We start from the raw sequence: 72,089 nt of genomic DNA, 5'->3' as shown, positions 1-72,089 counted from the left end.
TCTCACAATCAGAATAAAAATATGTGTCTGGTTTTTACGAGTTTTAATCTCCAAAACTATCTGTACTATGCCTTTTCTACTTTTAGAATCTGGTGGATAAAAGAGGCCTGCCATAGAATCAAATGAAACATTTAATTTTCAAATCTTTGTTAGTGTTTTGTACTGCCCAAAAGGTCCCAGAATGTGTGGCACATTCTTTAAGGAGAGCACATTTAATTTTTGTTGTTGTTTTTATGCAGAAAAAGCTCATCGATCTCTTTGGAGATAATGTTGACAGGAAGCCTTAAGGTCCATTACAAATATGTGGAATTTCACTTAAAAAAAATTGGATGGGAGTGTGGGTGCATGCTTATGAAAACAATCCAGAAGAATGAGGAAAACTGATAATACCACAAAGAAATTGCCAATTGCACCATTTCTTTCTATAATCCAGAGGAGATGGTTTTCAATCCTTAAGTGAAGGGTTTAGCCTTTGCTAGGAGCACAAACAGTTCATCCATAATAACACAATGAATAGCAGAAGCTTTTGGCACAGGTATTATTATGTTAGTTCATGTGGCTATGGAAACCTTTGGAAGGTCTACTCAGATTGCTTCCTTTCTTGGTGAAATAAGAAGCATGGTAATCATGTAAGGAAGATCCAGGGAAAGAATGCTTGGTTGAAAAAGTGAGAAGGAGGTGGAAAATAATATCTAAGTGAGTACAGATGTGAATTATAAATATAGCACTCCTAAAATCTCATGGTTTTATTTTTTATTTCAACATTTTGTGTTAGTTAGTTATGTTAGTTGTGCCTGAATACAGAGAATAAGTAGACGGATTTTGTCAGGGAAACACAAAATAAGAGAAAGAGTGGCAAGAAAATAAGGGATAATCTAAGATCGATAAGGGATCATTGGAACATATCACGGAGATATTAAGAGAAGCCATTTGCCATGGCCCTGATAATTCCAGCATGTTCTTTGGTGAGTTTGCCAAGAATGCAAGGCCCAGACTTCTCTTTACTTGGGATATTTTTCAAGGTTGTATTTCAGTAGCAATTTAAGGGGATACAGTGATATCTCCCTCCAGGATAAAGAGCAAACTTGCTATAGAAGACGTGTATGCCAACATCTCTGTGTTCCTCGGAGTGATGTAAAAACATCATGTATGCAGCATCCACTCAGGCTACTATGCTTTATTCCCATGGAGCATGAGCAACAAGAGGAACCACTGCAAACATGAAACTCGCTGTTGTTTGAAAATTAAGTCCTTTGTTTCTAACCCTGACCTTCGTTAGGGGCACAAACAGTTCATCCATAATAACACAATGAATAGCAGACGTTTTGTGTCTTCTGACAGATCCATAAAACCATAACTGACTATATTACTAGCTTGCAAGTGAAGTATGAGCCTAGATTCTGAAACGGGAATATGGTAGAGTGAAAACTTATTACAATGATAACCTGGCATTCCTTTACTAGTTTATAATGTAGGCAATTACATTATTTTTTAATGAAGAACTAAGAAGATTTGAGCAGTACAGAAATTTGATGTGGTATTCAACAAATATCAGGGAGCCGAGGTAAGTGCAGATCGTTTCTCCAGTATTGTTTTGAATATTATGGAATAGCAAAACAAAAAGAGTACACGGAATAAGGAAAAGAGAACTAAAAATCAGACACTCTTTATATATATATCCTAACTCCACAGACTCTTTATTGTGGACAAAGTTTTTGATACTTTTAAGCCTCAATTTCTCTGTCTGTAACATATGTGCTTGGTCATTGGATGGTAAAGTAAAATCAAGTCCTCAATACTGATTGACTTTGTCGTTAGAGTCCCTTATTTTGTGTACCAATTTCAGAGAAATAAGTTACCATAAAAAGGAATGAAAAGTTAGATCTACCTAGATATTTTATAAATGATTTAAAATTCTGAAATAATCATTAAATATTTCTTTAAAAATATTTCACCTAAATATCAGATGCATCAAGTACAACATGACAATAGTATTATATAAATGCCCCCATAAAATAATTGATGTCTATGTTAGATACAACAAAGAAATACAAACTGTAACCCCAAGTTAAGTTTCCAGTTTGAAACAACATTTAAAGTGCATAAGGCCTTTTGTCATTCCAGGATTCTACTAAGTGAAATTTAGCAACATTGCTTCTATATTATTCAGATGAAATTCAACTTGACTTGACAATAACTTTACTGTTTAAATATTGCAATTCAAAGCAAAACTCTAGAAGTGAGATCCATAAAGGAAAAGCATGGACTTCCCATGATGGAAACATGCAGCACTTTACATATTAATCTTGTGTCATAGTGACCATAACTTTGACAATGTCTCATAAATCACATTCAAACAAATTCCAACTTCAATGAAAGCATTTAATTATAATCTAAATCTATGTATTCAGATCCAATATTGTCCTTTTCAAAAGTATCTGTTTCATTTTCTTCCTCACCACCTGCCTCAAATAATTTTAAATATAATTTAGGAAATATATAGCCTTTTGGAAAATGATTAACAAATTCTATTTAAAAACATGCATGCTATTACTAACACATTCGTGAGCCAGGAAGATAGGCTTTCTTAAACTTAACAATTTCAGTACTTCTAAAGTTAGTTCTAGGAGGTGAGTATAAACAGTGTAAATAAATACAACTTTGATCTTTTTTAGTCATATACAGAGTACAAATACTATGGTTGGCACTGGGACTCTTAAAAACAAAATCCATGCTTAAGCCATGACAAAACTCTCACACAAAAAAGAAAATTTATTTTGAGTGGAACGTTAACATGGGCATACAATATGGACACAGGGTGCTTGTTTTTATTCCTAAAGTAGGGGAACAGTGTAGAGAGCATCCTACCTCAATCCCGTTCTTTTTTTTTTTTTTTTTTTAATTTTAATATTTATTTATTTTTGAGAGAGAGACAAAGTGCAAACAGAGGAGGGGCAGAGAGAGAGGGAGACACAGGATCCAAAGTAGGCTCCAGGCTCTTAGCTGTCAGCACATAGCCCGAGGCAGGGCTCGAATCCATGAACCACGAGATCATGACCTGAGCCCAAGTCGGATGCTCAACCGCCTGAGCCAGCCAGGCGCCCCGATCTCAATCCCATTCTTAAGACATGGCTACAAATATAATGTTCACTACCATAATTTAAATAATTATTGTATTAAGTGATCAAGGTTAGTATTTTACTTGTTCTATTTCCAGCATCAAATAATAAGTAGTAGTACTAATAAGTAATAAAACTTAACAGCAATGAGATTTTAATGCAGGTCTCTTCAAATCACAGAAAACTAAGGAAAACAGAATTCATGGTGGGGGAGGGAAAGCATGTTCTTGTCTAAAGCAATTAGAAATATGAGATTTCTTACATACCACCAAGGTAGATAAATTCAAACTCTCAAATGTCCTTATTGAATTATTTCTAATACACATTTTATATGCAGCAGATAAAAGTAGAGATAATAATAACAAAGATAGCAAGGTCAGATCTATATACAATGAAACACCCGAACTATTTTATTTTATTTTATTTTTTACACCCAAACTATTTTAGAGAACTCCCCTTTACTGTAATCAAACTAGTTACATTTAAAACACAGATTGAACAACTGTCCTGAGTTTGCCTTTTCTATTTCTACTTTTTGATCAGTCCTATTGCTGAACCAATACACTCGACACCTATCTATCTCTCTCTCTCTCTCTCTCTCTCACACACACACACACACACACACACACACACACACACACACACAATCACACTGGTTAATATGCAGTTTTGCATATTTATATATGATAGCTATTATTTTCCAAGTGAATGCTGATTTCTCAAACCTAAACCCTAAATTGAATATCATCATCTAAAGTTATGAAAATGAAGAGAAATCTATAAAATTAGAAACATAGGGTTTTGGATTGATTACAAAATTAATCTTCTGCTTCAGAAAGAATAACAGGTTGACATTTTAAAAACTCATTTTGAATGAAGAAGAACAGATTGAGAAAATCTCCATATAATCTCTGAAAGGATGTAGTTTTCAATGAGCATGAATTACATTTCATTTTATGCAAGGTTTTTACTACTGCAGTATTTTCTGTTATATTGAGTTATAACCCCCTACCCATAGAGGCAGCTTTGATTTGATTTTCATTGCCTTGGGCAAGCGTGATTGAGGACCCATAAGACTGTAGAAGATGTTGATTGATTCTTTTGATCCTAAAAGATAATAGAAAGTGTTTAAATTGGTTGTGTTAAAAAAATCTGAGGATGAATTGGGACTTTAGGCAAATTGCACAGAAGATTTTTAATCTTCGATTTGTTCAAATTTGTAACATAGGAAACAGAAAAGATTTGTATCTCCTCTTGTCAAATTCCTTTCTATTTCACATCAATCACTTTTTTTTTTCTCTTCACCTTTTCTGTTCCTATGTGACTCCTTTATTCCTAGAATTAGAGGCCTTTGGGTCTTATTTAAATTAAAAAAAGATATCAAAGTCATACATAAAGTGAAATTTAGTGAAATTTAAGCCACAGCTAGATTGGAGAACAGGCCAAAGAGAAGTAAAAAAAAATCAGTGGCAAAATGAAAAGTGAACCTATGTGCTTCTCTTTAGAAGTAAAAAGTGCTAATCATTAGATCACTACCTCAGGCAGTGTGACAAAACATTTCTCAACAGAGCTCTTGTGATACACTGCTAGCCATCAGAGTGTCTCAGTTGAATATTGAGAAGTATGGAAAATAACTTGTTATTATTTATAAAGTACTGAAATTTTAAAATTAATTCCTTTCATCATATAAACTAGAGCAGATGCATGGTTGTAGTAATTTAAAACAAAATTCCATACTAATTAATGATAGTGACAGAAAAGGAACTCACCAAGACCAAGGAGGCTTCATTGGATTCTATAACCCAGAGCTTATTTAACCCCTGGCTGCTTAGTAAGAAATCATCACTCCAAAATATAGTTAGAAGTCACTGCAGAGTTTTCAGGTATTTTTGCTTTTATTTCCTGTATATGTTGTAGGATTGCATTACAAACTGGAGGAATAGCTCTGCTTATTTCTACATGGGGATATTTTAGTGATAGAAAACCTACTGGTTATGAAGCAGGACAGGTTTTGAATTTGGATTTTTTAGCATTTTCTAGGAGACTGAGAAATTATCCATTGATTTGATCAAATCAAAGAAAAGAAAGAAAAGAGCTGGTAGACATCACTGGGAAGATATTTGGGGACACCAAACGTGGGGACAACTAGAAGGGTGTCTCATTTACCATTAGAATATAAAGTCTCTATCATTTTATCTGTTTGCTGTGCAGAGAACTTGAAATCACTACTTTAGTGAAATAATTATATTTTGGAGAGGAGCAAACTGGATTTTAGTCTTAGCTTAAATTTTCTAACTACATGAACCTGAGGAAACTGCAAATCTCTCTGTGACTTAGGTTTACCTATAAAATAAATAGAATGCTTTTTGAAAAAGTTATACAATCTTATTATTAAATATAGTGCTCCTGAGATTCTTAAATGAAGTAATTCATAAAAATGCCCAATGCATTATAAAAACACTTTCTGTGTGCATGTACATGTGTCCATATAGTTGCAATCAACTCAGCTGTGTTAGGCACTTTCTTAAACATTCCATAAGATATACAGGGTTATTATCTGCATTTATGATGAAACTGACAAACAGAAGGGTTAAATGAGTTGTACAAGATCCCACACCAATGAGTAAGAACACAATTTGAAAAATACATTTATATTAATCACTAAACTGTACAACCCTACTGTACATAGTAGTTCCCTAGGTCCAAACACTTGGAGAGCTTTATCCAAGAAGAGTTCTGTTAATATGAATCTTTGGACCTTTAGATTCAGTTAACACAATTTTGAAATGCCTTCCTCCATTTAGTTGACATTGGTTTTGTGCTTCTTCTCCTAAAGATGTGATTAAGGGACACCTTATTTTGTAATTGAAAATGAAATCCTTAATAGTTAACTTCATCATCACATAAAGATTGAAATAACAACTGTAAGACCATGGATCATATAATTATTCTTAGCCTTGTACCCTGTCTACAGCATTCCTTCTCATCAAAACCTTATCGCTTCTGTCCCTCACATTACTATGCAAAAAAAGTCTTACCTTAGAATGCAGAATTAAATGTATAATATGTAGATCATGCACAACCAATTTTCTCACTCAGAGGAACAAAATTGTTATTTAAAAAAGTGGGGGGGAAAGACCCTCTCAATTCTTCTTGGAGTTTCTTGCAAATTGTGACATTTTACAATACACCATTAAATATTTCTTCAATTGATAACAGGTAACAATTGAAAACATCATGGGTGGCCAGTAAATGTAACCAAAGCGACAAAGTATAAAATAGATCTATTTTTCCCTTTATTTCCACAATGATATAAGAGAAAAATTCTGAATTAAAAAAAAAATCCAACAGATGATATTGAGAAGTGACATTAAAATGACGTCTTTTTCAGTGGGAAGCTGGCCATTACAAAAGCTTATTGTTTGTGGGTGTGTGTGTGTGTGTGTGTGTGTGTGTGTGTAAGGATTTTCCTTTCCCTCAAGAAAATCTCATGTTGTAAAATTTCCTTTTTATAATCATTATTTTTAGTCAAAAACAAGGCATCAGCATTATCTGAAGAAATTTTTCTTAGGTAATAAGATGACTGACTTTGAAACTTCTACTGTTGACTTTGAAACTTACATTTTTAAAGTTTATTTTAACTAAGTGATATCAAATATGATTTTTTTTTATTCCTAAACATCCCCTTGGCATGACAGCACATTTTTCCTAAACATAATATTCTGAATTCTGACTTAAGTTTAATAATTTAGATAATTTGAAAGTTAATTAATGTTAAACTCTATACTGTGAATCTAAAATTGGTTATATATCAAATAAGCAATATTTCAGTTTTCTTTTTTTCTCTTTCTCCTTATGCTTTTATTTGTAGCCTCCAGTCTATTAATTCAGAACACCAGCCGTAGATTTAGGAGAATCTAAACTTGAACTTCTGCTCCCATATTCACTTAAGTTTCAAACCTCTATGGAGGCCATCTCCTCACTGTAAAAATGTGTTAGGTAAGGATACCCACTTTACAGGGCTGCTGTGCAGATTCAATGAAATTAGTACTAATTACTAAGTAATGAGTAGTAATTAATACTAAGTATATTAAGTTAAACAGCATAGGTGGATCAGCATTACATTGCAGGTTCGTCATTTCACCTACGTGTAAAAGCGATTTCATTGTCAAGCCTCTTTCCTATCAGATATCAAATGCAACATGTATGTGAGCATGGTACTTAGGAGCACAGACTTCAGCTGAGTCACAGGTTCCACACTTACTTTCTGTGTGATTTTGGAAAATTTAACATAACTACCCTACATCTTGTTTAAATGGGAATCAAAGTACCCACCTCTTCAGGCAGTTGTGAAAAATAAATGAGATCCTGAATGACATAGAATTTATAGAATTTAGAGCAGTAAACTAGTATGATAGTCATAACTACCAAGTTCACTACATGGAAACTACACATAATATTCATGTAAAAGGATAGTTTTCTTCCATTTTCTTATGTCAAATGCCAAAGTGACAAGTAGTGGCATATCAAGGGTGAGGGTAGTGTAATGAAAGGCGTCCATCCTGGGGGCAAACAATAAGGAGGACCATTGTCTGTAGGAATTTAAAAGGATACTAACACTGACAAAAAAATAATCATCATGTCCTGTGTGCTGGGGTAAACTGTTTCCATTGTCTTCATTTGCTTTGTTGCACCACTAGTAGCAAATTGTTGGTGCATTTTCCTTTTTTTTTTTTTTTTTTTTTGGTACCTCTCACCTTTTCTCTAGTTTTATTTATAAAAATTCTCATGATTATTATATAGTGTGTTTGTTAAAACACATATAGGGATTGAATATATAAATTCAATAGCTTTTAATTTTTTAACTTTTTATCGGATAAGCAGAATTCTTTCACTGATTATGACAAAACTAGGGACACCTGCGTGGCTCAGCAGGTTAAGTGTCCGACTCTTGGTTTCAGCTCAGGCATGATCTCATGGTTCGTGGGTTTGAGCCCTCCATCAGGCTCCACACTGTTGATGTAGAGCCTGCTTGGATTCTCTCTCTCCCTCTCCCTGTCCCTCTCCAGCTCGCTCATACTCTCTCTCTCTCTCACAAAATAAATAAACTTAAAAAATTATGACAAAACTACTGTTTTAATAAATTTTAACATTATTAATAAGTGCATTATACTATTTCTAAGTGTAAAAACAACATGACATTGACAAGTCAAAAATTCCAAAATTGCCAATTCTCCCAACCTGAATCTACTGCAAACATTTGACATTCAGCTCCTTCTCAGTAAGCAAGAAATTCTGTTTGACTTGTCACATATTCCTTGTATAGTCCTTAAAGTTTCTCAGTTCAGTATGTACAATATGTCTGACTTACAATATCTCCCCATCCAAAATCTATCCTTAAGAAAAAAAGACTGCTAGGGAATGAACCTCAGAGTAGAATATACACAGTGGTTAAGGAATAAAATAGCTATATTATCTCTCATTAATGTTGGGGGTAACAGAAGTAATATCCCAAGTTATTCTGAAATAATGTACACATATAAATGTTTTTTTTTTTCAGCTCAACAATTTTAAAAATATAAGTTTATTGTGATTTTTATAATAAGTACATCAGATTCAGAATATTTATCATAGATTTTACTATTTAGCTGCAAAAAATATATATGCAGGATAATATTAAGTTGATCTTGAATGAGAGAGTTATGATGACATATATTCTAACGCTTTTCATGATATTTAGACAAGAATTTGGGTAATTTAATATCTATAAAAATTATATTTCTAATACGGGGATAATCTACTTGAGTTGTGATTATCACTGCAACTAATCCATGAAACTTTGCAAGAGTTCAAACTTGAATATCACCATCTACTTCATTTTCCTCTGCAAATTGTTGTACATATATTCATTTTCACTTAAAACAATGAAAATGGTAAAAGTAAATAGTATCATACTCTTCTTCAACACAGATATATTATTCATCTGTTTTATGGTGTTTTTACATCAGTAATCCTCAAATATAACTTCCCAAGCTGTATTTCTCTTGCTATTACAATAACACATGCTTATTTAAATACCTCCTATTGACTATGCCTTATCTGAAGATTGGCCTCATTTTATCAAAAACACATTAACAGGAGAATTTAAAGACATACACTTATAACTAATATAAATTCCAACTTATTATCTAAGAATAAATTCTTATTTTTATTATTTACTCTTCTAGAACTTAAAATATCACTGCTGGGACATTTTTTAATGGCAATATGATTAAATCACCAGTAAGATTTTTTTTTTAAGTTGGCTTCATGTAAAATGTAGTTCCACAGACTAAACAGCATCATTATATAGCTCAAAACGTGTTTTGCCTGGAAATTTGGATGTATATGCTAATTAGACAGGAAATACATCCATTTTATTCTGAAAAGCATTTTATACTATTTAAAAGCTCAAAGCTTTTTTGATTTTTGTTTTTATGTTTGTTTTAACAATTACCATGTGTGTAATCATCAAAATTATGATAATAATCCATCAAAGTAGAGAGCCCGGTATTAACTTTTGTGTGATAGATTCATTTCATTCTTTTGGAAAACACAGCGTAAGGAACACCTTACAGTGAGGAATCTCACTATACGGTTAGGTAAGAGCTGTATTTTTCTTTTGTATGCAAGAAAGAACCAAACTTTTTATAAGCATTTAACATATCTCAGTTTTTAAGTCTCTTTTTTGCTCTATTTTAAGATACTCTTCTGGGTCTATGATGAATAAACATGAAACACTTAGTCTTGCAAGTAGTTAATACAAATATACAGATGACTATAAGGTAGACCAAGTAATGTGTCCACAGGAGAGTACAAAGAGTGTCAGAAATCAAAATGAGAGCTATTGGGAAGCTCATGGAAGGACATCAATTGAAATGGGCCTTGAAATATAGATAAGCATTTGGCATGTGAAGAGGGAGGGAAAGGAAGCAGCTAAGGGCAGAAAGATTTGCAAAATGGAAAGTAGTAGTTTGTGGAGTGTGTGTGTGTGTGTGTGTGTGTGTCTGCGAGTCTATGTTAGAGCAGACAGGATGGTTATTGTATACAAAAGGCACTCCATGTATTTTAATAAAGAAAGTTAAAAAAATCCAAGAAGTAAAACAAATAGTGCTATAGATTATAATAACTATTAATTACCCTATTTATAGTATGTCAGTAATGATTCAGCACCTAGAACTGCAAAATAGGTAGCACAACCCCTAGGTTATGTGCCATTCTTGAACTTTATCTGTGTTTTCATTACTACCTGTCTTTTTTTGCTCTCCCTTCTACGCATGAGAAGCCTTATGAAAAGCAAAGGATTATATGTGATGTTACGTGCACAAGTTGACATGACTTTTCAAAAAGCAAAACAGTCATAAACTTGAGGCTTTAATTATGATTGGTAACTAACCATTGGTGATATACTTCATAACTGGTTAGAGTATGCCAGAATATCCTAACACATTCTGGGAATCAGGAATAATAAGGAGTGACTGGAGATTTCATTGTTTATACGATTAAGTAATAAAAGTTATTCTTTGATTATGTGACTCTGACCTTGTAAGGAATGCTTTGGATTGGATTGGGGAGAGTTTGGAAATCTAAATAAAGAGTCTAAAAAGACTGATTCAGGATGATGGCAGTGGGTATAGAAAAGAAGGAAGATATAGAAATATGACTCTAAACATGGAAAATAAAGGAGCAGTTCATTAATGACAGGTATGGGTTCAAGAAGTTTCTGAGGGTAGGCTGCTGACAGCATCATAGTCAACAGATATAAGGCAGTTAGAAATACCAGACAGTTGGAAGATTTCCAGGTTTAGATAACTGAATAACACAGAGACTGAGATGGCCTTTTGCCAGGATAACATTCATTTTTGAATCTACAGAGAGAAGCATAGCAATAATTGGAAGGTCATACTTATAGGAATATATGAAAAGAGTAGCAAACAATAAGAAAAGAAGAAGGCTGAGGACTAATTATTAACCTAAATTACTTATATCTAATTAATGCATCTAAAACAAAGAGAAAGAGGAAGAGAAGGATGTCAAAGGAGCACTGGGAAGCAGAGAATGAGCAAAGTACAGCTCAAAATAATCCAAGCTAAAATAAATTTAGGACAGAGGAAGAAGAAAACCTATCAAAGGTTACAGAAATGACAAACATTATGGAATGAGATAAAGCCATAATATTTTTTAAAGCTTTTCTTTTAATGTTTATTTACTTTTGAGAGAGGGGGTGAGAGGCAGAGAGAGAGGGGAACAGAGAAATCTGAAGCAGTCTCTGTACTGACAGCAGAGAGCCTGATGTGAGGCTCGAACTCAGGAACCGTGAGATCAAGACCTGAGCTAAAGTCACACACTTGAACAAATGAGCCACCCAGATGCCCCAAAGCCATAATATTTATCAATTAAGTGGTTACTACATTTGAAAATCTGACAGCAAATAATAATTTAAAAAATATTTTTATGTGTCAGAAATTATGCTAGAGTTTGAAGTTGTAAGTATAAGGAAAAAAAAACAAAATGTAATACTAAGTATAAAATGACTCTTGAACTCACGGTTTTTGTTTGTTTGTTTCGAACTCACGGTGTTTTAAGCCTCAGTAGAGATGATGGAAAATAGGTAAGCATTCATAAATTAATGGAAGGCAAGGACCTTAAATAAACGTACAGATATACCACATGAAAGAAGGAAAGAAATGGATCTGTAGCTTGACAATTTGTTTTTCTATACATATGTATAATTTTATTTAAAAAATGTTTTCTCTTAAACAAACTTATTAACTAGATGTTAGGCCTCTTACTTGCATCTGGTGTATTACTGGGATGGCATGGAATCAGGAGCAACTAAGTTATCTGCAAGGCCCATTGCCAAAATGAAAGGCTGAGGCCCCTGTTAAAACAGTATTGAGAATGTCAAGACACTGACAGAAGAGCATTACAACAAGCATGGAGGCCTTTTGAGTACCAGGTTCTACACAGGCCATATGTCTATGAAGCCAGCCCCACATGGGATTTAGACTACCACCCCATTATTCCTTTACAGATTCTATGGCTGGTTCCTCTCGTTTTCCATGTCTGTATTCTGAGATATCTAGGAGCTTAGGTTTGCCTTCTTCTCTACCTACATTCACTCCATGGAACATTCATTCATTCTCATCACCTGGCAAACCATCAATATGCAATCATTCTCACAGTTCTGTCTCTGCACCAGGTTTTCCTCCAAACTTCATACCCATATATAGACTGCCCAATCTACCTCTCTACCTGGCTGTCTAAAAGACATTTCAAGTTTGAAGTTCCAACTTTCATCTCAAGCTCAACTCTTCATTTCTCCCCAATACCTGTTCCTCTTACACCCTTACACATCACATTGGTTGCATAACCAATCTTCCAGTTTCTCACAGACAAAAAAAAAAAAATCACGTAAAAATTTCTTTCCATTTCGAATTCATGATGTTTAGGCTCTAAATTAAAAATGCATCCAGAATCTAAACGTTTCTTATTATGTCTACTGTTTCCACTCTGGTCTGAGACACCATCATTTCTTGTCTAGATCACTGCAAGAGCTTGTTAATTGAGCTCCTTGCTTTCTACACTTGTCCTCCTCAGACTATTCTCAACAAACTAGCCAGAATGATTCTATTAAAGCGTAATTCAGATGGAATCACTCCTCAATATCCTGAAGTGGCTCCCTATCCATCTCACAATAAAAGATAAAGTTCTTAAAATGCCTTCAAAACTCTGTGAGATCTGACTTCTTGTTACTTGGTCGCAACTTTCCTACTCTCTAGTTACGCCCATCTTGTCCAGCCATAATGGCTTTCAGAACAAACGCATGATTACTCTCTACTTTCTTAGAGTTCTGTCAAATCTCACCTTCTCAATGAGGTCTATCCAGATACTCTCATGTAAAACTGAAACAACAACTGCTTGGGCTTCATCTCCCCATATTCTGCCTCCCTTGCTCTGTTCTATTTTCCCATATTTTTAGTGTATCTCTTATCATCTTGTAAAATGCTGCATAATTAATTAGTTGTTGTTGTTGTTTTACCTCTTTTCCTCTACTAACATGAAAATACCATTAAGACAGAGATCTTTATTTATTCTCTATTACATATGAAGCATCTAATACAACATCTGGCACATAGCAGGCACTCAATAAACAGTTGTTGAATGAATGGATCATTAAATATGTGACTAAATGAAAGAAGATATATGCGCACTACTCAGCTTTATACTGTGTAAAAGTATTATAAAATGAGCAATTAGAAGTAAATAAATCTTGTCGTACCCTGAAACCCTGGCAGGTAATAAGCAACATAATATAACTAAAAATATTCCATTTTACTAAGTGGTATTTATAGTAATGACTGTTATAAATGCACACTTATTGGGGGATATGATATAAATTTAATTTAGTTCTATGTGAAATGTTTCTCACCCTATCTTTTCATTTCCTATAACTTAAATATCAATAAATGTATTTCCTTAAGGGTATTATTTCTAACATTTAAATTTCTGACCTCCAAAACAGCAGGAATTGATTAACATTTAACAACATGGAAATGTGAAGAAATGAGAAAATTAAGTATTGTACCTCATAACTCAGAGCTTATGGCTTAGTTTTAATGCAGCATGTAAAGGCTTTAGACTTCACATAATCTATTGAAAGTCTGTGTTCTTACACACTGGGGTGGAAGATAAGAAGGAAGTGTACAAATAACTGAATTTAATCCCATTTAAAGACCCAGTATCCATTGGAGTTGTGTGCAAATAAACAATCAGAAAAAAATTATAATCTCTACTCATTCTCATTAAGACAACAGAAGTTCAGCACACATGGCTTGAATGGCATTTTTGCTTGATTTTATATCATCCACTATATAATATGCTTTGAAAAGGAGAACTAGGAGTTTGAGAAAAATGGAAAGCAGCATAATGTAAAGTTCCAGACAATGTGGAGTTAGAGACGCTACTATCAGAAAGATTCTTTTAAAAATACAAAACTGACTACGTCACCACTCAGATGAAAAAACCTGCAGCGTCTCCCCTTTGACAAAGGGGAAATCAAAGCCAAAGCCCTTACAATACTCCACTGCCCTACATGATTGGGCCCTTCCCACTTCTGACCTACTTTCTACTACTCTCGTCTTTGTCTTCTCCTGTCTCCCCAACCCTTTTATTATTCCTTTAGCAACACAGACACTAGGATTCTTCTGACTATGGGTCCTCTTCTTGGAATATTTTCCACAATATCTGCCTAGTAATGCCACTCTCCATGTGAATTCTTCATTCACCTTCTTTATGAACTTATGAATACACAAACTCATAAACATGCATTTAACACCAGCCTAGAAACATTCCCAACAAAGTAAAGAATAAAACAAAAATGTCCACCAATAGTGGACAAAATGTCCACTATTACTGCAAATTACTGTGGAAGTGCTTAGCCAACTCAACTGTGCATGCCATGTGACCCCCCATCCCCCACATACCTGTGCATTTAACTTACAGCTATCTGAAGATATTATATACTTAAAATTTTGACAGTACCACATTGAAAACATTTCTAGAAAGATTATTTTTTAATGTTTATTTATTTTTGAGAGAGACGGAGACAGACAAAATGTGAACAGGAGAGGAGCAGAGAGAGGGAAACAAAGAATCTGAAGCAGGCTCTGAGCTATCAGCACAGACCCTGATGTGGGGCTCAAACTCACAAACTGTGAGATCATGACCTGAGCCGAAGTCAGACACTCAACCAACTGAGCCACCCAGGCGCCCCTAGAAAGATTATTTTTTAAATTAAGTCAGCAATCATAAAAAACTCTCTGAACTTCTATTGGTACTTTTTAAGAAAATACACTGCATGTTACTGAATAAACTTTAGAAAGGAGCAATATTTATATGTAAAAAAGTTGTAATTCCCCATGAAGGAACATAAAACAACACTGCAATAAATTAAGAGATTCAATCACATAAGGAGGTTAATTTCTTAATTAAATCTTTCATGAAAATTTGGTAACATCCCAGTCAACTCCATCATAAAATAATCCAACAGTTAATCTAAAAACATTAAAATATTAAAATTGACATAAAAATATACAAACAATAAAGAGTAATGATCATTTGCCTTCTTTGTCACATATTAAAATGTATTATAAAATTATGATTAAACATTTTATAACACCACATTTTATATTTGTAAATTAGACTACTAAACAAACTTGCTGAAATTTTATTAACTGCAATGGTCAGCTTTTTAAAAATTAAGTGAAGGCTTCATGTATATAGTCATATTATCTGTAAATAATAAATAATTTACATTTTTCTATTCAATTGTTATACTTCATTTCTTTCTCTTGTCAAAATGAATTAGTCCATATTTTTAAAATTTTTCATAATAATGCCAAAAATGTGTAGCTTATACCTTGTTGGTAACTTTTACGAATGTTCTTTATGTTTTTCACTTAGGGAGAAAATAGTGAGAGTAGACTCCAAATTTAACAAGACAGTAACAAGAACACTGGGGAGGGAAAGACACAATATTTGGATAGCTAAAAGTAAGGAAATGTTCAGAGGATACGAATATCAGAATGTAGACACAGTGACACAAATGCTGTATTTTCAGAGTCAAAGCAATAACAAAAGACAGAACTCTTCTAACATAGAGACATGAGGTATCAAACCTACCTTGGTTTCTACTATTTCTTTTATATGAACAGTGTTTTAATTATAGAAGAGCATATTTCATTTAAATATGAGGAAGGGAAAGAAGTTACAATTAAATCACATATTAAAAGACAGGCAGAATAAAAGGAAAGATAATTTTAATAATGTACTAATTGTTAACCAAAACATAATAGAAAATTAGGGCCATAATATATGTGAAGTATTCTAATTTAATACTATAAAATTATATAAACAAGTTTTAAAAACAATAGAAAAATGGAAAAAAATAATAAAATAGAAATTAAAAAATCAAAATGATAAGACTGAATAATAGAGAACAGAGCACAGAAAAAAAATAGAAAATATGGAAAAATATTTCAAAAATTAAGAGAAAACAAGAAGCTACAAAAGTAAGGACAGACACATTTGAAATTATGACCACAGAAATAAAGGAAGAAGTAAGAAAATCAAAAAGGAACAGAAAATACAATAAAAAGAATTAAAAGATGATCAGTTTAGAAGGCAAAGAAGATCCAACATAGATATAATTGACGTTCTCTGAGAAGAAAACAAATCAACAAAACAAAACAAATAGCAAAATATGTAATTTAAAAAATTACCCAAATTAAATAGAAATTGAATTTGTTTAGGAAGTGAAAACTATTCAATTGATAAAATCAACCTAGAAGGGTTAAAACTAAAATATATTCTAGAAGAAAAAACCACTGTAGTTTAAACACAAAATAAATAAATGATCAAATCAATTACTCTGGACAACTATGCAAAAACGGTACTAAATAAGGTTAAATAAAAAAATATATTTCCATCTAACTTATCAACAGCAGCACATCTTAACACAATTGAATTACCCATTTAAAATCATGAAACAAAACAATGGTATAAAGATTTTAAGCTCCAGGCAAAATTACTTTTCATGAATAACAGTTATAGAACAATTATGGGCCTGCAAGGCATCAAAAAGTTTGGTAGTGATAAGTTTTTACTGAAGAAATCTTTCAAGAATGAGCTTCAAAGGACCAAGAATTGTTGATGAAAGTTTCTTTCCAAAATGTATTAGTGGGCATTGATATATTTACTTGTAGCACTGTGACTAGGTCATAGGGATAAAAGTGACATGTTAAATAAAACATGTAACAGGCCAAAAAGTAATACAAAAATGAAATTGCAGTGGGAGGTTGGAAGATGGCAGTGGAAGAGGGGTATCCTAAGCTTGTCTGGTCCCATGATTACAATTAGACAGCCATCAAATCATCCTAAACACCACAGAAATTGACCAGAAAACTGGCAGAACAAACCACACAACTAAAAGTAGAGCAGGGGCCACATCAAAAAAGGTAAGAAATACAGAGTTGCAGTTTGAAAGAGAAAGGATCTTGAGCATTGCAGTGGGGGTGGGGGGTGGGGCTGCAGTTGGAGAGAAGGGTCAGAGACAGAATATCACAACAGAGGAGCACACAGAAAAAAATGAATCCTCACAGCAATTGACTTGGAAAGCAAGAGGGGCCAAATTTTGTGAGTTCTTACAATCAGCAGGTCTTAAAGCCTGGAGTTATACAAAGGTCAGAGGGCACGGTGCTGCTCTTGGAGTAAAGGCAAGCAAACAAGTCCTGAACATATAGCTTACAAACTGTGATCTGACAAGTGAATGGGGGCACCAGGGGGAGATTATTCACTCATTTAGGAATGCATCACAGAGAGACAGCTTCAAGGAGAGACTCTTCCAGGAACATAAGGAACTGGCAGGCACCATTTCCCTCCCCCGCCCCTCAGCAGGAATCAAAACAGAGCAGATACTCACTATTTGCTTATATCACATTCTGGTGGAATCACCCTTCCCAGCCATGCATGCCTCCGTCCCAGTATGGTGGGCACTCCCCCCAGAAGACTAGCCCAAACCCCTCCTCACACCTCATTCCCTCAGTCAGGAGTTTTACAGAGCATCTCTTCCAGCAGCAGTTGCAATAGGTCTCATCTAATAGACCAGAGTTAAAACATACCACATTCAGCCCAGCGACTAAACACTGCATAGACAGCCTCTACAGATGATTGGCCTGAAAGATAAAATGGCCAGGATAAAATGGCAGAGCACATGCAGCACACATCACAGGCACTCCCAGAAATGCCAGGCACTGGTGAACAGGGGACACTACATGAAAGAGTATCACAGGACCTCTTCTTCATAAAGCCATTATTCTCAAGAACAGGAGATGTACCTGATTTTCCTAGCACACAGAAACAAGCACAAAGACTTCAACAAAATGAGAAGACACAGAACATTATCCCAAATGAAAGAAAAGAACAAGACCATGGCCAGAGATCTAAGCAAAACAGATATAAGTAATATACCTGATAGAGAATTTAAAGTAATGATCACAGAGATAAGGAGTAACATATCAGAGAGAAAGAGCTCAATAAACAAAATGAGAAAAACACTTAATGAAATGAGCAGGTGGCTGGAAGAAGCAAAAGAACGAATTACTGACCTAGAAGAGACATAGAAATGGAAAGTAGATAAGCTGAACAAAAGGCAGAAAAAATAATTATGCAAAACTAAAATAGACTAAGGGTGCCTGGGTGGCTCAGTTGGTTAAGTGTCCGACTTTGGCTCAGGTCATGATTCAATGGCTCGTCAGTTCAAGCCCCATGTCAGGCTCTATGCTGACAGCTCAAAGCCTGGAGGCTGCTTTAGATTCTGTGTTTCCATTTATCTCTGACCCTTCCCTGTTTGTTCTCTGTCTCTCTCTCTCTCAAAAAATAATAAACATTTTTAAAAAATTAAAAAGACCAAGCTATTAAAAAAAAAAACTAAAATAGACTTGGGGAACTCAGTGATGCTATCAAACATAATGACAATCATATTTCAGGATTCCAAAATAAGAAGAAACAAGAAAGGGGACAAATATGATTTGATGAAATAATAGCTGAAAACTTCTCTAATTTGAGGAAGAAAACAGACACCCCAATTCAGGAAACACAGAGAAGCCCCATCAAAATCAATAAAAGCAAACCCACACCAAGACATATTGTAATTAAATTGTCAAAATACAATGATAAAGAGAAAAAAAATTAAAGGAGCAACACAAAATAAGATAGTAACTTAAAAGGGAAAACACATAAGGTCAGGGTATTCTCAACAGAAGTATTTCAAGACAGAAGGGAGTGGCATGATATATTCAAAGTGCTGAACAGGAAATATCTGCAAGGCTATCATTCAGAATAGAAGGGAGATAAAGAGTTTCCCAGACAAACAAAAAATAAAAGAATTCATAACCATTAAACCAGCCCTGCAATAAATATTAAAGGGGACTCTGAGTGGAAAGGAGAGACAAAAAGTGACAGTATAAAGGTCTAAAACACAAAAAAGCAGTAAAAATAAATATTTCTGTAAAATATCAGTCAAAGAACTCACAGAATAAAAGGATGTAAAATATGACAATATATACCTAAGACATGAGGAAGAGAGGAGTAAAGAATGAGCTCAAACTTAAACAACCACCAACTTAATATAGACTGCTATTTGCAGAAGAGAGTCTATATAAACCTAATGGTAACCATATGTCACAGGCCAGTAATAAATATACAAAGAAAAAAGAGAAAGAAATCCAAATATATCACTAAAGAAAATAAGCAAACCGTGAAACACAAGAAAGAATCAGAGAAAATCTTCAGAAACAATGACAAAATAAATAATAAAATGACAATAAATATATATCAATAATTAGTCTGAATGTAAATAGAGTAAATGATCCAGTCAAAAGACACAGGCGGACAAAAAATAAAAATATAAGATTCATCTATATGCTGCCTACAAGAGTCTCATTTCAGACCTAAGACATCTGCAGAATGAAAGTTAGGGGATGGAGAAACATCTATCAGGCAAAGGATATTATATATAATAAGCCAACAAAAAGATACAACAATATTATTTTAATTTTTGAATACATAGCAATTTTAAATATTTATGCACCCAACATAGAACTACCCAAATATATAAGATAGTTAACAACAAATATAAAGGAAATAATCAGTAGTAATACAATAATAGAAGAGGACTTTAATACCCCACATACATAAATGTACAGATTATCTCAATAGAAAAATAACAAGGAAACACTGGATTTGAATGATACACTGGATCAGATAAATTTAACAGATTATATTCAGAGCTTTCCATTCTAAAACAGCAGAATGCACATTTTTTTAATTGCACATGTAACATCCTCTAGAATCCATCACATATTAGCCCACAAAATGAGCCTCAACAAATTAAAGAAGATCAAAGTCATACCTGCATTTTTCTGATCACAATACTATGAAACTAAAATTCAACCACAAGAAAAAATTCGGAAGGACCACAAATATATTGAGGTTAAATAACATGCTACTAAACAATGTATGGGTCAAGTAAGAAATAAAAGAATAAATAAAAAAGTACATGAAAACAAATGAAAATGAAAAAAAAAACAATGGCTCAAAACCTTTGGGATGAAGCCAAAGCAGTTCTATTTGGAAAATTTATAGCAATACAGGCTTACCTCAAGAAGCAAGAAAAATCTCAGATAAACAACTCAGATAAACTTAACTTTACCCCTAAAGGAGCTAGACAAAGAACAACAAGCAAAATCTAAAACCAGCAGAAATGAGGAAATAATAAAGATTAGAACAGAAATAAATTACATAGAAACAAATGACAACAACAACAATAACAACAACAACAACAAAACAATAGAACAGGTCAATGAAACCAGAAGCTTGTTGAATGAAAAAAAATCAAGAAAACTGATAAACTCTAGACAGACTTATCAAGAAAAAAAGATAAAATACACAAATAAATAAAATCATACATGAAGAGAAATAACAACACCACAGAAACATACTTATAAGAGAATATTATGAAAAACTTTATGCCAACAAATTGGACAACCTAGAAGAAATGGATAAATTACTATAAAAATAAAAACTACCAGGGCGCCTGGGTGGCTCAGTCGGTTAAGCGTCCAACTTCGGCTCAGGTCATGCTGTCACAGTCTGTGAGTTCGAGCCTCACGTCGGGCTCTCTGCTGACAGCTCAGAGCCTGGAGCCTGCTTCGGATTCTGTGTCTCCCTCTCTCTCTGACCCTCCCCCCGTTCATTCTCTGTCTCTCTCTGTCTCAAAAATAAATAAACATTAAAAAAAAATTTAAAAAAAAAGAGTACACTTATTAAAAAAAATATAATAAAAAAATAAAAACTACCAAACTTAAACAAGAATTAATGGAAAATTTGAATAGACTGATAACCAGCAAATAAATTAAATCAGGAATCAAAAAAGTCCCAACAAGCAAAAGTCCAGGACCGGATGCCTTTACAAACAAATTCTACCAAACATTTAAAGAGAGTTAATACCTATTCTCAAACTATTCCAAAAAATAAAAAAGGATGTAAAACTTCCAAATTCATTCTATGAGACCAGCATTACCCTGATACCAAAACCAGATAAGGACACCACTAATCAAGAGTACTACAGGCCAATATCTGTGATGAACATAAATGCAAAAATCCTCAACAAAATATAAGCACACCAAATCCAAAAGTACATTAAAAAAAATCATTCAACATGATCAAGTGAGGTTTATTCCTGGGTTGCAAGAGTGGTTCAATATTTGCAAATCAATCAACATGATACACCATATTAATAAGAGAAAGAATAAGAACCATACGTTCATTTCAATAGGTGCAAAAAAATGCATTTGGCAAAGTACAACATTCATTCATGATAAAAACCTGCAAAAAAAGTAGGTTTGGAGGGAATATACCTCAACATAATAAAGACCATACATGAAAAACCTACCGCTAACATCATTCTTAATGAAGAAAAACTGAGAGCTTTTCTCCTAGGAACAAGTAAGGATGTCCACTCTCACCACTTTTATTCAACATGGTACTAGAAGTCCTAGCCACAACAATCAGACAAGAGAAAGGAATAAAAGGCATCCGAATCCATAGGAGAGATGTAAAACTTTCACTATTTGCAGATAACATGATACTATATGTAGAAAACTCAAAAGATTACACCAAAAAAAATGCTAGAACTTATAACCTAATTCAGTAAAGTCTAAGGATACAAAATCAATGTACAGAAATCTGTTGCATTTCTATACACCAATAATGAAACAGCAGAAAGAGAAATTAAAGAAAAAACAATCCCATTTACAAATGCACTAAATTATAAGATAACTAGAAAGAAACTTAACCAAAGATCTGGAAAACCTGTACTCTGAAAACTGTAAAACACTGATGAAAATAACTGAAGATGACACACACACAAAATGGAAAGCTATTCCATGCACATGGATTGCAAGAACAAATATTGTTAAAACGTCTATATTGCCCCCAAAAATCTACATGTTTAATGCAATCCCTATCAAAATAATAATCATATTTTCCAGAGAACTAGAAGAAACAATGATAAAATTTATATGGAGTAATAAAAAACCCCAAATAGCCAACACCATCTTGGGGGGGGGGGGTGGCAGGAAGGAAAGCAAAGCTGGAGACATCACAATTCCAGACTTCAAGCTATATCGCCAAGCTTTAACAACCAAGAGAATATTGTACTGACACAAAAATAGACACATAGATCAACAGAACAGAATAGAAAATTCAGAAGTGAACCCACAACTGTATGGTCAATTAATGTTCAACAAATCAGGAAAGAATATCCAATGGAAAAAAAAAGACAATCTCTTCAACAAATGGTGCTGGGAACTGGACAGCAACATGTAAAAGAAAGAAATAGGACCACTTTCTTACACCATACAAGAAAATCAATTCAAAATGGATTAAAGACCTAAATGTGAGACCTGAAACCATAAAAGTTACAGGCAGTAACTTCTTAGTCATTGGCTATAGCAGAATTTTCCTATATATGTCTCCTAAAGCAAGGGAAACGAAAACAAAAACCAATGGGACTACATCAAAATTATGAGCTTCTGCACAGTGAAGGAAACAATCAACAAAACTAAAAGGCACCCTCCTGAATGGGAGAAGATATTTGCAAATGATGTTTTATCAGATGCAAATCTCATAAAGGATTAGTCTCTAAAATATATAAAGAACTGAAACAACTCAATGCCCCAACAAATGAATAACATTTAAAATGGGCAGAAGACATGAACAGATATTTCTCCAAAGAAAACATACAGATGGACAACAGATGCATGAAAAATGTTCATCACTTAATATCAGGGAAATACAAATCAAAGCTACAATGAGTTACCTTCTTACAACTGTACGAATGGCTAAAATCAACAACACAAAAAACAACAGGTGTTGGCAAGGATGTGGAGAAAGAGGAACCCTCTGGCACTATTGGTGGAAATGCAAGCTGGTACAGCCACTGTGGTAAATAGTATGGAAGTTTCTCAATGAACTACCTTATGATGTAGTAATCACACTACTGGGTATTTACCCAAAGAATATAAAAAACAGTAATTCAAAGGGATACATGCACCCTGATGTATATAGCAGCAATATTTACAATAGCTAAGATATGGAAGCAGCCAGCCCAAGTGTCCATGAACGGACTCATGAATGGAAAAAAAAAAAAAAGTGTTATAAATATACAATGGAATATTACTCAGCCATAAAAAGGATTAAATCTTGCCATTTGCAATGACATAAATGGAGCTAAAGAATATAATACTAAGTGAAATAAGCCAGCCAGAGAATGACAAATACCATATGATTTCACTCATATATGGAATTTAAGAAAAAAATAAATGAGCAAAGGGGGAAAAAAGAAAGACACAAATCAAGACCCAGACTCTTAATTATAGAAAACAAATAAATGGTTACCAGCGGGTGATGGTGTGAGGGATGGGTTAAATCGGTGATGGCGATTAAAATGTGCACTTGTTGTGATAGGGTGATGTATGGAATTGTTGAATCACTATATAGTACAGCTGAAACTAAGATAACACTGTATGTTAATTAAATGGAATTAAAATAAAAACATAAATTCAGAAAGAAAAAGATAAAAAGAATAAAAACAAGACTATCTTGCTCAAAATAAATAAACATTAAAAAAAAAAATTAAAAGGGGCACCTGGGTGGTTCATTCAGTTAGGCTTCTGACTTCAGCTCAGGTCACGATCTCATGGCTCCTGAGATCAAACCCTGCATTGGGCTCTGTGCTGACAGCTCAGAGCCTGGAGCCTGCTTTGGATTCTGTGTCTCCCTCTCTCTCTCTGCTCCTCCCCTCTCACACTCTGTCTCTCTCTCTCAAAAACTAAAAAACATTAAAAAAAAGAAGCAAAATGAAATTACATAATGTCTTCAAAATAATGATAATATAAAATATATCTGATCTATGGAAGTCAGTTAAAGTAATGACCCAATAACATTTCAAGGGATTATGTCAGCTAAATAGGGACCCAATAATATTTCAGGGGATTATGTCAGCTAAATAGGAAACAAACAAAACAAAACAAAACAAAACAAAACAAAACAAACTTAAAAAGTCCATACAGTCCCAAAGCAGATCAATTAGCTAAGCTAAAAGAAAGAAAATAATATTAATAGCAAAAATTAACATTATAAAAAGAATGTATTAAAACTAACAAATCAAGAACATGATTCTTTGAAAAGAAACTACTAAAAAATGTAAACTAGTAGCCAAACTCATTTTTAAAAAGAGAGAGGAAGCAGAGATACAGGAGAAAAGGGAAGAGCTGTCAAAACATGGAAAATCTTTTTTTTTTTAATTCATTAATAACTGTGGGACAAATTCTATGCAAATATATTTGCAAAAACATAAATAATATTGATATATCCCTGGAAATAGAATTTAAGCATAATTGATTACATTCAATAGGAAAATTTCAAACTAGTTTCCGTAAAAGAAAAAGAGAAATTTCCAAATGTGCTTCCACCATAAAAAGAACCAGACCCAGATGCCTTTATATGGCTATTCAAAAAACATAAATATCAGATGATTGGTAGTAACTGACTCAATTCAGAGCTCTGAAGAAGAAACAAGCATTTCACATATTTCATATTGTCATGTAAAACACTTATTTCAAAACATTCAAAGGTATTAAAAGAAGGAAGCACTGCAGAAAAATCTCCCTTATGTATAACAAAGAAAAAAAAAAAAAAACTACAGAAAATACCAGGAAACAAATCCCATGAAATGTTAGCTAAATAATTCATTATGACTCACTTAAGTGTTTGTTAGAAATGCAGAGGTAATTTAATATTAGGAAATATTTTAATATAATTTACTAAGTTAATAAAAAGAGGAAAACCATATGATTTTCTACAGTGAATACAAAAAAAAAAAAAAAGCATTTGACAAGATATTTTCATAATTAAAACACTCTGCAAAAGAGGAAGGTCCAAGGTGGTAGTGTGGGAAATTCCTGAACTCAGCTCATCCCACAGATACACCAAATCTAGAGCTACATATAGATCCCTACCCTCTGAAACAGATCTGACAACTGAATGAATAGTTCTCCAGAACAAAGGATAAAAGACAGCTCAAGACAAGTAGGATAGTTAGAGTCATGGTCTTGTACAAAAACACACAAAAAAACAAAAAACAACTCACCTATGGTGGGGACACACATAGGGAGCAATCTCACCATACAGGTGCTCCTCCAGTAAGAGTGAGGAGTTGGTTCCCCACAACAAGCATCTTGGCCCTCAGATCTATACTGAACAGATAAGCCCTCTGAATGCATGGACTGGAAAACCAATGTGGTGACCTACAGGGGTCCCAAAATGCTAAAAAAGGAAACTTAGATTCCCATCTTGGAGGGTTCATATGCAGCCTCGCTTCCCTTGAGACACAGAAAAAAATTGCAGTTTGAAAAGCATTTAGACTATATGTGAGAAAGATTCATTTGCTTATCTGGGGCATCAGCTGGAGAGCCAGAGGACAGTTGAGATGGTCCCCAGAGACAGAGGCATTGACAGATACCAGTCAAGAACTCCAAGTATAGCCTGTAGTAGCACAGGCAGGTGAACTCAGATGTGGCACCCTTCCACCATATTGCTGGAGTAGGTTACGGTGAGTGGTCCCAGTTCTTGCTGAGGCCAAAGTGGATCATCAGATGCAGCACTCTCCTGCTCTCCGGCTGGGGCAGATGAGCACAGAAGAGCGGGGAGTCCTCTTGCTCACAGCCTAGAGCCAGTGTTCACCGACAGAAAAGGCACTCTTGCTGCACTAGTGAAGCCTATAGGTGCATGCATTCAGGACATTTCCCCACTACTTTTCTTTTTTTATTTTTTAAGTTTAGTTTTATTTATTTATTGGGAGAGAGAGAGAGAGAGAGAGTCCCCTTGAGCATGGCAGGGGCAGAGAGAGAGAGAGAGAGAGAGAGAGAGAGAGAGAGAGAAAGAGAGAGAGAGAGAGAATATCTCAAGAAGGCTCTGTGCTATAAGTGCAGAAACTGATGCAGGACTCCCTTATATGAACTGTGAGATCATGACCTGAGCTTAAACCCAAAGCTGGATGCTTAACTGACTGAGACACCCAGGCACCCTGTCCCACTGCCGTTCGGAAGTCAGCAAATATCCCCTGTACCCTACACTATCCAGCAGCCTTGCAGATGTGCACAATCGACACAGGGATACTCCTGAATGGCCTGGCCCTGGTGGCCAACAGGACTCGTGTTCTAGAACTCCACAGAACTGTAACAATCAAAAAAAGATTGTTCTTAAACAACAACAACAACAACAACAACAACAACAACAACAACACTATAAATCTTGGCAGGCCACCAACCCCAGGGCACTGCACAGACAGCATACTGAACACAACCTGAGTCTCCCTGTAAAAAAGGCCTATTTACATACCCAGAAGCTTCAGCCTGAGGGACAGGCTTCAGGTTTCCCAGACATCAAGAAGCTAAGGAGGCACCTGCAGGGAATGTAAGCTGGGAGACCCCATCCATAGGCTTACTACAGCTAGATAAGACTTCCTAAATGGGGCTTATATACTCATTTTGTGCTCTGACTTTTGCAACTGTCACCCAAGAGACACCTGCAGGGATTACAATTGCAGCCCCACAGGATGGTATACATCTGCATACTTTAAAAACAGCTGCCTGCCTTTTGGGATGAGCACTGGGTGTTGTATGGAAACCAATTTGACAATAAATTTCATATATTGAAAACAACAACAACAACAAAAACAGCTGCCTGAAAGTCTGGCTTCCAGTCAGCCTGAAACTAGGTGTCCCCTTGGTTCACTAACAGGTCTTGGCAAACCCTAAACAATGGAGGCATATCCAAAACAAACAAGGGGCACCATGGTGGCTCAGTCAGTTAAGCATGTGACTTGACGATTCGTACATTCAAGCCCCGTTTTGGGTCTGTGCTGACAACTGAGAGCCTAGAGCCTGTTTCAGATTCTGTGTCTCCCTCTCTCTTTGCTCCTTCCCCAGTCACACTCTCTCAAAAATAAATAAACATTAAAAAAAAATCTATACGGGCACCTGGGTAGCTCAGTTGGTTAAGCATCCGACTTTAGCTCAGGTCATGATCTCGCCCTCCCTGAGTTCCAGCCCCCCGTTGGGCTCTGTGCTGACAGCTCAGAGCCTGTGAAGCCTGTTTCAGATTCTTTGTCTCTCTCTCTCTCTCTCTCTATGACCCTCCCCCCATTCATGCTCTGTCTCTTTCTGTCTCAAAAATAAATAAACGTTAAAAAAAATTAAAAAACAAAACTATAAAAGAAAAGAATAAACCAAGCAGTTTAGACAAAGGTTCAAAAGACAATCAAGAGCTAGGGCTAGATTAAACACGAAGGACTGTCATACACAAAGGCTACTCCTTCAAAACTGAGAAATAGCTGTTTTGCCTAATACATAGAAACAAATCCATGAAATTAAGTAAAATTAGGAAACAGAGTAATATGTACCAAACAAAAGAAAATGACAAAACCTTAGAAAAAGACCTTAATGATACACATAAATCATCTACCTAATAATTCAAGGTAATGATCATAAAGATGCTTGCTGAACTCGAGAGAAGAGTGAATAAACACAATGAAGACTTAAAGAGTCAGAAAACATAAGAAAGTACCAAACAAAATGCACAGAGCTGAAGCATACAATGACTGAATTGAATAATAAACTAAAGGGATTCAACAGCAGACTGTATGAAGCAGAAGAGACCAGCAAGTTGGGAGATAAAGAAATGGAACTCATCTAGACAGAGCAGTTAAAAGAAAAGAAAATAATGAAGATGATTAAGGAACTTCAAGAACATCAGTAGAATAATATTTACATTACTGGGGTCCGAGGATGAGAAGATAAAAAAAAAGAGGTAGAAACATTGTTTAAGGAAATAATGCCTGAAAATGTCCCATGCCTAGGGAATTAAACAGATATCTAGATCCAGGAAGTCCAGAAAGTTCCAAGAAGATGAACCTAAAGAGAACCAGACCAAGATATATTATAATTAAAAGGCCAAAGTTACAAAGAATCCTAAAAGCACAAGAGAAAAACAACTTTTTATATACAAGGGAACCCCTATAAGACCATGAAAGGACTTTTCAAGAGAAATGTTGCAAGCCCAAAGGGAGTGGCATAATATATATACAAAGTGCTGAAAGGAAAAACTTTCAACCAACAATGCTCTACTTGGCAAGGTTATCAATCAGAATTGAAGGAATGATAAAGAGCAATTGACAATACAATAATAATAAGGGATTTTCACACTCCACTTACATAGATGGATAGATCATGCAGACAGAAAATCAATAAGGAAACAGCAGTCTTAAATGACACATTAGACCAGATGAACCTAATAGATATATACAGAACCGTCCATCCAACAGCAGCAGAATATATTCTTCTCAAATGCACATGGAACATTCTCCAGAATATATCACATGTTAGGCCACAAAAGGAGTTCAATAAATTCAAGAAGCCCAAGATAATATCAAGCACTTTTTTATAACATAATAGTATGAAACTAGAAATCATTACAAGAAGAAAACTGGAGTAGAGATTAAACCACATGTTACTGAACTACTGAAAGCATCAAAGAAGAAATAAAAAATATATACACACAAATGAAAACACCAGTGTGACATACCAAAATCTATAAGATGCAGCCCAAGTTGTTCTACAAGGTAAGTTCACAACAATACAGGTCTACCTCAAGAAACTACAGAAATGATATGTATCTATATCTATATATCACTATATCTATAGATATAGATCAATACAGATATAGATATAGATATGTACCTATATATAAATATGAATAATGGATCACTATTTAGCCATAAAAAAATAAATCTTGTTAGTTGTGACAACATGGATGGACCTTGGACATATACACTAAGTGAAATGTCAGACAAAAACAAATATTGCATGATTTCACTTATATGTGGAATCTAAAAAATAAAACAAAAGAAAATCTAGACTCCTAAATACAGAGAAGAAATGATAATTGCCAGAACGGATGGGGTTGGGATGACAAAAGGGTAAAAGGGATTAAGAAGTACAAATTTCTACCTATAAAATAAATAAGTCATGGGAGTGTAATGTGTTGTTTGAGGAATACAGTCAATATTATTGTACTAACTTTGTAATGTGACAAGTCATAACTAGACATTGTGTTTACCATTTTGAAATGTATACAATGTATACACTGTATACACCTGAAACAAATACATGTCTATTATACCTCAATTAAAAAAATAATAAAATTTAAAATGAAAAAAAGAGAGAAATAAATGGATACTTTGTTAACATAACAAAATATGTGTATCTCAGCTCCAAGTCAAGTATTTCACTTGTGGAACAATGGTAAAGATATCCAGTAACATCATGCACAAGACTTGGGTACCCACTATCTTCACCACTATTAACACTGCTTTGGAAATATTAGGCAAAGTACCTATATTGCAGATGACTTGTTTGTGTACTTAGAAAACCCATAAATAACAACAAAAACTAATTTTAGAACTTGGTAAAATAGCGGGATATAAAATGCAATGAAATCAATTACTGTCAAACATAAAATAAATAAATAATTTAAAAGGCGCGTTTCAATTAAAAAAAGAATGCATAGGCATAAATCCTAATAAGAAACTTCCAAAAACACTCCTGAAAGTCATAAAAAGTAGAATTAAATAAATCGAAGGGTATCCCTAGATCCTGGAGAAGAGGACTTGACAGGATAAAAAGGCCAATTTTCCTTATTTTACGACTTGAGCATGATCCCAATAACACCACTTGCTTTTTCCAGGTTTTAAAAAGTTGAGTATAAATTTGAACAAACAAAAATAAATAAACTAACAAGAATACTTAGTAAAATCCTGAAAAATAAGAATACAGTGTGTGTATATGTGTTTTGTAGGGGGTAATCACACCAACATTCAAACATACTTAAAGCCTCTCTAATTAAGTGATTTCTGAGATTGGTCCTTGAATAGGATAACAGTAAAATGGAATAGAATAGGAAATCCAGACACAGATTCAATGCATATATAAATGTAGTACGTCATTATGACAGACATGAAAACATGAAAATGGTGAATCTATTATGCTATTGAATATGGTTTTGTTTTAATTCATTGAAAAACATGTGGTTACATTTTATTTGTTCCATGGGAACATTTTTCTGTTTAGAGTTCTTTGTAAGGAATGTTTCTCTCTTTTTTAAAAAAAAATATTTTCTTAAGTAATCTCTATACCCAACGTGAAGCTTGGATTTACAATCCCAAGATTCAGAGTCTTTGCTCTACCAACTGAGTCAGCCAGGCACCTGGGTAATGTTTCTTTCTTCTTTCACTCTTTTCATTCTCTCTCCCTCCCACCCTTCCTTCCTTCCTACCCTACCTCTTTCTCTCCCTTCCTTCTTTCCTTTTCTTCTGTCTTTGTCTCTTTCTCTCTCTCTCACACACGCAAACACACACACACACACACACTCATCCGTCTTTCCCTTTCTCCTTTTTTTCTGTATTTGTATAGAATCCATGTGTCATCTTAATTACTTTTGTTTTACATGTAAGGGATAAGTTATGCTCATGCTCCAAGCAAGTATGAAGTTTTATTACTGATGATGAGTGTGAGATCTTTTCTCACATGTCTGTTCACAGTGTCTCTTTCCTAATTTCTAACACCAAGAGTGTATTATAAACAAGTCTTAGCTTTATGATTCCTTGTTCAGCACCTACCTCCTGTGCTTATGCTTAGAACAAAACCAATTCTAGTCAAATGCCTACCATCAACATGAGAACCCCAATGCCATTGTTGCAAATAAGAAATGCTGCTTCTGTACTGCAGCGTCTTTCAGGATTTAAACTTCTATTTGTTTGGCTTTTCATGAACACCACAGTCAAGAGTGTCCTTTCACTATATTGTATCCAAACATCATTATTCATCATTGATTTTGGAAGACACAACTCCTATTTTCTATTTTGTGCTTCCAGGGATTTCTTAATTTCTGTCAAAGATGAATTTGCTGTTAGATTCTATTAATTTTTCTACTTTTTATGATTTCCAGAAAGTGAAGGGGAGAGTATGCTGTATTTACTTTACATTTTTAAAAAAGGAATTCCTCCTCCAAAAAAAAAATTTAAAACACATATTAAAGTCTCTTACATTCATTTTATTTTTATTTTTTTTAACGTTTATTTATTTTTGAGACAGAGAGAGACAGAGCTTGAACAGGGGAGGGGCAGAGAGCGAGGGAGACACAGAATTGGAAACAGGCTCCAGGCTCTGAGCCATCAGCCCAGAGCCCAATGCAGGGCTCAAACTCACGGACCGTGAGATCATGACCTGAGCTGAAGTCGGACGCTTAACCAACTGAGCCACCCAGGTGCCCCGTCTTACATTCATTTTAATCTCAAGTTGAAAATGAAATTCTTCTCAAGTCTGAGCTTTAGAGGATGAAGGTAAGGGTCATTTTATTATTTTCAAATGTGGCAATAAAGTTGTCTAGAAGTACAAAAGGACTCTTGAAAATTATACCCACTGAAAACCTGGTTCTAATAACCTTAAAAATGTACACCATAACACTTCAGTAGTTTCACAGGTGGAAAAATGTGAAGTGTGTTTCCATTATTTACCATAAGCCAATTTCATCTGCATCAAGCCATATGTTTTGGGAAACTGCGAGTTCCAAGAGAATCTAGAGAGAAATTTAACATTACTATCTGAAAACAGAGTAAATTGAAGAGTGTATAAGCTATTCTAAGACACAGATGATTTTTTTTTCTCTCTCCTTTTAAAAAATACTATCATACTAATATTTTAAAACAGTATTCACAGTGTTCTTGCCATTTTCTGAAAATTGCACTCTTGCTACACTGATCTACAGAAAATGTTGTCGTAAGGTTTGAACTCAATTATTGGTAACTTCTCTTCTGATGTAAGAAATTAGAAGTACTTGATGTAAAGTATGGTTATTTTAAATATCAACTATAATTTTTGAGGTTTCAAAACTATTACTTCACTATACCTTTCAAAATAAACATTGCTAGGGAATCATTCAGAAATGAGTATGAGGAGGGGCACCTGGGTGGCTCAGTCAGTTAAGCATCCAACTCTGCTCTGGTCATTATCTCATGGTTCCGTGAGTTCAAGTCCCATGTGGGGCTCCGTGCTGACAGCTCAGAGCCTGGAACCTGCTTTGGATTCTGTGTCTCCCTCTCTCTCTCTGCCCCTCGCCCACTCACACTCTGTCTCTCTCTCTCTTAAAAAAATAAACATTAAAAAAAATTAAAAAAAAAAAGAAATTAGTATGAGGAAATCTGGTCAAAAATTACCTATCAACTAACTAAATATTATTTTGGGAAATTCTTTTGATATCTACAGAGTAACTTAATATAAAGGCCAAATGTTTTATTTTATGACTTTACTTAGCATACTCACTTACCATATGTACTTTAAAATTTCAAAGGAAAGGTTAAAAAATATTATTTTAAGATTTTAAGCTTGAGCTAAATGCACTCCTTAGGCTTTTCATTTTGTTTAATGTTTTTTTGGATTATAGTTCAAGTTAAGTATTTAGATTAACAAATGTATTTTAAAAACTTGAATCCATTCATAAACATTATTAATTAAAGCAACTAAAATATATAAAATCTTTTAAAATATTGCAAATAATAAAGGAAAAAGTGACTTGCCCACATATTACTCATGAAGATATAAAGAAACTTGATTCCTCATCATCTACAACAGAATTCCTTAAGTTGATAAGTCAAATTTATACGGAATTGATTAGTTTGGAAACAATCACTTCTGTAATTAGGATAGGTCAAGAAAAGTTTCTTTATAAATAATTTATCAGAAACTACTCTATAAAAACCTAGAAAAATGTCAAGCCAGGTGCAATCTTTTTAAACTATTCCTGTATAAATCAATTAACGTGCTTTATTTTGACACCCAGTGTCAGTATTTACCAAACGTAGATAGACAAGTCCATCCCTGCAGCATGCATTTGCAAATAAGTTTACTCATTAATGTTTAATTAAGACAGAGGAAAACTGTCCTTGATATTTTGCTGCAATTAGTGCTCTCTATACCCCACTGACTTCTCATGATGAATTACTTTTCAAATGAAAAGTGAAGTGATTAAAACTGGAGACACTCCATCTACTATGCATTGCCCATACCACATTCTGAAGAGGAAAACCAAATAATGCTATGCATAGTGAAAACACAAGTGAAATTATGTTATTGCAGATTTCAACTGTGAAACTTCTTTTTTCATTATGACTCCAAAGTGATATAACATCCCGATTTACTGCTATTAAATTAATAAGGTCACTATACCAGAGCTTTGAGAGTTTTAACTCAAACCTCTCAATCTAAAACATTTCACAAACAGTAAGTGGATTGTGAAGGTCACACAGTTTTCCAAATGATTTTCTCATCATATTACCTATAGTTTTAACATTTTACTTTTTTGAAAGGCTCCATAATCCATATTGTGTAACATACTACTTTTACCAAACAACCAACCTAATCCAACACTGCACAATAATGACAACAAAAATGTTATGTCTGGAAAGGTTAAGTTGACTTGTGCAATGTTAGACAACTAACCAATGATAGATCTAAAATCGCAGTATAGTTGTTCTATCCCCCAAATCCTTCCCCTGACTCCCTATTCAATTAGTTATGCTTAGTTTAGTTTAGTTTATTATTTATTTTGAGAGAGTGGGTATGTGAGCAGGGAGTGGGGGAGCAGAGATAGAGGGAAAGAGAGAGAATCCCAATCCAGATGTGGGGCATTGATCTCTCAAACCATGAGATCATAACCTGAGGTGAACTCAAGAGTCAGATATTTAACCGACTGAGCCACCCAGGGGCCCCAAATTATGTTCATTTTTGCCTGGAAGAACAAATATAATATAAAATATATTGATGAACTCTGGTCATTACATGAAGACATAACCCAGGCTGGAATATTCTTTGTTTTTGTATATGTCTTATCTTGTTTCATTTTGCTTGTTTGTATAAGAGTGCTCATAGTAGCTTTATTCATAATAGCCAAAAAACTGGAAACAGCCCAGATGTCCATCAACAGGTGAATGCATGAACAAATGATAGAGAACTATACTCAGCAATAAAGTGAATGAACCACTCATGTACATAGCAGACTTGATAGATCTCACAAACATTGTCAAGTGAAAAGAGCCAGATATAAAAGAACACATACCAATGAGCCCATTTATATGATACACTATTATAGGCAAAACTAGTCTGAGGTGATAGAAATCAAACCAGTGTCTGCCTATGGTGGGTTGGGTTTGACTGGAAAGTATAAGGAAAATTTTTCAGTTGATGGATACATTCTTTATCTTGATTGGGGTGTTGGTTATATTGATGTGAACATCTGTGAAAACTCATCAAACTATACAGTTAAAGTCTATGCATATCAGTGAATGTAAATTTTCTCACAATTAAAAAAATGGTGTGGTATTTATATTATTTTGGATTCATTTAAAAAGTGAGTACTACTGTTTTTTTTTAACAGATTGAGGTAAAAGTAACAAAAATAAGCCACACATATTTAACTTTTACCATTTAATAACCTTTGACATATCACCACAATCAACGAATATATACAATTACATATAATTGTAATGAATATATTCATCACCTTCAAATATTTCTTCATGTCTTTTATATATTCTTTCCTTCCCACAGGTTGGAGCATTCTTGAAATAGTATTTTGTTACACATTTTTCATGTTATGTTTAACATTAATCAGCTAAGATGTTGTCAGTAATGGTAGAAAACTATTTCCTAGATTCTTTTGAAGTGTTTTTCTCATTATTCTATCAATTTTAGAATCACCCCTCAAATATATGAAATGCTCAGAATTTATAGACCAATAACCTGAGAACTGACCTGAGTTCACCAACCAGTGGTTATGCTTGTTCTATGCTGTGAATTATATTCCGACACAGAAAAAAAAGTGAAATTTCAAATATAAATCTGGATTTCCAAATTCTCTATAAATAACATGAGATCTGGCTAATCTGAGCATGCATTGTCATATAGCTGCAAATGGTCAGAGGTGAGTAACACAGGACCACTTTGAGTAGAGCATGTGTTCAATCCTCCACAGACTCCACCACTCCCTATTACATCCCAATGCTGGAGCTTTGTATCTGTTGCCACTTAATTTTGAGCTTGCCCTGTTGCTTTACTAACACTTCACCTGTTTTTTACTCATTTACTTCACCTTCCTGGTCCCTGATGGCTTTTGCATTTGTAATTCCTGACATAATTACTCATGTGGCAAAATTACTAAATGAGATACTCCAATAAAATTACCCAAACACACACACACACACACACACACACACACACACACACACACAGATTGTGAAATTAAATAGCATAAGATTAGTAGAGTAGTTCAAGTAGAGATTGGAGAAACCTGGCAAAAGGAAATTGTAATTTATTTGCTTTGAGCTTCTGTGTTATGGTTACTCAATATGAATGGGAATCCAGTGAAGTCTGCTAATCGTTTTTTTTTTTAATGAATACAATTTATTGTCAAATTGGCTTACATACAACACCTAGTGCTCATCCCAACAAGTGCCTTCCTCCATGTCCATATAATTGTTTTCTTTTTTTAATCCTCATAAAACATGCTATTCTGTTTAGAAAATAGTTTCTTCTATCATCCTTCATATACTACATTTTCTCTCCTATCAAGGAGGAAAAAGTATTTAAGTCCCGACAACGGCTATTGTTAGGTTAAAACTACAACATCATCTTAAATAACCAAGACAGAATAAACCGGTGGAAAGTTCAAAAACACACTGAGGAAATATGAACAGACCTTAATACTGGTCTCACTATTAGGTGCCGGTTATGATAACAATTCAAAGACCTTGAGCTATCAAGTAGGCTTACTGATGGAGGACTCTTATCAGAGCCCCTGCTGTTAGTTCTGACAGATTTACCACACGTGGCTGCCCATGGCTACACTTGTACCCACTCAAGTGTGTAAGAAGTGTCTAGTGTTGAGCCATTGAGAATTCACCTCAGTAATGTTTTAATTGCAGTGTTACTCAAACCAAAGAAATTAAGCCCAATAGAAAAGATATCCACACTATTACTGCTGCATTCTATAATGCAAAGAATCAGGTTATTTGAAAGTATATTTTTGACACTTTATCATTATATGTGAAAATGTTGAGAATGCCCTCTGGATTGTTGAAATACATTTATAGACAAGATTGTTCCTTCTCACGTAAAGGAACTAAACATCCATATATTTTATTAAATATTGGATAATGCCCAATACAAAAAATATCCATATACATTTTCCATATAATTGAGAAACCAAAACAAAAGGTTTAAGGGAAAAGGTGAACACCTTGAAAACTAGCAACATTTCAACAGATCATAAAATGGTATTTGGCAGGGAGTCCCAGCTCAATTTAAGACACAAAATTTTACAACTGTGTCATTCAATCCTTCTTTACAGTTAGATTAAAAAAAATAACATTATAGCCCTTTAGCATCCTTCATTATTCAACTTATTAATGAAAAAAGAATGATCTGCTTAAAAAATCAGACTTTCAATTTAAGAGAACCAATTTTGAGTCTGAGCTCTTCCACTTATTAGCTGTATATTTCATACTTCTGAACTTCTAGAATAATGATGCCTACCTTTCAGATACTTTTTGAAGACTAATTAAAATAATACATATTGACCACTTAGTATTCAAGGATGTAAAGCCAAAATGTAGTATCTACTCAGAAAATGCTAATATTTATAAATGTGTATTGTGCACAAATTATATAAAAATTGTAAAATTTATAATTTGCTCATTGGAATGTGTTAAATGTGCAGGTTTATGTGCCTGTTTATATGTAAATGTATATATTTTTTTTAAATTAGCTGCTTTACTGAAGATGAAATGACTGAGTAAAATTGTTTATAACCTGGTAGAGTGATCATATATATATATGATATATATATCATATATCATATATGATCTGATCTGATATGATATGATCATATCATATATGATATGATATGATATGATCATATCATATCATATATCATATATGATATATATATATCATATATATATATATACCTATAGATAGATAGATAGATAGATATACCATCACACATATAATTCAGGATTTTGCTCCAAGATAAGATTTAATTTACAGTTAAAATTACATACATGAAGTCAATAATTAATCTAGATTCTAAAAGAGGCGAAAGAGAATCACTACAAAGCAGAAATATAATCTTAAACATCATGTCTGAAACTCACTGGAGAGGTAGTTATAGCCCATAATTATGTATAGAGTCTATCATCTTGTGCTTCAGATGCAATTTCTTGGTGTTTTTAACTCTAGGATTTTAAGGGACACTTTCCTCTTAATCAGAGGTTACAGAAACCTTTCACTTAACCTCAGTTTCAGCTTCTATGTAAGATAACCATTTTTACAAGGATCCATCAGTACACACCACAGTGAGTTTTTCATATCCCACATGACTGTATACACATTACTACATGTGTCATTATGTATCAAATGTATTCTCCAACTTGAGCAAAAACCCATTCATGTGACTGCACAAATGTCAACAATAAATTTTTAAAATAGGCAGATATTTTTTATGGTTAAACAAATTGCAGAAATATTTTGAAGGAAGTTTACTTGGAAGTAAACTGTGGCTCTAGTCAAAGAAATGGGAATGACTATAGCAATACAATCATTTATTCCACATATCTAGTCAATATTTTAGTCACCTACTCCCATGGAATTGCTTGGTCTCAATTCAATACTTTAAAATGATATAATAAGAAAATATTATAAATGAATATAAAAATTATCCTGCAAAAGTAATTCTTCTTTTCTATTGCAATGTTTAGGATGCCTCATTATAAATGATCCAATTTCTCTTTTTATTATAGTTGATAAAAAGCTTTGGCCAAAGATTTTGAACCATATTTAGAATACTAAAGAGGCTTTTATGGTTTATAGTTCAGTATTAGCTTTATTCTTAAATTCATTTTTAAATTTATATGTATTTTTATTCTTAAACCTACTTTTGACATATTGTATTTTGCTGTATTTTATGTCTTTGTAATTAGTAATAAAGCCTTTATAAAATAAGGGAGACTATAAATTAATAGATGACTTAATAGACTTCATGATAGATCCTTTGATATATAACATGGCCTCAACATCTCTCTTTAGCTGTGTCTCCCACTATTCTACTGAAGCATTATTTCTCTATCAACACTGATATTTTTAAAAGGTGTATTTATTTATTTTGAGAGAGAGACACAGAGAGAGAGAGAGGGAGGGAGAGGATGGGGGAGGGGCAGAGAGAGAAGAAGAGAGAGAATCCCAAGCAGGCTTCACACTGCTGACAGTGCAGAGCTTTATGCAGGGCTCAATCTCACGGACTGTGAGACCATGACCTGAGTTGAAATCAAGAGTTGGACGTTCAACCAACTGAGCTACCCAGGTGCCCCTATCTACACTTGTTTTTAAAAATCACTTTATTAAGGTCTAACATAAGGTATGTATGAATGCAACTTGATGAAAATCGAGAGAAGTATACATTCATGAAACCATCACCACAACCTATGCCATAAAAATATCCATCACCTCCAAACATTTCTCCCTTCCCACTTTAGGTATTTTTATTATTATTAATTATTATTTTGGTATTAAAAACATTTAATGTAAAATATATTTTTTCTTTGATTTTTCTGGACACACTGTTTAATAATGCTAAACCTCACATTACAATGCCCTTCCATTGTCATCTCTGTGTAAATGATATGCATAAGATTGAACTCACAGTCATCCTTTCATGACTTGCAAATAAATTAATGACAGTATGTAGCTGTCTATGAAAGTGAAGGATATGCTTATTTACTTTGCCTTTTCTTTGATGTAATCTTACCTAAATTCAGGAATTCATAAGATATTAAAATGTCAATATAGAATAAAGTAAATGTTACATTTTAAAGTAACTTCATTATATTTTTAACTGTGGTAATATATCAAAGGATGAAAATCTAAGCCCAAGTTCCAAGATGTATGTCTTCTCCACTGTTGCATAGTTATTTTATTACTACTATGCATTTTTAACAAATTTTTATTCTCAGATGTGCTTTGATTACTTTAACAGATTATGCTAATTTAAAAAGCCAATTCAAATCTTAAATTATTCTGGAGCATTGTTTTACCAGATACTATCTGCAGGTAGGTAGCCTTAAAGTCACTTGCTAGGCAGAGATTTGCAATATGCATGGATTGGCTGAACTGACTTACTAAAAAACTATTTGGGTAACCAATTTGAATAAGAGTATGCTTCTTAGGGAGACTAAAGGGAAAAGCACTGTGAGGTAAGTCAACCTCCGGAGTTTTTCAGGTTCTAGCATGCGGGACAGATGTACTTAATATCCTGGAGTTCTCCTAATGCATGCTTCTAATCGAAGTCGGCTTTGTTCTGTACTACTTTCAAGAGTAGAAGAAGAAAACTCGAACCCAAGTGCTCTATTAAAGGCATTTCTTATTTGAGTTCCGACTTGCTTATGTGGTTTGTTTGCTTTATTTATTTATTTATGGTCAGGATCACAAGTAGAAGGTATTGGCCCTTTGAAGAATGAACGCTGCTGTCACCCTCCATTTCCTATGAGATGTCACAGCTGTGACAAGGAAGGGTTTATAATGGCACAGTTCGGTGCCTTCATAATTTATTCTCTCTGATTTTATGCTCTTTTAGTCTCCTGCTCAACCATCCACTAACAAGTGGTGATATTAGCCAATAAATCAAAGACGTCTGCTTGTCACCGCCAGATGCTTGGCCACATCGCAGCCGATTATGAGACGTACAAAAGGACAATTTCATGTAGGGAGCTCAGCAGAGGTGTTTCACTGATATTCTGTTTGATAGGAAACCAGCGTGAGGTGAATGTAGTAAAATTCAATAACTTTTGTGCCTTATAGCGATGAAGAACTAAGTTGAAATAAAACCGGGAAGTAAATTAGGACCTCAGCTTTATTACTACTCCTTTTATGACCCTAAATCTCTCCTTTATCACTTCAATACAAGTCAGAGACAGAAGGAGTATTTTAATATACTCAGTTTATTTTGCTGGGTCTAAAAACTTATCCTCTTTTTCTAAAAGCATCAAATGAAGCATTTGCATCCATCTATTAAAATGTCTATTAAAATGTATTTTTAAAGAAATAAAATGTTTGCATAATATTTATGTGAATGTTAGCTAGTGTGCAAAAAGAATATCATTTTATTTTCTTTTTACTATTTAAATCTGTTACCAACTAACTAAAATCATCCACTAAGTCTTAATTCCTTGTATTTATTTTATACATCTCTTATTCAAATTACTGATCCACCACAAAGTACCTCTTCTGTAATATAAATGAAAACAACAGTAGGCTGAATTTATAGATTTTCAGTGACTATGCATGGTATTTTTATGAAATGTTCCTCAACAAAACATTGAATTTTCTTAAAAGACAAGAAATACTCATTTTTTTTCCCTTTCAATGAAAGGAGCTACGGTAGAAAAGAGATACTCTATAATTTTATTTTACTAAAGAAATTACTAAGTTTTTCTCCCCTGAGAAGTTTATCATATTTATACATTGAATACATGACTACATTGTTGACTTAGCATTTTTGCTATATTGACAATTTATTACAGAGCAATCAAACAGATTCCACGGTGTAAATCAAATTTTATGTTAAGGTACAAAAAGTCATATATAATTATCCTTTGTTTTTAATTAGTGTAGCTGTGCTGTGTCTTATGACCATCTTTTTTTCCCCCCATGTCTTCCATTAACTTTCTAGAGGTCCTGAAAGTGCCCCATATTGCTCCAATTTCAGGTACCAACCCTCAGAGGTTAGAAAAACCATTTATTACTTCAGCTTTTCCTCATATTTCCTTATGTTATATATATTCTAATTACTGTTTTGATATACTAAATGTCTTCTAAATCCTCTGGATAATAGCTTTCACTTTCTAAAGAAAGTATGTCAAGTAAAATACAAGAAACTTTCATAAGTAAAACGTTCTTTGTATATATTTAAATAATAAACAGGTATTTCACAATTCTATTCAACCTAATGATGCTTTAGTGATGTTGTTGCTTTCTTACTGTTGTTGCTTGGATGTTATTTATACTATGATTTCTACATTGATATTTCATATGATGGTTTTATTTCTCTCCAGCCTAACAGGAATTCAAAGGCACCATCTATTTAGAAAGCTTTAGACAGAGAAGATAATTCACTTGGAAGTATGTGCTTGAGGTCCTGTTTTATTTCTTTGAGATACAGAAGGATTAATTATTATTAAGTATTTAAGTACCACTTTACATCCTGCAAAGTTTTCATAACTATGCTTTTATGTCTCACATTTATATGAAACATTCAAAGTAAATTTCCAGTTATATTAAGCACAGGAAATCAAGGAAGTGCATTAAAAATACACTGCATAACAAAAGAAGAGAGAAAATAGAAACCTCAGAAATATTACGAAGGTGATAGATTACAATACAAATGCTGTGGCTTAGACCACCATATAGAATAGGATACCTGCTTTCATCTGAAGAAGTGTGTCAGTTTGTACTGCCCTGCAGTAAAAAGATAAGGAATGACTTAAAATGTAAAGCGCTATGAAAACACAGAAAATGATAAGATGATTAAAGATTTGTTCAGAATTTATTTTTGATGAGACACTCTTAACACTAAGTTTATCCAGCTAAAGCAACACATGAGTTTAAATGGGTTTGACTAAATGATTCAAAATCAATGAAAACCAGTAAATATTTTGTTGTTGCTGTTGTGTGTTTTGTTTGTTTTGGTTTTGTTTGTTTAGTTGGTTTTTTCAATAAAGCCAGAAGAATTTAGAATGAATGCACCACAAAACTAACAATGTCAATTCAAATTATTTGTCTCATCTCTCCATTATTTTAGTCTTTCCCTTTGTAATAGAGTTTATAAGTTCTTGACATGGGATTGGGTGAAAAGTATGCTTGCTTATTATCTTGATGGTAAACAGATGAAATCTATAAAACTGTCCCTAGTAACTTATGATAAATAAGAGTTCTGATTTACTTTATAGTTTTTTATGGAGCATTTACATGTATCATTATTTCATTTTTAGTCCCCATATGGATGGGAGATAGCAGCACTGAGAGCACCATTATAAATCAATACAAAAGGTAATGTGATTCTTCCTATTGGCATGAGAAAGTACTGGACATACTCTTCTAGTCCCAAGTACAGGCTGTCAACCCAGGAGATGATTTTCTACTTTCAAACAGTATCCAACACAGGAGAAGTTCCTTTACAAAATAAGATACGGGAGAAATGCAAATATCCCTTACACACGGTAAGGAAAAACAAGTTCTTTCCATGTTTTACTTCCGTGACTTTTAAAATCCTTTGAAATTGAACCAACCTATCATTCCAACAATGTTTCCCACCATTACTCTATTGATCATAGATTTCATCTTGATTTTCTCCTTATGGTTTTACTCAAATAATAGTCTATAAACATGTTATTTTAATCACAGCTCAGCGGCACAAATACATCCTTATCTGAATTCTGGGCTTTTCATGCCATGACTCAAGCGAAAATGTTCTTCGTCTTCCCTCTCCCATGGTCTCTCCTTCTGAATGCCTGTAACTTGTACTGTCTGTACGTTTATTGTCGCCTATCATATCTTTTATGTAGCATTCTGATTAGAGATGTGATCTGGACCAAGTTATTTACACTCTCTCTGCTTCTCTATATTTTCTCTCTATATATTTTCTCTATAACTAAAATGAAATTAATAATAGTATATACTTCAGATGCTGAAGTAGAGATTAGATGAGCTAATCAATGTAAAATGCTAAACCAGGGCTGTATACATAAAAACACACTGCTGAATAAATAAGAATTGGTGTTATTATGGTAACATATGTTCTTAATCTAGAGAGTTGTGTTTTTTTAGAATATATTAAGAATACCATATTATTTAACCTATTAACTTGAATTGGAAAGTGTAGGAGTTAATGTACTATTGAACTTTTTGATTTATGTTAGTGTAAGAGTCATTAGTTTTTATGTATCTGGTAAACAAATAATATACACCATATATTAAACAAATTTATATGTTCATGAAACTTTACTGAACACTAAAGTTGCAAAAAATATCATGTGGAATACTACAACATTCAATTGAAAATGCACCAATAATTAAATTGAAAGATTGAGATTACACAATTCATCATGAGTGAGAATCAAGTAAATATGATAAATGTTACTGGCATCATTTGATTAGCATAATATATTTAGCTGCAAAATACGAAATCGTTTAATGGGAAAAAGTGTGAAAACTTTTAGGAAAAAAAACAAAATTGAGAATATATACACTATGCAATAAATTATTTCTGAGCATTGCCTTACAGTGGATTTTAGTCCTTGAACTCTAAAACCATGAAAAATATCACAATCTCCTTGGAGTATGTATATGTAGAAAGATATGATTAATCTTATCTATTACACTCAAGCGTAAACTATTTTAGAATCAAGGTAGAGTCATTTGTGTATCCATTTATTTAGTATTCATTCATTCATTATTTATTTATTTATTTATTCATTCATTCAGTTATTCATTTATAACCAATGTATCCCTAGCATTTCATTGAGTACTCAATATACTTTTTTTTTTATTTTATTTTCAGAGAGAGAGAGTGGGGGAGGGTCAGAGAGAGAGAGAGAAGGAATCCCATAAAGGCTCTTCAATGGCAGCCTAAAACTGTGGGACTAAAACTCACAAACCATAAGATTATCACCTGAGCTGAAATCAAGAATTGGACACTTAATGGACTGAGTCACCCAGGTGCCTCAAGTACTCAATATTTTTTTTAAATGAATGATAAATTTCCTCATTCTTTTTCATCTTTTGAATGGTGAGGACAGATTAAATAATCTCTCAGCTCCATAGTTTTAAAATATTCTAACAGAATATTATTTAAGCTGTATCACCAATGATGCACATATAAGAAAAACAGAAATTCTTCTATGACCTTGAATTCTTTTTTTAAAACCGTATTTCATATTCCACGGGGAGAATTATGTGAGTTTCTCCACTCTGGTGAAACAGATAGAGGTGGAACTAGTTTAATGTGTGGATTAATACAATTTTCAACTATAGAAAGAAAGGTTTCATAATCATGATTATTGCCATTAAAATAATATCGGTCATTTGATATTCATTCTTGAGTAACAAAATCATAGTAGGTAGTTTATTTACTTAGGTTATCTTACTTAGTTCTCACAACTAGTCTCTTATGTTGAAACAATAACATCCAATTAAAAAATGAGAATACAGTATGAGAGAGAACTTGTCCATGAGTTTGTACTGTTGGTGACAGTATTTAAAACCAAGATTTTAAACCAAGCTACTATGGAGACAAAGATTATGCTCATTCTATATTTAACATTCTCTAATATTGACTGCGAATGAGTCCACATTAGTAAAGCTTTGCTTGTATCTGTACTATAGATCTCCATGATTCTCTCTAAATAATTATCAATCACCATTTTAGAAAAACAAATCAGGCTTTGGAGCAAACAAACTTGTTTTGCTTTCTGAACTGCACTTTTACAAATGAAATAATCATTTACCAATGATAATAAACAGAAGGAGGAATTCTTTCTTAAAAAGTACTAGAGGAGAAGGTGATTAAAAGGACAGCATAGGAAGACTTCGAACTCACCTCATCCCATGAATATACCAGGTATACAGCTACGTATGAACAATTCTCTCTGAAAAAGACCTTAAACTAGCTGAGCAGCTCCTCCACAACACAGAATAAAAAGACTACAATGAAATGGGTAGGAGAATCAGAGATGTGGTTTGGTGAAAAATCCACCCATAACATGGTGATCCAAAAGTGGAAATGATCTCACAAAAACAGAGTATGTCCTTGAGTGAGGAATTTGATCCCCATATTAGGCAAGAGGAGCCCCTAAAACACCGGGTTTTGAAAATCCACAGGGATTATGTCCAGGAGACCCAGAGGGCTATATGAAACTGAGACTACACATTTAAAGGTCTCACAATCAGTCAATCAATCATTCAGTCAATGTCTCACACACAGATTCACTCACATTAGGACCCAGAACAAAAGCAGCAGATTTTAAAGCATGGAGGCCATATGTGAAGGGGACTCACTGGCTAATCTTAAAGTGTCTGCCAAAGGGGAAGAGGCCTGTTGGAACTCTCTCCAGGGATGAAGGTGCTGGCGAGCATCATTTTGCACTGTCCTTCCTTATAGGCACCAGTGTTTTTAGGTGCAGTTTTTGTCCTTTCCCTCTACCCTGATAGCAACATTTTCCCCATGTCATCACTCTCCTGTGGCCTGCCTTGCTAAACCTGATAGACTGGTATACACCACCCCTGTGCTCTTCTGTGGTCCCATACTGATAAACTCCATAGGCAGATGCTTCTGTTTAGACCTGCCCTGTCCAACCCAATGGATAGGCATGCCCTAGGTTGGCATGCCCCAAAAGCCCCACCCCACCAAAGCAGGAGGGTGGACATGCCCAGGGCCAGCATTCCCCCATGTCCCTACCCAAGCTGATTGATATGCACAGTCCACATAGGGACTTTCCCTTGAAAAAAAAATGGCTCTGGTGGCAAGGAGGTCTTGTTTTTCTAGGCCTGGTATGATTGAAACAATCAAAGAGACAGTTTTTGACAGGCTACCAAATCCAAGGAACTGTATTGACAACTGAATGAAACAAATTCAAATCCTTCTATGAAAAAAAGCCTTATTACCTAAGTATTCTGGAGCTTCAACCTAAGGAGTGGGCTTCAGGTTGACAACACAACTACACTAAGATACACCATAATTGAAATTTCAGGAGTTAAAAATAAAGGGAGACTACTACAAGCAATAAAAGAAACACAACTTCTTATGTACAAGAGAAACTCCATAAGACTAACAGCAAATTTTTCAGCAGAAATTTTGCAGGCCAAAAAGAAATGGCAGGATATATTCAAAGTGCTAAAAGCAAAAGTTTGCAGCCAAAAATACTCTAGTTAGCAAGGTTATCATTCAGAATTAAAAGAAAAATAAAGAGTTTTCCAAAAATGCAAAAACTAAATAAAAGCACTACCACTAAATTGGCCTTACAAAAAATATGTTGTAAGACTTCTTTAAGCTAGAAAAGAAAGACCTAATTAGTAACGAAAACCATGAGAATAGAAATCTCCCTCAAAATGGTAAATATATAGTAAGGTAAAGAACTAATTACCTATTGAGCTAGCATTAAGGTTAAAAGACAAAAGTAATAAAAATAAATATGATAACAGTTAAGGGAAACACAAAACAAAAAGATGTAAAATGTGACATCAAAAACATAAAAAGGTGGGAGAGGGTGAGTAAAATTGTAGAGTTTCAAAATGTGTTCAATCTTAACATGTTATCAACTTAAAATAGACTGAGAAATATGTTATATCTATATCTATATATATATTTTAAGACTGAGATATATATATCTCATCATAACCATGGTTATATAACCATGGTTATGATGATTACCACAGGGCAAAACTCTAAAGTAGAAACACAAAAGATAATGAGAATGGTATATAAACATAACATCCAAAAAAAGATATCAAACTGTAAGAAAAAATAGCAAGAGGAGAAGGAACAGGAAAGAACTACAAAACTGGCAGAAAACAATTAACAAAACGGCAGTATTTACCTATTTGTAACTACTTTAAATGTACTGGACTAAATTATACTATCAAAAGACACAGAACATACAAACTACCAAACCCAAAACAGAAAGACATAGACATTTTAAATATTAATATAAATATTCAACATATATTTAAAAAACTCATATAACCCAATGACATAACAGCAACAAACCAACCAATACAATTAAAAATAGGCAGAGGATCTGACATACAAATGGCCAAGAGGGACATGAAAAGATGTTCAATATCATTAATCATCAGGGAAATGCGAACTACGATGATATATTACCTCACATTTGTCAGAACGGCTATTGTCAGAAAGACAAGAAATAACAAGTGTTGCTAAGGATGTGAGAAAAGAGAATGCCCACGCACTGTTGTTGGGAATGTAAACTGGTACAGCTACTATGAGAAACAGTATCTAGGTTCCTCAGGAAACTAAAAATACAGATCCCTGTGATCCAACAGTTCCACTTTTGGGCATTTATATGAAAAAACAAAAATGCTATTTTGAAAAGATAATTTCAGGGGCGCCTGGGTGGCTCAGTTGGTTGAGCATCCAACTTCAGCTCAGGTCATGGTCTCACAGCTTGTGGGTTTGAGCCCCACATCAGGCTCTGTGCTGATGGCTCAGAGCCTGGAGCCTGCTTCAGATTCTGTGTCTCCCCCTCTCTCTGCCCTTCCCCCACTCACATTCTGTCTCTCTCTGTCTCAAAAATAAATAAAATTTTGAAAAGATAATTTCACCCCTAAGTTCACTGCAGCATTACTCACAGTGGCCAAGATATAGAAAAAGCCAAGTATCCACTGATGGATGAATCGATAAAGAAGATGTGGTATACATACAATAGTATACTATTCAGCCATAAAAAAATAAAATAAAATAAAATTTTGACGTTTGTTTCAACATGATGAATCATGAGGGTAATATGTTAAGTGAAATTAAGACAAATATATATGATTTCACTCATATGAGGAATCTAAAACCAAAGCAAATGAACAAACAAAACAAAATTCACAGATGTAGAGAACAGATTGGTGGTTGCCAGAAAGAGGTTGGGGGGACATAGAATACATGAAGGGCTCAAGAGGTATAAACTTCCAGTTATAAAATAAGTAAATCATGGGGATGTAATTTATAATATGGTGATGATAGTCATTAATATTGTATTGCATTGTATATTATGTAACTTTACATAGTTACAGGAGGAAACCAAACTTACTATGGTGATCATTTCCCAGCATATACAAATACTGAATCATGTTGTTGTATACCAGAAACCACTATAATGTTTCTTGTCAATTATACCTCAAGAAAAACAATAAAAGAAAATGCAATTAATAAATAGGTAGAAATGACAGAAAAGAATTCTATTTTTGAGTCAAATATATACATTGATCTCTTTTCTGAGTATCTTTATCTACTTCTGATTTTAATAAGAGTTCAACATATAAATACACAGAGAATTAAATAAAATTATAGAGTTTTTTTTCCCCATAAAAGCATACTGATCTTTTTCTCCAATGTATTTTGTCCTATTTAAAGTGTCATCCCATTCCTTTAATTCCCTTCTCTTGCCCAAACTTACATGAGCTTTTTGAACATGCCTGAGAAGGTATTTTTCATCCCTTACAACCAAGTCCTGATCATTCGTGTCATTCTCTGAACATTCTACAAGAGCCTAATCTGTACTTGTTTAGGTTTGGAAACAGAATGTAGAAGCAGAAATAGATTTTACAGTTCAGTTAAATCATAGCCTCCATCCAACTCCTTTTCAAAATGAAGACTTGACTGATATGCCGGAAATCCGAATCAATTCACAGCAGGATCTGTTTCTGATTTCCTATTCTGGGATTCTTTGTACCATATTCTGCTTATGAGATTCTGGAAGTATCTTTCTGTGGAGTCATACACAACTGTTCAAGAGTTTTGAATGATCACTGAAGCTGTTATGGACATCCTGAGTAGTATTAAATTATACATTGATTCATGATATTATCTTGGGTATTTAAATAAAAAAAATTTAATGTTTATTCTCATTTCAGAGACAGAGAGACATTGCAAGTGGGGGAGGGGCAAAGAGCGAGGGAGACACAGAATCCGAAGCAGGATCCAGGCTCTGAGCTGTCAACAACAGAGCCCAACACGGGGCTTGAATCCATGAACCGTGAGATCATGACCTGAGTCAAAATCAGACACTCAACCAACTGAGCTGCTCAGGTACCCTGGGTATTTAAATTTTTGTTACTAAGATATTATTGGTATAATTTTCCACAATAATATGGTTTTGTTAACCAATATACATATATGTTTACTTTACAAATTTATTCAACTTAATTTATGATTTTTGGTATATGTAATGTCTAATATGTGAAGGCTATGAACAATAAAAGTTTAACATATTTTCATTTTCTAAAAGCTGTTTTTCTTATGTAATAATTACCTACATGTGTTTGTTAGCAAGTGAATATAAGCCAATTTCCTTTCATTTAATATTCAATAATGTCATCAAGTTATCTAAGAGTTGTAACTAATTCAAGAAAATAAAATTATATACCTATAGATAATATTTTTCTACACAATTTTGACTTTTCTCCAAGTGCAATAGCAATTTCTGGACTTCACATCTGCTAAATATTACCAGGGTTATGGCACATTCTGTAGTGGACAAACATTACAGTGACTCTCAATGATTTCTGCATCCTTTTGTTCATGCTTTGCATAAAACCCTCCCCTTGAGTGTGGGTAGAAACTGTGACTTGCTTCTAACCAATGGAATGCAGTAAAGGTGATGGGATGTCATACCCATGATAATATTAAGTTATAAAATATTGTATTTACTAGTTTCTTCCACTCTCTGTTGCTGATTTTTTTAAATGTTTACTCCTTTTTAAGAGACAGAGCATGATGACTTTTCATGAATCCATTAGAGAACAGAGAGCACCAAGCAAATGATCACCCTAAAACCTAGAATGGCAGGTGAATCTAGGGTGTCATAGTCAAGATCCTACATGGAGCAGATCTGCTAGAGCACAAAACTTAAATGGTTATTTTGACAAACTGCTGCAGGCTGAATATCAAATAACCTAAGAGTGAGAAAGTTCAAGGGGCCACAATTTAAAGAAATCCCCACAAATTCATGGGTTTACCTCAAATAATCCCAATGATCCTCATAGCAAAGAGTCAAGAAAAAAAAGATTTTGGGGCTCCAGCAGATGGAAAAGATAAGTAACCATTTGGAAATATACTCACAGAATTCTATATAACAAGGTTTAATCCTTACTGGAAAACATTTTACTGATTGTTGTCTGAAGTGGGGGAAGGGAATTTCCCCAAATACAGGCTTTACTGTACCTTCAACTAAGCAGGGGGAAAAACAAAACAACAGCAAAAAAAAAAAAAAAAAAAAAAAAAAAAAAAAAAAAATAACAAAAACAACAAAACAAACACCCTAAGAAACACTTGTGAAGATCAAACATAGGCAAGGCATGTAGGATCATTAACAGACTGAGATTTAGTCATAAGATTATAAAATGCATCCCTTACTCCACTCTTTATCAACACAACAAAAGAGCTCCAAATCAATAACAGTGGATTACAGCGGAGAGATCTGCAAGGCACTGACTCTAAGGATGAGTTCTTAGGGAAGCCCAAAGACAACCCAGAGAAACAAAATTCAAATATAATACAGGAACTTGAAGCATCCATTACCTACAACTACAGCAAGCACTAAACACCACCCAACTCCTAGTCAGAGTAACCTAAAATCTCACACAAAAGACCTATGTATTTTAGTCCTTATTATCTGATACATTATGTTAGGCTTTCAACAAAAAATAATGAGTTATGCTAAAAGACAATAAAACAAAACAAAACAAAACAAAACCAACAACAAAAACATTGTGTGAAAATACAAAGTACACTTCAGAACCAGACTCAGATATGACATGCATGTTGAAACTCTCAGAAAAGTAGTTTAAAATAATTATGATTACTATATTAAGGGCTCTAATGGGAAAAGTAGAGAACATATGAAAAGAGATGTGTGATATAAGTAGAGATATGAAAACTCTAAGTATAAAAAGTTAGTGTAGAAATAAAAAGCACTACAACATAAATCAAGAATGCTTTTGATGGGCTCATTGGTACAATTGGACATGCCAGAGGAAAGAATAAATGAGATTTAATATAGGTCAATAGAAACATTCCAACTAATATGCAAAAAGAAAAAACAACAAGAATAATAACAGCTTAAAAAGAAAGGAACACACAAGACAATTTCAAAAGCTATAAGATACAGGCAATTAGATAGCAGAAGAAGTGAGAGGAGATGAAGAAGACATATTTGTAGAAATGTTCACTAAAATGTTTCCAAAATTATTAACAAATAGCAAACCACAGATCCGGGAAGCTCAAAGAACCAAACAAGATAATGACTAAAAATTCTATACCTGGGCATATCACATTCAAACTGCAGAGAAACAAAGATAAAAATGAAATCTGATAAGAAGCTAAAAACGAAAACAATTTAACTACAGAGGAAAGTAACAAGATGTACACAGACTTCTTGTCATAAACCATGCAGCAAAAAGAGAGTAGAGTGAAATATGTAAGTATTGAAAGAAAATAACCGAAAACCTAGAATTCTATAATCTTTGAAAACTGAAGGAGATACAAGGCTTTCTCAAACAAAAATAAAAAAATAAAATTCACTGACAACACAACTACCCTATATGAAATGTTTAACAAAGTTCTGAGGATGAAGGAATTTCATATAAGTCTAAAACTTGGATTTACATGAAAAATGGAATAGGACTAAAGAAAAAATAATTGAAGGAAAAATATTTTTAATTCCTATATTCTTCTTCTTTTTTTTTCTTACATTTCCAATTATTTTATCAAGGTAAGAAGTACAGAAGCATAACTTGCAAGTGCTCAACAATCAATAATCATTACTGAATGCAACTAAAAGTAGTACACTCTACTTTTTTTCGAAAAAATAAAACAATAGTTTACAATTCATTTAATGGCAACTGGTAATCATTAAATTGGCAATGGTTATCTTCAAAAGTTATTACACTAGCTGTGCTGTCATTTCTTAAGGATGATCAGATACCTAAAGTCACAGATGTTTCCCACATAAGATGCAACATATAAATCAGACTTGATTTATCACAAGCATTAACAAAACCAGACCTAGGGAAAGAATTATTTCTGGAGACATATGCATAGTCTTAATACAGTGAATATTTAGCCCACCTGGATTATTACAAAATCAGAACAACAAGAATATTTGCAGTAAATTTTCCTATTCTTAATTGATCCAAAAAGAAAACTGTTTGTTGAAAGTAATAATACTAATAATATATTTAATGATTATAGTATAGGGATGAGTGAAATGAATTACAGCAAGGTTAAAAGGGATGGAAAAGAGAAACTGAACATGCTCTTTTGTATGTTACTTGCACTACATGGGAAGCAATATAGTGTTAGTTGAAGGGGGATTTGGGTTATTTCAAGGGAAATAACTATTTTTTTAAAGAAACCTAACTGATATGCAAATACAGGAGATAAAATGGAATCATATAAAACGCTCAGTTAAAACCTGAGAAAGGATAAAAGGGGAAGCAGGAAACAAAAGACAATTATGATAAAAAGAAAACAGTTACAAAAAGGTAGATATTAAATCCAAATACATCAAGAATCACTTTAAATATGAATGGTTCACATATGTTAATTAAAAACAGAGATTGTCAGAGTGAGCTATCAAGCCAGAAATGACATGGATCAACTTTAAATGCTTATTCCTAACTGAAAGAAACCAGTTGGAAAAGGCTACAAACTGTATGATTCCAATCATATGTATGACATTATGGGAAAGACAAGACTACACAGACACTGTAATGATCAATGGCTGACACAGCATGGGACAAGAGAAGAATGCTGAACGGTGAAGCACAGGGAATTTTTTTAAGGTAGTGAAACTGTTGTGTATGAGACCAAGATGGTGGATGTATGACTATATATTAATCAAAACGTATTGAACTTTACAGCAGCACAAAGGTTGATCCTTAATATATACAACATTTAAAAAACTGTTTAGGATATCAAGGGTTCCCAGGAGGTAATGCAGACTGTAACAAAAGAATTTAACTCTATTAAAATTGTACGGACAACATCACTGGAGGACGTGGCGAAAAAGACGTTGACCTAAGTAACTTGGAAGTAAGGAAATCCTATAAAACACAGTGGGGGGGGGGGAAGAAAAGAAAAAGGACATAAGTCCTGTAGTCTAATTGATAATGTTGTTTCTAGTAATGGTATAGGTCTATAATTCTGATACTCCTATGTATGCACACTGGAAAGGAACAATAAGGTAAGTCGATAGCAGATGGTATGAGTCAGGTTTCTTATTATAGGAATGGGAATTTACAAATAAGCAAGGGGACAAAGACAGCAAGATTCATGTGGTAACAGATGAGAGTTGGAGACATCCATATCAATTCATGTTTAGCTTAATATAGATAAGCTTGTTATGTAATGACACTCCAGTAGCAATAAGTACACCTACTGTCCAAGTCTTGCTTTCATTGTTTGACAAAAGGAACGAGGGATCTTTAAAAAATGGCCAATTATAGTCAGGGGCTAATATAGCAGAAAATTTACAGTATCTTATAATGAAAGGAAGGAAAGGTCACAATGATGGGGGTATGTCATAGAACACAAGAGCCAAATGAAAGAGTTCTTGATGGTCAAGATGAAAATGTTTGTGCAAACAAAATAAATAAAATAGTTTTGGCTTATAACCCAAAGTATGATATAAATATCCACAGGTTAATACTGATACAAAAATAATTACAAAATAAATGAGAGAAAATATATAAGCACCTCATTCCAAACAATTGATACTTGATACTCTAAGGAGTCAGAATATATTTCTTCAAATCTTAATGTTGGCTTTTCATAGTAACTTCTTTCTAAGGAGTAGATAGCATAGAAAGGGAAGAAAAGACTAATTTTATAGTAGAGAAACCCAATAAAACCATATGTGCAAGCTATATAAGGCTAATGTCAATAGTGATAAATTATGTTAGTAATATGCATTCTTAATGTAACATAATGAAAATGGCACTTTACCTTTGTGATCATCCTACCAAAAATTCATAACCCCAATTTAACCATGAAAATGTGAGTAAATACCTGTGCAGTACTCCTCAAAACCATCAACTTGATCAAAAACAAGGAAAGTCTGAGAAATTGTCATAGCCAAGAGGAGTCTACGAAAATATGATGACTAAAGGTAATGTGGTATCCTGAAAGGGATCTTGAATAAAAATAAGACAAAATTAAGGAAATGTAAAAAAACTTCAGTAAATAATAATGTATCAGTATTGACCCATTAATTGTAACAAATGTACCAAATTAATATAAAAAGTCAACTATATCATTAATATAAGAAGTCAATTGTAGGAGACAATGGCTGCAGAGAATGAGAATTTTGTATTATCTTCATAAGTTATTATCAGTCTAAAACTATTCAAAAGGAAAAAATCTTAATGAGAAAAAAAAAGGTCAAAATATGGTGTACTTCCATGAATTTCAACATAAGAAAATACACTTGCCTTTTTAAGGCTTTAAGATGAATGGGAACTCAATACAGTAACATTGTTAAATGATTACTTTTGGTAATCGAAGAGGGTGGGTTTGAATCCTTGTTCTAATACTGAAAAGAAGAATTATCTTCAATGCTTATAAGTATTAGGTGCATGTGACACTAATATAATCACAACAGAAGAATTATGTACTGAAACCTTGAAGGGAAGAAATGCTTTCCAAAACAAGGTCAGATTACTTAATTTGAAGTTATAAATGCATCCGAATAGAGGCTAGTAGTGTGAATGCCAGTGAGCGTGTGTGTTTGCATATGTGTGTGACTGTTTGCATTTGTAGAAATCTGTGTTTGGAAAGCAATGGAAGCCTAGAAATGGAGCACAGAGTACCTAGTTTCAACAGTGTTTCCAGTCTAGTTCCAGAAAGAGGATGATCTGAATAAGAACTAGTATTCCTATGGTGGTAACAGGTAGAGTTGGATTCATGAAGCTATGTTATTCAGGTGAGAAACAATAAAATTCATCTATTTGATTTTTCCTGTGCTGTAACACATTTAGCAATTTAGTGTCTGACTATATTTAGGATTTCCATGTACATTTATACAAAGACAGTACACTGACCAGGAAAAAAAAATGGTGTATCTTCACATCTTTGTTCCAAATATCTCTCCTTTAAAATCTAATAGATGCCTGATTTGTATGCATCTATTCTGAGCTCAGTTAACCTGCAACATCCTTGGGTTTGATCAGCTTGTTATGTTTCAGGGCTTTTCCAAATAATATTCAACATTTTTGCATTTGGGTTTCTTCCAACTGCAACTTCTTCCTTCTTCAATCAAATTAAACATGTTTAATTCATTTGGATCTAAGATTAAAGTATTTATACTATAAATTTAAACTTCAGTAAGAGTTACTCATTAAATCAGTATAAATATTAGTAAGTGGAAATATTAGTATTAGTGTTACTTCATTTATAATAGTCACACCCATGTCATATGACCATTTTCCCAATTTACTCAAGAACATAAACATAAAATCATAAGAAACAAACACAGATTCAAAAGCATTTGAGAAAGAAAAATGGCATGTTGTTTTAGAGACACTTTTCTAAGGTATTTTCTAGGCTCAGTCAATTGTTTTGAGTTTAAATACAGAGAATGGAAAGTGTTCAGTGGCATTTAGTTTCATGATGACTTTAAAGCGAAGGAGGAAGGCTGGACAAAAACATGTAAGGCGTGACTCTCCCAAGGAGTCTAGTACAATAGTTATGACACAGGTATTGGAGCCAGATGGATGTGAAATGCAACTCCAGCAATCCTTACGGCTTGCTGATATTAAGGAAGTTTTCTACTTTCTCAAGGCCTCTTCTTGTTTCTTACTAGATAGGGACAATAATGCTATCCACTTTTATAATTGTAGCTTATCATACAACTAGTTCTCCATAACTTCTAATTATCATTGTAATTTCTTTTGTCAGTATGATCATTAGGATGATAGTTATTATTTTACTGTGCTACAAACACATAATCTGGTTCACTGATTGGGTGGGTGGGAAAAACTATCCTATCAAACTAGGATTCTAAATAGTATTAATTTCATCCAAATCAGACTGTGACCCAATACACTACTACAACTAATAATAATAATAATAACAACAACAACAATAAGTCAATTCCCTGCTTTTAATCTTTCTTCATACATAGGGCAAAAATGCTGCGAAGGATTGTAAATATATATTTTTTTCTTTAAGTATAAAGAAGAATTTAAATTATCATAAAGAAATAGGCATAATATTTCATATAAAAATCCAAAAGGATTGGACATAAAGATGGTCCTGTAATAACTACAATGACTAATAATATTTTCACTGTGTCATAATGGCTGTTAGTATATTGTACAGAAAGGAGTCAAACAAGAGTTCTAACATATCTACAATCTGCTTATAGTTCACTTGGTGCCATATGATTAGTTCTGGCCCATGGAAATGAATAGAAATGATATGCTACTTTGATACTGTGGAATTTGACATCCTTCCCATCTCTCTCTCTTTTATATCTGTCTCAACAACACTGGAGACTATGTTGTCCACAATGAAGATTGGATTTTCTGGAATCTGGATTTTCCAAGATACAGTTTAGTATACACTGTATGTAGTAAATAGTGCCTTTGGGATCAATAATACCTGTGGAAAGGAGAGGAAAGAAACAGGATTGGGCAGAGGATCAAATTTAAGCTGAGATCCTGGCACCTGTCTTGCTCTCTCCGGGAGCTAGAAAAATTTGCGAAGGGAAGGGAAGGGAAGGGAAGGGAAGGGAAGGGAAGGGAAGGGAAGGGAAGGGAAAGGAAAGGAAGGGAAGGGAAGGGAAGGGAAGGAAAGGAAAGGAAAGGAAAGGAAAGGAAAGGAAAGGAAAGGAAAGGAAAGGAAAGGAAAGGAAAGGAAAGGGGCCTATTTAACGTCAAATATTACATTGAAGCAGTCATGCCTTCACATACCTGCTTTAATCAGTCCTTAGATGCAATGAGTCCTTCTGTGACGCATCATCATGTCCACCACATTCCAAAAGGCACAATTAAAAGATGGAGAAAGGTTGCCAAAAGCAGCATTCGACTGTGACATTAAGATTAAGCCACTGGGTTTCAGGGCTTGTCTACTGCTTTGCTAGGGTTAGTTTTCCTAATACAAGAATATATTAGAATGTATTTATCTCCTATATGATATCTTCTATATTAATTCTTATATTTACTGCACTATTTTTTAAACCAAGTCAGTTTTATTTAGATCTATACTTGCACTGGCATATTAGGGAAATAATGTTATGAGAAAAAAAGAAAACCAGTTAGCATCTAATTTTATCATACTTAAAATACAACCTGTAGGACTGAAACCTTTCATAGAGATGCATTTTCCCAGATTAGATCTTTCATTGGTTTGGCAAGAGAAACATGCTGCTTAAAAAAAATAAAGAAAACATTATCATATAATGACCAATGGACATTCATTTTGGCTGTATGAGTAGTAATGCAGCTTCAAGTTTAAACAACATAAGGTTAAAAGACTATGAGCTTTCATGAATTTAAGAATAGCTGAAATAAATATTGAAGTGTAAATCCAATCCAATCCGGTATTGTTACATGATTTCTAATTTGCAGTAGTCATATACTGGTCTCAGAGAGTTAAATGTTAAGCAAAAGTACTCTGAGATGATATTAAGATCAAATGGCCACATAGCCAGGATGTGCATTTTGAATAACATTTCCTCAATGATGAGAAAAGAAATATTGGGTGCAGTGACTTTTAAACAATGGCCGAATAAGGTTACAATAAAATAAATCAGAGAAGTGAGATGGTTTAATGGCTTTTTAATGAGCCTAATGTTTTCCGTTTTAATGAGCCCTCTTACATCAGCTTTAATTATTTTATGAGAATGAGAAATGATTGAGAAATGGCTTGCATTAATTCAATTTTCTGTTCAGTCTTCCCACAAGCCATTATGGCATAGTGGCTAATGGGAGTCAACTTGGATAAGTGGGAACTTGGATAATAGGACAAGTCTCGGCTAAATTTAGTTAGACACTTGATATGTTAACTGGTGATAAGGTTATATTTCCTCATTTTGCAAAGAGTGCACACCAAATGCCCACAAAGTATTTTAACACTATAGCACAAGCAAAAATTAATTAGGGCAGTTTAAATGAAGTATAATTTGTCCTAATTAATTCAACAAAATTGTGTTAAAAATCTCCTAGCTTTTTATTAGTGACCTGTTGAGATTAAAAATGTACAAAAATAACTGAATTTTGAAATACAAATCTTTGATATAATCTGTGCTTAAAACCATGTCAAGCTTTTATAATATAATACATATAAGGACACAATTTTCCTACTACCTAAAAGTAATATTAAACAAATTCTTTAGCTATGAACCAAATAAGGCATGTCATATCCCAAATCTATGTCAAACTGTCACAAGAAGCAGGTGATATTAAACAAAATATAAAATAAATTAAAAAAATGATGTTGTTCTCTGACATATTAATCAATGTATTTTACAGTGAGTAACAAAAAACCAACTCTTAACTAAGGCTAAAAAAAACAAAACAAAACAAAACAAAACTGCGTGGCTCATTAAATTGACAGGAAAATTCAAGAATTAGGCCAGAAAGCATGAGTAGGAACAAAGTGGTTACACAGCAAATACAATCCATGTACAATTCATATATGATCCATATCGACCCAATGAGGACATCCCAAGCAATAGAAGTGTGAACTCCAGCAAGTTTCCAAAAGTACTGGGTGCCAGGCATGGCTGCTAGAACCAAAAATAAGGCCAGTCCAGAAACTGGATATGATATGCTGGTCTTACTGCTATTCTCACAGCTTGAATAAATCCTCTGCTTGACTATTGCAATGCAAAATCTTTACCAGGTGTAAAATTGGCCAAAATTCATTCTGAAGCCTGCTTCCTAGCTGCAAAAGAACCACAAAAGTGAGTATGTAACATTTTAGTCCGTTTCATGGGAGGTTGATTCTCCTCCCAACAAAAATTCTCAAAGAGAGAATACCCAAAAGGTAGCCAAAGAGGTTTCGCAGTTTCGAAAAAAAAAGTAGAGTTCACTATAAATTATATATAAAATTAAAGAGAGATATAAACAGTAAGGATTAATAGTTAATAATTTTAAGAAGCAAGCCAGCAGCAGTTGTAGTTCACTCCAGGGAAATGCAACTTTATCAATTCAATTCAAATGGAGTATATGAAAACCTCTATGTGATAGGTGCCATATTTAGTCCTCTATAGGAATACACAATGGAGGGGAAAGAGAGAAGGACTAAGCACCTAACATTTTCTAAAGTCACCAAGGTGATAAATATTTAGCTAATCTTTTTTCAATAGGACCTGGCCTTCAAGGATTTAAGTATCTTGTATGGAGAAAAGAGGAGCAAGCTAATAAAGAATAAACTATGTATGTAATATGTTCTAAACTCTCCTAAACATTAAAAAAAGAAAGCAAGACAGAAATGAAAAAGAGGAAAGACTGTATCTAAGGCATGAGATATTATATTCATCAGGAGACACATTAAAAAAGTTTCCTCTGGCAAATAGTAAAATGTGACAGAAAATAAAGATTTTAATATTATAGCAATATAGAAAAGTTTACTTCTTTTATTAAGATGTTTAAAAATATTGATTACATGACTGTTTATAATAAAAAAAAACACTTCCTCTAGAAAGGGCACTTTGTCATGATTTTATTTTTTCCAAATGTTCCTATGTATACATACCTATCTTTATACATGTATAATAATGCTTATCCTAGTCTAGTAGGATACACAGCCCTTGAACAACACAGGTTTGAATTGTATGGCTCCACTCATATGTAAATCTTTTACAACACAGTACTGTAAAATGTATTTTCTCTTCCTTACAATTTTCTTAATAACATTTTATTTTCTCTAGCTTACTATATAGTTTTAAAAATATAGCATAAAATACATAGGACACACATAATATGTGCTAACTGACTGTTACTGGTAAGGCTTCAGGTCAATAGTAGGCTATTAGTGGTTAAGTTTTGGGGGAGTTAAAAGTTCTATGCAGAATTTTGACTGAGTCGGGGGTCAGTACCCCTAACCCCTGTGTTGTTCAAGGGTCAACTGTATGTGGAATTGCAGCAACATAAGAGAGGAAAAAGGAAGAAGAAAAAAAGTAAAGGAGGAGAAAAACTCCAACAACATATTAAGACAGAATATCTAAATATATCACTAATTTAGGAAACGGCAAGGACAAAAGAAGATAGTAGAGGATATACTGCACTGTCTCCAGGTGAAGAACAAGTAAATCACCCCAGAATTCACCAAATGAGACATTCCTTTCCATTCATCTCAAAAACATTCACAAATCTTCATTATGAGTTTTGATAGTCAACTCCTCAGTCGCATCACAAAATCCGCCTCCTATAACATCAAGGAAATTGACCCAAAAGTATTGTAAGCTACCACTTTTTCTCTAAACCTCTAAGAGTTCCTTTCTATACTCAGTCCTATTTATCCAATTTGTATTTTTAATCCAATTCCCTCCTGTTTTCCCTAGGATTTATTATTCTGTGCCTTCTTCCAATGCTTCCTCCCTTTTGTCTATAAACAAACTTCAGAGCTCACATTCTCCACTCCCCTTCCACACTTCACTACCTCCAGTTGATACAAAATCTTTTTCCTGCCCAAGCCATTTAAAACTCTTGAAAGAATCTTTTTAACCACTTCTATTCCTCACTGCTTTCTCCTGTTTTCTTGAAATCTGACTTCTGCTACCAAAAGATTTTTCAAGTATTTTCACTAAATGCTCTAATGAGCTCCCAAATGTCAAGTTTAGTAGCAACTGTTTACTATTCCTCTGATTGGGGTTACTTGCTAAATTTTGGAATTGCCAATCACTCCCTTTTCCCTGAAATTCTCTAGCTGCTTGGTTACTTTACTATGATGTTGAATTGTTATGGATTTCCTAATACAGACCCCTATCTCTTTTATCTCTTCCCTGGATCCTCTTCACTTCCCTTTCCTGTACAACGTGACTTTTAAAAAATTTGTACTCATGATTTTGTATTCCACATTATGCTTCTGACTAAAGATTCTCTTCCTGAATGATCCTGTATGATTCCATAGGTTCAACTATGTCCTTTATGCTGATAATGCCTTACTTATTAGCTTTAGTCCCAACCTTTCCCTTGAACTTCTTACATATATTTAATAACTATCACACATCTGTTTTTGATTGTTACAGAGCTAACTCATTACCAAAGAGTCAAAAACAGAACTCCCCACCTCCCTGCTACATCTTGCCCCCTCTTGTATGCATGTTTGCATTTGTGCCACCAATAAATATCCCGTCATAAGCAATTTGTCTTTGTCCCTACATTCAGTTCAGTCACCAAGGCCTATTGAGTTACCTGCTACGTACTTTCAAATCTATATTCTCTTCTCCATCCCCACTTGCTGTGTTTTAATTCACTCCTTTATTACTTGTTCCTTGTTCTATAAAAAGACTTCTAAAAGTAACATCATACAGTTTCATCTACAGTTAGGTTTATCACTGTGTACAGACAATAAAACATGGGACATATTAAGCGTAAAATATAAATTGTTTTATTGTGTAAAGATTGTTTTATATAAGCTTCATTTTTATAAATTTCTGATCTTATATTCATATACTAAAAACTGCTAGCATTTATTTTAAAAATCTGCTCAAGTTGTGAAGAAGCCTTTCAAATAGCATTTCGAAAATTGACATTAGTGAACATTAGTGTTCTGAAATATTTTAATGTTTCCCCCCAAATTTCCAAGATTAAATATGCTTGAGAAATGTTCAGTTAAATAAATTAGATATTTCTATATTATAGGACTTATCAAAGCTTTTATTACGTTAACATGTGCCAAGAATTTTAAGAGGAATGTATCATCCTCAGTATTCCATAAGCATTTGTGACTGCAGAACCCCTCTATTATAGCGTAGCTATTAGCATACTTAGAATAATCTTTTTTTAAATTTTTTTAACGTTTATTTAGTTTTGAGACAGAGAGAGACAGAGCATGAACAGGGGGAGGGTCAGAGAGAGAGGGAGACACAGAATCCAAAGCAGGCTCCAGGCTCTGAGCTGTCAGCACAGAGCCCGAGGCGGGGCTCGAACTCACGGACCGCGAGATCATGACCTGGGCCGAAGTCGGACACAACCGACTGAGCCACCCAGGCGCCCCAAGCATACTTAGAATAATCTTAATAACATTACTTGAAAATACCATTCCAAACTATTTACAGAAACAATGAACTACACTTAGGTATAAATAATGTGATATTTTTAGGTGACATGAAATAAACTGTTTTCATATTATTAGTTAATTTGCTGATGATTACTTTCTAGTCATTTCTGAATATATTGATTTCTGAAAAGCAAATTAAGACACTTGGAGTACGGAGAAAAGATGAGTTTGAAATCATTTCGTGTGTTAAGTGTGATTCCCAATGGAGTCTATTTAAATCCTTCTGAGATACTCATCCTTAATATCACTAAGAAATACAGGATTAGGCTGGAATAAATTAGTGAGGTGATTAATTAAACTAGAAATATTTATCATTATTAAAAAGTGATATCTCAGGAAATCTAAATCTATCTTTTCAAATTCATGCTTAACCTGGACTCAATTTAATAGACTCACTTTAGTATACTGACCTACAGCTCCAGTGTATAACGTAGACACTATGGTTAGCACAAGAATGTGATGGATTTTAGAGGAATGCAAGTGTGGACTTCTGAATTCATGTTTAATCTTACTTCACCTTGAATCTTACAGAAACAAAATGATTATCTGGAACCTCTATGAATCTTGGAATGAAATAGAAAATTCTCACATAATTGAATCTGGTTTGCATAATTTTGTAGCATACATGTATACATTCATGCATACTAAGTGATCTTCTGAATATATGTTTCTATCATTTTGATGGAGAAGAAGAGTAGTGATCTAGACGACTACCTACACATTATTTCTCTGTGCTCAGATGTTTCATTTTAAGTATGAAGAATTACTTTTTTTCTTGTGGGATAAAAGTTCATCTCACAATCACATGTCAAAAAGTGCAGCATTAGGCATACTTCAGGGAGAAAATTCATTAAAAATCACCCAAGTTGACTACCTACTGGACCAAAGAGCCCTGGAGGGATGAAGGCTGTGGAGATCACTCCTAATGAGTAGAAGGAAGCAAAATGGAGAGATCCATTGTGGCCCTCAGATGAATTCATACCTATGTCCTAAAAAAGCAAATTAGAGGCCAGTCCACCTTAGCTAAAGAAGTAGGAATTGCCAAGAGAAAATTGACCACATAGCAGTCAATTAAGTGGATGTATTTTCCTCTCCTTCCTCATCTTACCAGCACATTGCTATAGGAGAAAGAGGGATCAAGTTTCAGAGACAAAAAATGCCTCGCTCTCTCCCTACCTTCTAACACCTGCAGTAGGTAGGCCCCCAGCTCAAGTCTACATGGGGAGAAGATGATAATCAAGATGAAAGAAAGCTTTTATAATGATTGAAGTGGACTTCAATCAGTGATTGAAAATTACTTACCAGAGATGTGAATAAAACCATTTTGATAGACCACAGTTGAAAGAAGTGATTGTAGAAAAACACACTCTTTGTGTTTACACCCCCAGTGAGTTGAGATTACTCAATAAACCAGTTTTACTGTGATTTTCATATTACATGGTCCCTAAACACAAGTCGATTCCTTCTGGGGCTTAACGAGAGAAAGAACAATCTGTCGCATCTCTGGGACAAAAATTGTGTCAGACTTGCTGAGAGAAAATATGCCCATCTACAACACAAATTCATCCTAAGGAATTTTCAAAAGCAATTTTGACTCTTGGTAATTTTTTTCCTGCATGCTTTACCATACAAGCCATTTGTAAAATTCAACTTCTCTATGTAGTGCAACCAGCAAGTGGGCTGGTTTCATCATTGTTTTATTCATGAGGACATAGGCTGACTAACCTAGAATTTCAGGCTATTGTAGATGACCAATAATCACAATTTGCCTGCAGCTGAAGAGTTTCCAGGATGTGGGACTTTCAGTACTTAAATTAGGAAAGTCCTGGACAAATCAAAAAGAACTGGTCACCCATCTAGTTCTACTTATTCTTCAAGGAGTAACCAAAGTGTCATTTCTTTCATTGCATCCTCTTCTCTATGTCTCAGAGTGCAGAAACATTTAGCAGCTTGATGTATTATTAAGAGATTTATTTTTTTAACTTTTTTATTTATTTTTGAGAGACAGAGAGAGAGAGAGAAAGGCAGAAAGAGGGGGAGACACAGAATCTGAAGCAGACTTCAGGCTCTGAGCTGTCAGCACAGAGCCTCGACGTGGGACTTGAACTTGTGAACTACAGGTCATGACCTGTTCCTAAGTCCGACGCTTAACTGACTGATCCACCCAGGTGCCCCACAGCTTTATGTATTATTAAAAGTAGAAAAGGGATGCTTGGGTGGCTCAGTCGGTTGAGCATCACTTCATCTTAGGTCATGATCTTGCTGTTAGAGACTTCCAGCCTCACAGTGGGCTCCCTGCTGTCAGCCTGTCATCATAGAGCCTGCTTCAGATCCTCTGTCCCCTTCTCTCCCTGACCTCCCCCGTTTGTGTGCATGCTCTCCCAAAAAATAAATAAAACATTTTTTTAAAAAAGGTAAAAAAAAAAGTAACAGCTTAATTTTTCCTATATTTAAGTGAATTGGTTTCTTATTGTTAATGTAACAAATTAACACACGTTTATTGGCTTAAAACAACACAAATTTGTTACATTACTACTTTAAAGTCAGAAGTCTAAAATGTATCTCACTTTGCTAAAATTCAAGTGTTGCCAGAACTGTTGCTAATCCAGGATGTTCTAGAGAAGAATCCATTTCTTTGCCTTTTCCAGCATCCAGAAACTGCCGCATTCCCTGACTAATGGCTCTACCTGGCTCCAACTTCTGCTTCCATCATCACAACTCCTCTGACTGACTCTCTTCTCTTCACTTTACATGGACACTTTTGATTACACAGGACCAACCTGGATAATCCAGGATAATCTCTCTCATCAAGATCCTCCCTTAATTAGATCTGTAAAATCTCACATAACATGTACAGTAACATTTTCAGGTTCCAAAGTTATGATATATTTGGGGGCCATCATTTCCCCTATAACATTAGGCATTAAGGAAGTGCTTTCAAAATTATTAATTTAATGCACAAAAAAATTGAAGCCACACAAGTCTCCAACAATCCCAAATTTCTACAGGACTATATGAGTTTAACACACTAAAAAACATTACATTTTCTATGACTTTTGGGATCAATTCGATTTGGCCTATTTTTTGTTATGTATCTTCACTTTTTGTTAGATGTCTATTCCTTCACCTTATAATGAGTCAGAAAAAATACTGTCCTTGATTCTCAAAATTTCAAAAGAATCAAGTTTATAACACCTTAGCATTTTACTTGCTTGAGACATAGAACTTCTAAAAAACTTTCCCACAAAATGTTCACAGCTGGTACCAGCTTAAAACAAAGACTATCAGGGCACCTAGGTGACTCAGTTGGTTAAGTGTGAGACTCTTGGTTTCAGCTCAGGTCATGATCACATGGTTCGTGAAGCCCTGTGTCAGGCTCCGTGCTGACAGTGTAAAGGCTGCTTGGGATTCTCTCTCTCTCTTCCTCTCTCTCTCTCCTTCCCCCATCCTTACTCTATCTCCCTCTCAAAATAAATAAAGTTAAAAAAAAAAGAGAGAGAGAGAATCTCTTTTGATTCAATGTTTCCGTGGTGAATATTTTCAAGCTTTAATCCTACCTATTTGACAAATTCTGGTTATTTGTTAAAAACATGATATCTTTTGGGAAACCTGGATGGCTCAGTCGATTAAGTGTCTAATTTTGGCTCAGGTCATGATCTCACAGTTCATGAGTTCAAGCCCCTGGTCAGGCTCTGTGCTCAGAGCCTGGACCCTGCTTTAGATTCTATGTCTCCCTCTCTCTCTGCACCTCCCTCATTTGCATTCTCTCTTTCTCTCAAAAGTAAAGATGAAAACAACTTTTTTTTTTTTAACATGGTATCTTTTTACAGAGACACAGTATCCCTAGTAAATTAAAGATGTTCTTCTTCCTTCTTAACAGCAAATGATAATTAGTCAAATTTAACATCTTGTTCTTCTAACTCACTTTCACATTTAGAATTGGGTAGGTAAAAAATGGCTATCCTAGAGCAGAGTTCATTATTACAGTAAATACTCTTAAAATCCTGTACAAATTCCAAGGCCCTTATTCCAAGGACAAGAAATTGTTATGTCTCTTCTTTCCCCTTCGTTCATTCATTTATTCACTAAATAAACAATTACCGATCTCTTACTATATGCTCGATGTCTCAAACAAATATAAAAACCTCTTAAGGCAGAAATGAGTAGTGATTAAAGCACGGGCTTTGAAAATAGGTTTGTTTTCAAATTCTTGATAAATTGAGCAAGTAGACGCTTACCTTTAGTCTGACCCTCCTAATTGATACAATTGTCGTGAGGTCTCAATTAGCTAATACGTTGAAAAAACTTACCATAGGGAATAAGATATCACTTAACTCTCTGCAGAAACTAACACAGTACTAAGCAAATAATTCATAAACCAAAGTCTTTATTGTCTTATTAAATCATACCATATTGCCATTATATCTGCCATAAAGGATCCTAATGCAACTAGGTTTTTTATTCAGATTTTAATATAAATCCCTCAACAATGTATTAACTACTGAAAGTAATTTATAAACTGAGACAATCTGGCTTGTTAGAGATATGACTTCTTACATTTTAATGTTATAAAATATCTCAATATTTTATTTAGTTAATAAAATCTGGGTATAGATTTCAAGCTTCTTTGTTGAATTTGCAGAAGCTGCCATATTCAGCACTTCTTAGAGCATCTATGAGTTTATCAGAATCTTCTTAGTGAAAAAATAAAGCAAAGCTTACTTCTTTTGGGGTTTTAGAGGCAGGGAGAAAACTAAGATATATCTCATAATTTTAGATAAAACCGAACACTTGTTTAAGAATGAAAAATAGATCTCTACAACAGGCAAAAACTAAGCTCCAAGGACATTAAAACAGGAAGACCAGCTGAAGTAACCAGAAGTGTGGGCCTAATATAGCCACAGAGAAGGTGAACCATCTTATGGGAGGATGAACAAAAACTTGGATAGAATCAGAGAAAGAGGCAATGAAGAATGACTTTTGATATGCTTGTTTCTGTTGGTTAGTTAATTGGCTTGATCGTGTTTAAGTATGTGATTCTAAGGCTCAGGGTTTGAGAATATCATCAGAACTACAGAATTTACGATTCTCTTTTTGTCCCCAGTCAAGTCAATATATATAATGTCTCATGAAGGTGCATACCTACATGCTTGGCTTGGTCTTCTGGCTGGCATTGCTGCTTGGGGGAAATGGTGTTCTGGAAGGAGGCAAAAGCGCAAGGGCTCCTGGTGCCAGATTTGAGCACTTAGAACAGCTACCCTTATTCTGCACTAGAGTGCTACACCTAACCAGAAGAGAAATACCCCACGTAGTCAACAGATTTATTAAGTAATTTTAGATAATTCTGCAATTTGGTGTTTGTTATTAAAAGTCACAGCAACCAATGAGACTCTTTGGAATAGTTCTATGCTATTCTATAAACTGGACAGAAGATATGAATTCTGTAAAATCATTTCTGGCATACTATTTTAAGCTAACGTGGCATTTTTTTGAGAAATCTGGTAAGTCTAATAATCAGCAAATCAAGTTACATAAAGTAATGGAAGACTGCTATATATAGAATGCACATGGCTGAGTCACAACTACCAGAATGAAGTATATATTGTGAAATACTTATAACAGGTTTAATTCCTAGATATAAAACGTGTCAAGTCAGTAAGACACATAGAAAAATGAAAGAGGTAAAGAGGAGGAGGACACAGAGGGCCATGTTCTAAAGACATGTTCTTAAAGACATCCAGCTGACATTCAATGGAAAGGAGCAGAGTGTCTGTCCAAAGCTGATGACATAGGCACTTAGCCTGTCTCCTGGCAATAAAGCCCTGTCTTAATATTAGTGATGTTATCATGAGAAAAGCCATATGTTAACAAAATAAACTAATTTGACCTAAGATGATATCACAAGGGGATGGATTACGGCTGCAAATAAAAGAATCCCAAAACTTTTTGAAAACTCAAGCTTTGTTACTTTTCCAGCTGATACTGTCATCTGCCTAGAGGTTTATAAACCCATTTACTACACGTGTGGCTGTATGGCTCCACAAGAAGAAAGTCTAGAGTTAAAAAGTGGTGGGATTAATGTTCTAGGAATGGTGATTTCTGTGACATAGAATTCCTTACCAGACACTCTGGAAATTACTGTTTACTTTGCTTGCCTAATGGTGTCACTGAGAAATATCAAGTGCTAATCCTCAAAACAGAAATTAGAATCAATGCCCAACACATTGAAGTGAAATGATCATTCTTGAAATACCCAGAAAGGGAAGTATCTTAATAGTCCATTTCTTCCAAATGTTCCAATACTGATATTTTGCCTGATCCCGTAAGTCTGCAATAAAGGCATACATATATAGTTGAACAAGAATATACAACTATTTGTACTCTCCTAATGCAGTTTGCCATAATCTTCTGGTTGACACTGTATCAGGGATGCTCATAATAAAGAGCAAACAAGTAACTACTTCAAGTCCAAAATTAAATATGAGCAATCAATTTCTCTTAGAAAGGGTGAATTTTTATAATTTGTTTTTGCCTTATCCTTGCTCAAATAAATTTTCATGTGAAGTTTATAGAGAATCTTTTGTGGCGATAGTCAGGTATTACAACAACACATTCCTCTCCTTTAATGGTACATACACATATGGGTAAAATGACAAGTGCTCAGATTGACTCAGTTAATGGTTTGTGCCCTTAAAATTTGTGAAACATAATCACTCCATTCATCATTTGCAAAAATGAAATTTTTATCTTCTATAGCAGGAAATTAGGTGGCTGAAGGCTAGAAGTACAAATCCATCTTCTACTAATAAGGTATTAAGAAGCACAAGCAAACAGTACACTAGCTTCTCCTAAACTACAAACACAAAGAAGTGGTAAGCCACATGAAATATTCACCATCAGGACTTTCGAGGTAGGCAGATTCACAACAACAGCACACAAGCTTTGTCAGGAATCGTTGAGAGATTGAAAGCATACTTAAAGGATTTATTAAAGCAATAGAAGCAACCTCAACTCTAGTTACCATGATTGCAGGGATTTTTATGGCCATGTATTTAATCTTCCTGTGCTGTAACAGATAAGTTATGCTTTCAACTGATTTGTGTACAAAGAGTTTTCTCAATCTTTTCTAGTACTATATAGTACTGAGGTGTCGCTTTTTGACTTGCTAAGCGAAGCATTAATAGGACTCTCAGCAGCAAGATAGAATAGGTAATAAATATAAAGGTTTAATGTTACAATGATTTATGCTGTAGGGAATATTGGCTTAGATTATAAGGTATGATTATCTTTTATAATAAGAAATTATGAGAGAAATAGAATGTCGGCAAAAGTACTTTCTAATGCTCTCTTATCGGTGAGATCTTTTTACATGAATATATTGGAGGTATAATCTCGATTTGCTGAATAGTAAAGGTGATTTAAATAGATGCTCAATAAAATACTGCTGTTCCTAGAGAGGGTTTTTTTACGGATTGACATTGGTCTTTTAGTATTCGACCATCTCATTCAGCTATAGTATTTCATTGGAAAAATAATTTGTTTGGTGAATGTTTTATGAGTGGATTAAAACAGCAGACAATTATTGTAGTAATGGGAACCAGAATAAAAGACCATTATACCACTCACCCCTTATAAACACCAGATGGTAATAGGTTTATGTATAAAGTAACATGAGTTCCTAGCATTTTAGGAATGCTACTATCTTTTGCACACTGATTAATTATCTTTTGCTGCCAAATAAATTACCCCCAAATTTTGTGACTTTAAACAACATTTTTAATCTCACAGTTTCTGTACATCAGGATCCAAGTACAACTTAGTCAGGTGTCTGTGACTCAACATTTCTCAATGAAGGTTTGGAGTCAAGCTGTAGGCCATGCCTTTGCACTTCTGTGAAGGCTCAAGTGCAATGCAAGATTTGTGTCCAAACTCACTTGTGTGATTGTTGGAAGGCTTTATTTAGTGCTTCACAAGATTTTAACCGCGGTCCTTATTTCCTCATAATGTGTCGAAGCTCAGGGCCTTAGTTCCTCATTAAATGTTTTGGACTGCTCGACAGGGCATCATTTACCCTCAATATATTCAAATTATTGAGCATGTAATAAATGGACTATGAAGTCTTCTAAGAGTCTGCCTTACCCAACTATTCATTCAAAATTATTTGAAATAGTACGCAAAAGCCCGTATTGGAAAGATTTGAGATTTGAGCCTAGTATCTTCAAAACATTTTTTTAATGTGTGTTAGGTAGATATAATTAAATTGCTCTGGATATTCAATTATTTATAATGCCAAACATACGGATCCATTGTCACCATAAGCATTTAGCCTTGCAACCACCTGATCCCATTTGGGGTTTGAAAATACGTTCAGCACAGTTATACTTTAGATATGACATTCAAAACTATAATTGCATCGAAGGATGAAGGTTCCTATTAAAAAGTCCTAAAGTTTAAATTTTAGAGAAATACTCCAAAAGGTATGTAATACAAGTGAAGGTCAAGAGTGGGTGTTTATGGATGTAAGTATTCAATAAATGTGGTATTCTTTCTCTTCTGGAAGGAATGTATGACAAAGGAGGGTTATGACTTCTAATACAACATTAAACAAAGTAAGGAGAAAACTTTAAGATGGGAAAAACAGTTCTTAGATTTGTCTCTCAAATTTCTGCACAAATATCCCACAATAACACAGATCCTTAACTAGGAAGCATTTCTTGTTTGAATTTATATCTACTGCATTCTTCTTTGAGCTATCACTAACATATACATCAACTATTAACAGTAACTATCATATTAATTTAAGAAATTAAATGGTAAGCTAGATAATTTCTTTGTTTTTTAGATCACTAATGTAAAGGATATTGTGTTTTTCTAGTCAGTTTTTCTAGTATAGTTCCCTTCAGTGCAACCTAGAGATAGATAAGAATGTAGACTCTTTCCTGTTAGAAATAAACAAAATACTACATAGTAACATATTTCATTACAGAGAATCCTCTCTTTGTCTCAACTTGCTATGAAGTTAATGCATTTTTCTGAATGCATACACAGCTAGATACATAGATATAGATATCTCTAACAGCACAGGCCTCTACCATCATTACATATAAAATGGTAAAACTGCACTGAAAAACAAATGATACAGGTTTTGCGTGTACATCTTTTTAGATAACTGAACTTTCCCATCTTGTACTTGAAGCCATATGTTAATAAGCTTTACATGAAAGCAGAAATCCTGTACCTAAAAGAGAAACAGCCACATAAAAACACGTTTTTGTGCTAAATGAATAATAAATTATAGGTTATGTGTTTCTTTAATTTTAGAAGATGCATAATTTAGGATGATAAATAATTAACATATCAAAGCATTCTAATTTAACTGATGCACAAGAACAGCTAAGACATGAAGTATCCTGTTTGTGCTTAAAATACATCTTCATAGTAGAGAAATATAGCAGCTTTTTATTACTAACAATTATGATTTCCAAAGGGTAATTTCAGCTTATCACTTTAAAATATTAGGAAATGTAAAAAAGTTCCATTTCTTATATGGGATATGTAAGTACAAAATGGTGGAAG

At 34.0% G+C, this 72,089-nt stretch overlaps 1 non-coding gene across 1 annotated transcript; it reads right to left on the bottom strand.

Moving 5' to 3' along the window:
- Positions 1–52,260: 52,260 nt before the first annotated feature.
- Positions 52,261–52,392, bottom strand: LOC128778462 (small nucleolar RNA SNORA72). Its single transcript, XR_008424048.1, has one exon. It is a non-coding gene; the product is annotated as a small nucleolar RNA SNORA72 (small nucleolar RNA).
- Between the last annotated feature and the right edge of the window lie 19,697 nt (positions 52,393–72,089).

This window comes from Panthera pardus, unplaced genomic scaffold, assembly GCF_024362965.1.
Source record: "Panthera pardus isolate Hobbes unplaced genomic scaffold, ASM2436296v1 HiC_scaffold_2, whole genome shotgun sequence".
Lineage (NCBI taxonomy): Eukaryota > Metazoa > Chordata > Mammalia > Carnivora > Felidae > Panthera > Panthera pardus.
The sequence above is the reverse complement of the archived record's forward strand: the minus strand, read 5'-3'. Positions and strand labels throughout refer to the sequence as shown.